This window comes from Leguminivora glycinivorella, chromosome 16 (assembly GCF_023078275.1).
Source record: "Leguminivora glycinivorella isolate SPB_JAAS2020 chromosome 16, LegGlyc_1.1, whole genome shotgun sequence".
NCBI lineage: Eukaryota > Metazoa > Arthropoda > Insecta > Lepidoptera > Tortricidae > Leguminivora > Leguminivora glycinivorella.
In genome coordinates this window covers 10713828-10785916 of record NC_062986.1, presented here as the reverse complement: position 1 = coordinate 10785916, position 72089 = coordinate 10713828, and the positions used below count along the sequence as shown (strand labels likewise).

Here is a 72089-nt window from a genome sequence, read left to right as displayed (position 1 = left end):
GAAAAAACTTTCAAGGGTGATAAAAATCAAAATACAAGTTATTTTTAAAAGTCGCCGAACAAATGTTGATCAGTATAAGTGCGTTTTCACATTATCCGATCCGATATCGGATGTCGAACCGATATCCCATACATTACAGGCGCCATCTTGGATTTTTTCTATTGAATTGCTTCCGACATCCGATATCGGATCGGATAGTGTGAAAACGGCTTAAGGAGAATAGCCTAGAGTTAGTAGAGTTCAATTCTTCGCCTTTGTTACAGGCCCCACTCTGTATATGTACCTAGAAAACATCATCATCTTCCTTGCGTTATCCCGGCATTTGCCACGGCTCATGGGAGCCTGCGGTCCACTTTGACAACTAATCCCAAGATTTGGCGTAGGCACTAGTTTTTACGAAAGCGACTGCCATCTGACCTTTCAACCCAAAGGGTAAACTAGACCTTATTGGAATAAGTCCGGTTTCCTCACGATGTTTTCCTTCACCGAAAAGAACCTAGAAAACATATCATATACAAAATGAAATAAAACTAAGAAAACGGATTATATTCATTATACGCGATATAATCTGATTCCATAAATTTATTTCATGAGTAACTATCGCGGTGACAGAAGACAATATTATATACACAATTTATTATATTATAAAAGTTTTTTAATTTATTTCTTCCAAGGCTACACACGTTTTAATAAAAAAAACTGTGATAAGTTTAATAATTAAACTAAAAGGTCAAGTATTAATGCACGAAATCATGTATGCAAATATGTAATATATATGGTGGTGTTTTTACGCAAGTATCAATAATGGTTAGTCCGCAACGCCACTGATGGCGTGGCGGTACCGACCATGAATGCTATCCCTTTCGCTCTAGCCGCACGTAAGGTTGGTTCGAAGAGGATCGCACGCTATGTCTGTACCGCAGGCTACAATCGCTATGCTTCTGGTTATAGTGTGCGTCTGCACACAGGCGCACGCCAGCGCCGCCGGCGTCGAAATGCGAGCAAGCAGATTTTTTGAAAGCGCTCTTAATTACACTTTGTGCATTTTAATCTTTCGGGTCGCATGACCACGCCGTTGATAGTTCATAATTAATGGGAAAATACTTGAACAGGCATCCACGACTACTTTCCTAGGTTTAAAGATTGATCAGGGCTTAAACTGGGACCAGCAAGTAGATAAACCGTGTGGTAGTCGGGGCAGTGCGTGCTTTGCCTTAGGTCGAGTTGCAAAGTCTGTGGCTCCAGAAGTAGCCCGGACATGCTATTTCGCCACTGTCCATTCATTAATACAGTACGTTGCGGAGGTCTGGTCTGGGGATGTTGTCCTGAATGGGAGAGGGTCTTTCGCTTTCAGAAACGAGCTGTCAGGATCGTTGCTCAGGTACCTGTAGACAGTAGACACTCCGGCCAAAGAACTCTTTAAAAAATAAGAATCCTTAAGCTAGGAACACACTACGCGGACGTCCGTCGTAAATCGACCGCGGACGGGGATCTGGACAATGAATATACACTTAACCGTGCAAACTATCGGTCGACGGACGTGGACGTGGCCTTGAGCGCATGGACGTCCGTTCGAAATCTGGCTCGCTGGATGTTTTGTTCCGTGCACACTGTTCGGTCGCGGTCGCGGTCGATTTACGACGGACGTCCGCGTAGTATGTTCCTAGCTTTACACTCATTACACTGCCTGCAATAGTTATCATGCAGGTAGCCATTTATGTAAGAGAGAACTTGGCAGCATACAAAACCAGGGGCGGCTCACTCCGCGATTCTATCGCCGCGCTACAAGTACATGTCAGCGGCCGCGAGTTCGCGGCCCATTCATTGGCGACGACCTTCGCGCGGCGCAATAATAGTTATTTGTATAATAGTTATTTGAAGAATCATGAACTTGCGAGTTATTTATAGAATCCTGAACTTGCGAGTTTTTTAACACACGAGAAGTAAAATACATTTGCACCCGAGTGTAACACAAAACTTTTCCCCTCACTGTAGCGAGGAAACTACAACGCAAGAAATGCGTTTATCACTGCTTCCAGTAGTTCCACAGGTGGTAAATGATCTTTATTACTAGATTCACCTACTTTTATCAATTTTAAAGCAGTTCATTTGAATTTATTCAAGATCAAATTACTTTACCCACTCACTAGTGGGTAAAATCCGTTTTTACCCGCTGGTATTGAAGGACAAAACACGTGTTTCCGAGCTAGTGAGGGGAAAAATTCAATGTTGGCTGCTCGCGTGCGGTCCGTTTGTTAATGTAGGTAAGAATTTAGAATGGCGTCATTTTGTGAACATCAAAGGAGCCTTCCGTACTTGTACTATTATACATAATATATTCTGTGACAAAACTAATAACATGTGTTCCAAGTACAACATTCGAAATGCCGGAAAGTTAGTAGGTATCGACCGTAAATTGGCGAAATCCAATTTACGGTCAAATTAACACATGTGATGGACCCTGCCGTCTATAATAAATTGCCGCAATATGTGGTTGAAGCGCCTAGTGTGTCGAACTTTAAGTACCTATCGCTTAAAAAATTGGCTGGTCGAGCACCCGTTCTACACTAATGACAATTTTTTTATTACCTAATTAGAAAAATATTTTTGTGCATTTTTTATGTGAATATTGCCTAACTTTTTGTAATTTCAATCTTCTGTCTATTTATTTTCTAAGTATTATTGCTGTATAAATATTATTTTTTTAAATCAAATCTTGACGTGTAAAATGGCGTTACAAATATGAATAAACGAATATGAGTAAGTAGTATGATTATTTTAACCATTGAAAGTTTGTACGGAACCCTCGGTGGGCGAGTCCAACTCGCACTTGGCCGGTTTTTCTCTCTCTCTCTCACATATGAATGACAGTGACATGCCTAGACTCTTGCATAGGCGCCGCCTGGCGGGGTAAAATGTCAGTGTGCCTCCTCATTTACGTTAATGTGTAATAGATGAACAGAATAAAAAGCATGCGACACGGCTCATCATCTACTCTCGGCCCAGCTCCACTGGCGTGGTGGTTCGCCATACGGATTCCTAAATGTAAGACACTAAGGTCCAAACCAAACCACGCAAAAAATGTAAATATATTATTAAATTAAAGTATTAAATAAAGGTCAAACTTATTGGGTGGATTATCATGCTGTTAATATTGTTAAATATTGTTAATTCCTTGGCCAAAGAATTGGCATTGCTATTCAGCGAGGGAATGTAGCCAGCCTCATGGGCACACTTCCACAGGGGACGGACTTGGGGGACCTTAGATAGTTTTTATTTATTTTAGTTATATCTTTTCATTTTGCTAGTTTTAAGATTTAGTTTAATTTAGGTTGTATTTCAGTAGTTTTAGTAATTTATTTTATTCTTTTAATCGATTTTGTGTATATTTTGAATGACAAAATCTATAATTAAATTTTTGTTAAATAGGGACAATAAAAGTCAACCTCGTACTATTATCTGTTTCGAATTTGCCCGGTCAAATATTTAGATGTTTTTATTTCCATATAAATATGTTGGTGGTTTTTATATGTTAAATATCTGAAAAATTATGTGCTATTCATTTCTGCTTAAAAATATCTGTTATTATATCAGCTTTAGAGCACGTTAGACAAAATTCAAAAATTCTATATCAATAAAAATAGTCTTATTTCCCGTCATATATTTAGGTGGCTTCGGGTTGTAAACCTTAAAACTGATTTTTTTTCTACATTTTTTCCACCATTAAATTACTGTGAGGTATTTTGCTGAAAGAAAACGCTTATTTTCTGGGCGTAGTTTTTTTTAATATCTTCCATTCCAAACTATTGGTGGATTCGAAAATATAGGTTTTTTAAATTGCGATTAAGCGCTGTATATGAAATAAAACTACTGTTATAGAATTATTTTCAAAAATATCGTACCGGTCTTAGGCTATTTGTAAGATTATGATGTTTTCAGTTCAGTTGTTGTCGGCCTAACTAAAATAACCAAAAAATAAGACGAAGAAGCCTCGGCGAGTATGAATATTCTAGTCACCACCGATTTTACATTACCTAAGTAGTTATTTTTTAGTTTAAAACAGTAGATTCGTTTTTATCATGCAGAAACGGCAGGACTCGAACCTGCGACCTCTGGCCTTGCCGGGGCCATCGCGCTCCCAACTGCTGCGCCACGGAAGCCTGCTGGATGTGAACGAATTTATCCATGCTTTCCCTCAATCGCCTTAGGGTGGCGTTATAGCATAGCCAACATCTACCCGTAAGAATACATCCTAACAGTAGTTTAGAACATATAGATCAAAATCTAGTTTATATGTATAGTCTAGTTTAAACAGCGGTAACTAATTTACATCGTTCGTTGTTAAAACTAAGGTAACTAATTTACACTGTCCGTTCAATAATATGCATGTTACGATCAAGTGCGTTGAAATAGTACATTACGATACAAGTGCGTAAAAAAGGAAGTTCGAAACGAGTGGCGATAAATTAAAACACGACCGAAGGGAGTGTTTTAAATCGACACGAGTTACGAATTTCCTTTTCGCACGTGTATCGTACGACGTTTTTTAGTACAGATGGCACTTCGAAGTTTCGACCTGACATATAATGAACCACTTCTCGCACTAGTGCGTAAAAAAAAACGCTGTACTGAAAAATACTATTTTGATTGATTCATTGAGTGACTAATTTGATCATATATTAGGCTGGCTGACTCAAACTTTGGGTTTACTGATAGGGTACCTATGCCTTTTGGTAATAACTAATAATAAGTCTGCCATTCAAGTCATTCAACTGTTACATGCAGTACCGGGTACTTACCGGCCCGAGCACTCAATCAGGGTTCAGCTATATATATCGAAAAAAAAAATGTTGGCGCCCCTGTTTAAAAACTTTTTCGCTGTAATACCTAACTTCTAGTCTAACGAATATGTAGCTTACCTATTTGTTCGACGTAGTAATATAAGAAAAAACCTAAATACGTTCTGCCCATTCATCAACAGAAAAGTAATCCCATTAGAGCGAACAACCACAAATCTACCTCGTAAATAATCGTGTTGTGTTCGTGAATCGTGTATCATATTTTACCTTTCATTAGCTCATTTTTAAGGCTGCTTTCAAAAAAAACGTCAAAAGAATGTAAAATTGATAGTTTTAGTCGGTGAAATACTACACTTTCCGTTATCCAATAGATTTATTTAATTCAAGTTCCAGTTAGAGCATCTTATTATCTTGATTTTTATAAGACTGGATTTTTGAAAACTAACTCACTAAATTAATTATGATTTTTTCTCTAATGCACGTTTAGAAAAACGCACGTATAGAGCTGAATCAGTCGATCTTATTTGTAAAATTTGGACAATTTTGAATATTAAAACGGGTAAATTTATAATTCGTATATCCTGTACCACAATCATTTCAGACTAGATTTTGATTTTAAGTTTTTGAAAAAGAGTAAACTAGCCTAAGGCGAATTCAATTTTTTTCAGAAATTACCTAAAATTAAGTGACAATTTCTTTGAAAATCTACATCACAACGAAGTAAGTTTTGTACTAAATTAATCTGCAACGTTTACTTAAATTGCTGTTATGCCTTAGTGATTATAAATTGCTATTATTGATTTTTGCCATTTTTTTGAAAACGAGCCTTCACAATTATTACCACTTTTGGACATTTTCTCATATTTTGTTGAACCAAGTAGAAAAAGTCCTATAATGTGATATATATTTATAAACTACTCGCAAAGCCCTTTAATTTGATACCACACACGGTATAATCGAGCGCTCGGTTGCGATTTCACTATTTTTAACACTGAAAGCCCTCTTAATTCGAAACAAAACAACTTCAACTAACTTCTGCTAGGTACACTTTAGATATATACTATCAAGGATTATTTATATAGGATTTACAATCCTTTACTTAATTTTTTTAGCGCCACCTTTTAAATACTATCATAACTACACGGATGATGTCTACAAATTTCTTTTTTCGAAATGTGTATTGACGATATATGATATTTAAAAATAAAGAAGCATGTCATTGCCACTTCCAGGCTGCGAAACAGCGCCATCTAGTTTTAAGGCTAAAAGGCCCATAAGTTTCAGGGGTACGCTTTTTTGTATGGGCTTTGTCTGTCCCGGTATTATATCGTCCTTGATACTATGTATATTTGTAAAACAATACAATATTCGTCCATTTTCAGCTTTTTAAGAGTACAACGAGAAGAGGGTAAAGGTAAGTGCACCTTCATGGATAACGGTGAGTAAGCTTTTAACATTTGAGTTTTAGCTTTTGGAACCCTAGCTGGAAATTCCATTATCTTTATTTCGTATGTACCTATCTACAGTTGTACCTAATCTTTTTAGTGGATTTAAATAAAACGACGCATGGCGCCCGTGCGCGATAATTATTGAAGTAGGTAAGTCGTAGGTGTAAGAACTATTATAGGGGCATTCCACGAGAAAGTCGCTTACGACATCCTTTTGCCTTGTATGGCAGCTATATCAATCAAATCCGTAAAGCTCGAGAAAATACTGCCAATTGGTTAACCAAGTCATGAAAGGTTGTCAGACACAACTTCGCTTTCTTAGCGTCTTCAGAAGTATTAGAGAAGAATTGCATATCGTAAGCGACATTCTCGTGAATTGCCCATATAATCCACAACTATTTGCTGCCAATTTCGAAACACAAGTATTATGCTTAGGTACTTTTGGTACTTGTAACGGCAATTACAAGCGCTAACAATGTAACAGTTTGTTGCAGTGCGACCGAGGGTCGGTCGAACCAGACAGACTGCAAATTGTACCTATGGACTGCATGTTAATTGCAACGTTGGCCAAAACTTCCATACAAGCCCATCTGTATTGGGATGTAGGGAGCCAACTGCAATCTTACACGAAACTGAAACGAGCGAACGAATTCAAAAGGAACGAGTAGCAATAACTTTTGTCCCGAGTGGCACACACAAATACAAATTTTAGCAACGAGAAGATATTTCGATGGTTGCAGTTGTTGTAGATATATTACTTAATCAACTTATATTCGTAAACTTTGGTAAACTTCAGTTCCTTTTAATAAACATAAATAATACAATGGAAGCATCAACGCACCAAGGTAACCCATAAGTGACCCCATTGTGACCTACGTCTATAACATCTATGGCATCTATAACTATGTATTTAAATATGTATTAATAAACACGTTAGCCGTTCGCACAATTCTAAAGTCGAATCTTTATGTGTCAAAACATATTGTTACGAATATTAGGTTACTCGAGTCTTCTCAAAAGAGCTTATTTCTCTACGAGACAGAAAAAGTAACTCCTGTTGACATACAGAAACATATCCTTATGAAAGACACTCCGCAATTGTAAAGTTGTAATATGCGCATGGATGAAGTTGCTCGTTTGAAAAGACATCAAAGGCAGTAGCACATCTCGGACACTGGCGATCAAATATATGAAAGAGGTGCGTTCCTAGCACACATTCTAAACTCGTGTAGGTGAACGCGTACCATGCTTGTATGAGTGAGATATGACAGGTCGACTGTTCGCGTTTTTGACAGGCGGTAACTGTGAGGTAACCGAGAGGGGGTGGGCGGCACTTTCAGCGGGAAGCGGGAGTGGCCATACTGTACGATAGTACTCTTTATTATACTGTGGCAGTAGTGTGACTTTAGCCCCTTATTAAGAGCACCTGAGCGCAAACTTAGTTTCACAATAACAGGAAAGGTACTTACGAAAGTGATTTTTTATGGACTATTCAGTATTCTTTTTGGTTTTTAGACAGTATGTAAGTATGCAGGTACCTTTGTATGTTAATATCCAAAGAAACAAGAACAAGGGGCCCTATAAGTATTTTTGTACAATAAAATTATGTTTCTGTAACGTTTTTGCTGTTCCGCGTAAAAGTTTTATCATTTGTCAAGGCATCCTGGACATCCCGGTGAAAGATGCGAATCGTGTATTTCATCCGCCTTTTGCGTCGTTAATAAAAATTATCCCGGTTAAATTATAGGTACTGAGTACTGATGAGATCATAAAACTATAAGTAACTTGTATAGACTTCTCTTTTCAAAGTCGAATGAGACCCGCGAAGCACAGTTGATGGTGCAGGCCGAAGTTCAGGTAGACCGAAAAGGAGTCGAACTTACAATCAGGGTTGAGTGGAAGAAACCAGAGGAGACTTACAAAAACTAACCGCTGGGCGAAGGCCTTTATTTCCTTGTCTTTAAGCAATAGTTCGTTAATGGGGAGGCGGATAATAAAAATACTTTATGTACTAATATGTATAGATTTATTTTTAAATTTATGGCAAATAACAAAGGTGGTGCAATTTCACTCAGTGTAAAACAACAATATTTAATACACAAGCTATAAAATAATTACGAATAAATTACAATGTAGGTACAAAGCAAGTCGTTTTGCATCCAATGGGTCAATTGTTGTATACACAATTCACATTAACATAATTATTCGTATATCCATTAATTATAATGATTTGTCACCAATTTAGACAAAACGAAATTCATACCACGTCTCGCATTCAATAACAGTTCCAATAAAAGTATACATAATAAATTAATAAAGCCTTAGAAACATGATTTTCAAAATACATAAGTCCTCATTTAGACGATACAAGAAGTTGCTTGCAATATTCGATACAATTCTAACTAGAGTAGGTACAATGAATTCAGGAACAAAAACACATGCAAGATTCAGAACCGTCTAAATTAGGGATTTATAGATAAAATATTGTAGATACTATATATAAGTAGAATCGTAACGTAAGTAGATTTCGATTGTGACAATGGCAGCCTACAACTGCGTAGAAAACTTCAGAGAGCGTAGCCGAATGGGCAGAAATGTAGTCTGGCTCCTCTGCCTCTGTCGCGCCAACACGCAAGAGCGATAGAGATAGATAGCTACGAAAGAGATATTATCGTGAGCGTTTATACATTCGGCTACGCACACTGATGTTTTATTTAACTTACGTAGATAATAATCACACAATAACGCGGTAATCTGCATGTGAATGTCAGTTAACACTGTAGTCGTATTAAAAAAAATATCGAAAAAAAAATATAAAAAAAAAATAATAATAAATAAAATAAATATAATAAATATTGAAAATGTCGGTTTATCTGATCACTTCATTCATGCCGCTACGTGGTCCAGTAACTCGAAACAAACTAATAAATTAATCATATCATTCATATTATAAGCCATACTTAATCCGTAGTAGTTTGACTGATGCAGTTTGAAATAAGTTACTTAATAGGAGCAGTCAAACTGTAATTTTAGTGAAAAGGAAAAAACAGAAAGCTTGCACCACACAACAGTATTCCGTTTTCAAATACATTTGACATTAAAGATGACATTGACATTGCATATACCTATGGCCTGCGCAATAGGCTAGTTTCCTATACCTACTTAAAATAAAATATTTTATGCAGTGCACGAAATAAAGCACTACATAATTAGAAGAAAAATATGGACAGTAGTTATGTTTAAACATAATTTATATTTAATAAGTCAAAAAGAAAGATATAAAGTAAATGAATTGACCGTGACGTCACTCCTCAGTATTTCATAGTAATTCCATATTAGCAAATCGTTTTGACAGTTCTTAAAAACAAGCTGATTTGACTAGTAGGAAACTAGCCTATTGGCTTAGTCGGACTCTAGTTGATGTAATAACTATGTATAAGTATTTCTTATACCCAACTACTTTTGTGTTATTTTACACTGAAAAAAACTTCATCGCCTTCTTATCATTATCACTTAACAATTAACGAACTTTACGCGTATTATTAAACTTGCAAAATATACCTAATAAAAAAACACATGCTCTATTCATTGGCGAAAAGGCAGAATTATGTATTTACAATGCATGTAGGTTTTATTTTCAGTGGTACTATCTCTTATAAAACACTTAACGGAGTCACAACATCAATTTTTCGTTGAATCTCGATAAATTCAAGAAAGTATTTAATTGACAAATTTAGTTTTAAACTGTGGACTAATAACTCTAATACCGCAATATTCGTCAAACATGTAAAAACATAGCTATACATATATTATCTACTTATATTTCTGGAAGCATCAACGTAGTTAGATAAAAGGGACGCAAAGTGTTGTATCATAAAATAGTAAAAGTAACTTTTCATTCAGAATATTGTTAATAGTTATTTGTTATACAAGGGGGCAAAGTTGTATTTTAACGCCGAGTGTGGAATTCGCAAGTTCAGGATTCTATTCTCGAACCACTCGCTTCGCTCGTGGTTCAACTATAGAATCCTTTCACTTGCTCGTTTTTCAACACACGAGAAGTAAAATACATTTGCACCCGAGTGTAACACAAAACTTTTCCCCTCACTATAGCGAGGAAACTACAACGCAAAAAATGCGTTTATCACTGCTTCCAGTAGTTCCACAGGTGGTAAATCATCTTTATTACTAGATTCACCTACTTTTATCAATTTTACAGCAGTTAATTTGACTTTATTCAAGGTCAAATTACTTTACCCACTAGTGGATAAAATGCGTTTTTACCCGCTGGTATTAAAGGACAAAACACGTGTTTCCGAGCTAGTGAGGGGAAAAATCAATGACCTTCCCAAATCCAAAATGTCCAAAATGGAGCTATGTTGACACGACGACGAGTTTAATCTCCTGTTCAAATTTTCATTCAATGTTTTATGTTCATTGCTATACCCAAATTGCCATTCTTGAAATATAGTCCATCTACATTAAGCTTCCTCTAAAATGTTTGCAATCTTCAAATGAAAATATGACGTCTAAGAGTATGTTGTTGGTGTAGCCAAATGAACCTAAAACCTAAAAACTTTATTATTCCGAAACCTTTGCTATACTATCGAATGATGGTCATGTCAATTCAATCCTACTAAAGGCTACGAGATCTTTTGTTCCCTTCTCTTAAATTCTACTATTTTTGCTTCCGAGTACCTAGCCAAGTTTTTGCGCTATAATAATGAAACGCCTGTCTCTCAATCGCACTTCGAAGAGTGATTGGTAGACAGCGTTTCGTTGTAGTAGCGCATACGATTGTCATCTTGGCTAGCGCCTCTGTTACTAATAGCGATCCTTATTCAATGTTAGGCCCAAATTTCATTCAAACTAACTAATTTTAATCTCCGACTAACTACCAACTGGTATATTAGAAATTCATAATATAGCACGCTTTTTCTGTACGAACATCTCTTCGCCTCCCGCGTAATATCTTTCTCATTTTTACTCCGACGCTAAACCTCGAAAGGATCAACAATGTAATATAAGGCCCAATTTCCGCTACTTTTAGCACCCTTATTCGTTTTTTTCAGTCTCTGTTTCAAAATTCTAATATAATCCCGATAACACTTTATGATATTTTCAAAGCACTTTAAACATCTGCAAAAAATAATGTCTGACCAACGCAGTTAAGGTTGAAAAATTTTTGACAAAACGCACGTTAAAGATTACACTTAAAGCTTATCTAACATATAATAACTCTCACGATAGCAGCAAATTGCAGCATTCTAAACTATATTAATCATATACTTAATATCATTTTAAAAATAAATTGTTCTAACTACATTTGTAACTAAACGATCTTTTAATAACATCTTTGGTATAATTATTTCATGTTTAGTGTGACCAGTCTGATTTTTACTACATCGCTAATTTCTGTGACAATTTCGTCATTATGACAATTACGGTGACGTGTGTAGCGTTGGTAATATATTTCGTCTCCTAAATTACTAAGAATCACGGCGGAATTCACGGCGTATATTATTTATATAATATATTTTGTGCAATGTTGGTTTGTGTACTCGACCTGTTGAAGTTTTATTCTTGGTATTTAGTTTTACGCTTATACGCCGGCCGTATATATTTCAATTTGTAAACTCTACTAGACCCAGAGCCCAGGCCCGCCAGACCTTCCTCAAATTCTCAAGGATGAAACTTTGGGCCAATGTAGAGTTCATATCGGCGGTTAATGTGTGCATATTTTCTAGTTCGGCCCATCGGCCAATTTTTTGCTATCAAGTGATGAAGGTGAAAAAAAAAAGTGCTTACTTTCCTTAAATTCTCAAGGCTGATTTTTATATATGTGTTAAAGCACGTTGTTAGAAATTGGTTATCATCAATGCCAGACCGTTTCCGCCGGCCATAACTTTTACCAGACGCGACAAAGTTGGCAAAAAACGACTCTAACTTACCTCATTTTCTCAAGCCTGATTTTGATATATGATACGCAGGGAACTATAACTAGACCGTTTGTAAGCAGCCAGACCAATCAGATGGACCCAACCATCCGCCAGACCGACTTAAAGTTTCGATATGAGCATTAGTAGAATTGAAATATTCCGGGTCTATAAAAGCTAAAAACTTGAATTTTCTACATTAAGCTACGTGTATAATGTATACTTGACGTAATAAGCGACTTTCAAAAATTTTACTTCTAAGGAAATAAAAAAATGAAAGTTTATATGTGGTGCAAGATTAATTTTAAGCTATGAATTTTATTTACACTGCGTAAGTACATGTGTATTTTATTATAAATATAACTTTTACCAGACGCGACAAAGTTGGCAAAAAACGACTCTAACTTACCTCATTTTCTCAAGCCTGATTTTGGTATATGATACGCAGGGACCTGTAACCAGACCATTTGTAAGCAGCCAGACCAATCGGATGGACCCAACCATCCGCCAGACCGACTTAAAGTTTCGATATGAGCATTAGTAGAATTGAAATATTCCGGGTCTATAAAAGCTAAAAACTTGAATTTTCTACATTAAGCTACGTGTATATTGTATACTTGACGTAATAAGCGTGTATATTGTATACTTGACGTAATAAATATGAATATACAAGTTTACAAGTATTATTATTATGGTACAGATAACAGTGTGAACAAACGACAGGCGATTTAAGTGATATTGCTCTACAAAATCTGTATAAATCTACACGGCCATATAAAAAGGACTAGCCATCATTTTGCACAGTGAGTTTGATGTCAATAATGAACAACTTTTATAATGAGACCAATAAACTTTTATTATGTACTTACGCAGTGTAAATAAAATTCATAGCTTAAAATTAATCTTGCACCACATATAAACTTTCATTTTTTTATTTCCTTAGAAGTAAAATTTTTGAAAGTCGCTTATTACGTCAAGCATACAATACACACGTAGCTTAATGTAGAAAATTCAAGTTTTTAGCTTTTATAGACCCGGAATATTTCAATTCTACTAATGCTCATATCGAAACTTTAAGTCGGTCTGGCGGATGGTTGGGTCCATCCGATTGGTCTGGCTGCTTACAAACGGTCTAGTTATAGATCCCTGCGTATCATATATCAAAATCAGGCTTGAGAAAATGAGGTAAGTTAGAGTCGTTTTTTGCCAACTTTGTCGTGTCTGGTAAAAGTTATGGCCGGCGGAAACGGTCTGGCATTGATGATAACCAATTTCTAACAACGTGCTCTAACACATATATAAAAATCAGCCTTGAGAATTTAAGGAAAGTAAGCACTTTTTTTTTTTCACATTCATCACTTGATAGCAAAAAATTGGCCGATGGGCCGAACTAGAAAATATGCACACATTAAACGCCGATGTGAACTCTACATTGTCCCAAAGTTTCATCCTTGAGAATTTGAGGAAGGTCTGGCGGGCCTGGGCTCTTGATCTATACCTTTCATGTAGATTTGGTTCTTAGGAGATGAACATTCCGACTGATCACGTTATGAAGGTAAAAAATGGTTAAAATAATTCTTACGATGACTGCAGAGTTTGTCTAGTTCAGTTGGACTAGCAAAATTGTATAGTACTTAAGAAACTTTTTATAAACTAGAGCGTCAGTTTGTACGAGTAGACATATAATTCGTGTTCGTATACTTTCTCATCGCATTTCCTTTATTTTTCAACATGAATGCATTTTAAAAACATTCATTGATTTTCAATATTTTTGAATTAATCCTTGGTTCTAGATGATTTCAATGATTTCATTAATACTATGTATTTATTTAATTTACCGTTGAAAACATAGGTACCCAATGTAACTTTCAAATGTGTTCTAGTCCATAATAAGTTTCTCAAAACATACATAACGTATTTTACAATTAACGTAAACATATTACTTCAATAATTACATAATTTGTACAGCATTCAAGCTCTTTAGCAAACATTTCCAAATCATGTTAGGTACCTTTTGCTGCTTCAACACAACTTTACAGATATAAAACATATCAGATGCTGGATCCGAGCTAGACATAGAGTTCCCTAGAGGAATCATGGATAAATTGACAGATATCCATCCTCGTTAGATGCATCAGGGATTTCTATTTCATTTCTCGTGGCGTTGACTTGATGTTACACCAAAGTATACGCTACTTTGTTTTGCACGTTTCGAGTGTTGTTGCCATTTGTTTATTATAACAGTCAAACAGAAAATACCAGCGTGGCTGCCGAATTAGATTCGAAGATACCTAAACTATTTATAAATACAGAACAAATACACATTACACGCTAAGGTGTATTACGTATAAATACATATATGGGATACCATAGATATATAGGTAGGATCACCTTGTCTGTCTGTCATAATGTGTCTATCGGTTTAATGCTTATTAGACCTCCAGGCTGGCAAATATTATGTTTTACGTGGAAATAATAACGCAACAACAGGTTGTTCTACGCACAGTAATTAAGGCATAATTGCGATTAATTTTTAACTTTACCAATATCAAAAGCAGCAAAAGCACTAAGCCCTCCCATAAACTATATACCTAGACTCAAATATTAAAATTATGTTAACAATTAGATCTTATGAAACATTAAAATTATATTGCAACCATTTTCTCACCAACTTTCTCTCGTTAAATCGATAAAACAATATGAGTAAAACCACTTAAAAATAAATAAGACTATAAAAGTTATAAAATGAAACTATGAAAAAGTTACAGATGAAAATGCTTTCAGGAACCATAATATGATCATTATTACTTACAAAATGTATAACTTAGAGTGGTACCATACGATATGCAAAAAAAATATCGCATCATTACTACAAGATATATTACAACATAACATTATATGCGATAAAGATGATTTACCCGTTTAGTTATTCATGAAAGAGGCAAAAACACAGAACATAATGTACTAATTTATATAATTAGTACTAACCTTTAAACTACTACGTTATCATCAGAATACCTTATTTTCGAATTTCAAAATCTTTATACATAATACATATTTTTATTGTTATACGAACACTATAATTTAGTTTCATTTCGTAATTTACAGCAGATTTTGCTTGTTTTTTGCTGGGTCTTTTTTGTGAGCAACAAGACTACACGTCCACTGAACAACGTTTCATTGTAAAATAGTCATTTCTGATTCGGAGCAGGCAAGCATTTGACGACCGACTGACTTTAACGAATTCGGAGCAAAATGTAACAACAAAAAGATGATTTGTTATTTGTAGGTACATAAAATGTTAGCGATTACATGATAGAAAAACATATATATATACATAATTGCACATTTCCTCTCGTACACTCAAAATAAGAACACCAAAAGATATTCCAATGGCAAGTGAGGCAAAATTTGTCATATAGATAGAAAAATTGCAGTTGCTCAACTACATAACTTGACTGAGCCTACTAAACAAGCAACTGAACAAAGAGATGTGTATAGTCGTACACATAACAGTGCATGTTAATAATAAAGTAAGGACGGGACGCTAAGCACGAAAGATATCGTAGATTAACCCGCCATTTCCATTTCCAATAGGCTAGTTTCCTATACTTAAAATAAAATATTTTATGCAGTGCACGAAATAAAGCACCACATAATTAGAAGAAAAATATGAACATTAGTTATGTTTAAACATAATTTCTATTTAATAAGTCAAAAAGAAAGATATAAAGTAAATTAATAGGCTAGTTTCCTACTAGTCAAATCAGCTTCTTTTTAAGAACTGTCAAAACGATTTGCTAGTATGGAATTAATATGAAATACTGAGGAGTGACGTCACGGTCAATTCATTTACTTTTTATCTTTCTCTTTGACTTATTAAATAGAAATTTTGTTGAAATACAACTACTGTCCATATATTTATTCAAATTTTGTGGAGCTTTATTTCGTGCAATGCATAAAATATTTTATTTTAAGTATAGGAAACTAGCCTATTGACCGTGACGTCACTCCTTAGTATCTCATAGTAATTCCATATTAAGAAATCGTTTTGCCAGTTCCTAAAAAGAAGCTGATTTGACTAGTAGGAAACTAGCCTATTTGATCGCACGCACGTAATTATATTGCTGCCACGCTCCCTTAGTGTTATTCATCGCGGGCGTGATGCAACATAATCATGGCATGTGTTATTCTTGCTTACTGTACTTACTTTCGCCATATAATGTATTTTAGACACTCCATTGTCTAACTTTGTTATTTAACAGTTACGTAGAAAACAACGCCAAAAAATAAAACCGTTTAATACCACGACATGTGTTTATTTAAGTTTTCAATGTCAGGCCTTCCCGCGGCTGGGGGGACGGTGCGTAACGCATTCCCCACTCCGACGAAGAAAAAAAAAAGTGAGTAATTGCTGTTTTCAACGATGCGCTGTCTACTCTATTACACAGAACAACCATATATTTACATTGCACATTGCACAACAAATGTGAACGCGTACTTTATAATTATAACGCGAGAACGAAGTCTAAAATTAATAACATTTCATAATTATCAATCTTATTAAAAGCACGCCCTTTGACGACGATAGTGGAGGACATAATTTGTATCATCTTTGGTTATTAAAATTACTAAAATTACTAAATTTTAATTTGAACGTTGAGTTTCGTAAGTTTAAGAGGATTTAAAATATGAAATGAGTTCCATTCGCTCGTCATGTTTACAAAAAGTAATCGAAAACCGATAACAGTCAATCGCAGGGACAAAGTTATGGGTTAAATCAAATTATGTAAAAACATTTTCCATAATGCCAATATCCAGAGAGGGAAATGATCCACGTTTTTTTGCAAAAACAGCCGTACCCTTTCCTCAAAGGAACTCCTAAATATGTCGGGCGCGAGTTCTGACGACACATCTATTCGTCCAGTTGCATGTTAACATATCTCAATAGGCGACACGTATAGGTCAATCTTTAATTATTTACCTTTGAGCAGGTATGAAGCCGCTCACTTGTACTCTTCCATGAAGCGCTTGCAGGTGTGCACGAGGTTGATGAACGTGGGCCGCTGCTTGGGGTCCAGCTTCCAGCAGATCTTCATTAGATGCTCGTACAGCTCCCATGGGCAGTCTTTTGGGTTGGGGAAACTGAGACAAACAGATTTTTTTTTATTGTAATTTGCGAGTTTTCAAAGGTTTAGATTACTATGAAAAAAGGTATTTGAGTCATTTTATGGCGGTTGGTGCTTACGTCGCATATCATCACATTCGTATTGGAGGGTAAGGTACTAAACCGGGATAAGGAACTTTTATACCCGAGGGACGTCACATAGATGGTCGAATAAAATAAAACAAGATATGTCTTATATGACGAAAGTGGATGAAGTGCGCGGTCTCGTTTTCATAAAATACTAGCTTTGCCCGAGGCTTCGCTCGCGTTTAATTCGATAATTGCGGAATGCTCCATGCAAACTCCCCCCTAAATTTTAGGGAATTGAGGGGTTAGAAGAAGACAAAAAGTAGCCTATGTCACTGTCCATCCCTGAGATAGTTGACTATCTCCACTAAAAAAATCACGTCAATTCGTCGCTCCGTTTTGCTGCGAACGACGGACAAACAAACACACACACTTTCACATTTATAATATTAGTATGGATAGTACTTAATTTCCTTTCTAAATACTCAATATTATTTTAAGTATAGTTTCAAGCCTAAGGAGGCCTTAACCTTAGCACGGACCTAAATGGCCACGGAAACTCACAAATCTACTTTACACTCAGTTTGATGTAAAATGTGAATATTCCAAGAAGAACATGGTTACCACATTTATATGGAGATGTAGTTGACCATTAACCTCGACGAGTACAACACTAGAAACTGTCTGCACTCCAGGGAGCGCATATCGCAGACCAAAATGCATTGTTATGAAACAATAACAAATAACAGTATTACATCGTTTACATAGTAAGTTTGTATTTAAAGTTGTATTTCATAACGTTATTATGCTTAACATGCATAAAGCTATTACGCGAGACTTTATTACGTCACGTTTAACGTGAAAATTATGTTAAAAATCTCATTATCGGTAAGTAGGGATAAGCTCGAGCGACGATATAATAAAAAGCTATTTTATGTCATTAATGTCATAATAAGTTTCAGTAACAAAATTAACGATGTTAAAGCAAATATAAACATTAATCTTACATGTGAAAGACATTTTTTTGTACATTATGCTAGTAATAAATGAAATTTCATATAATTAAGTCTCGTTGGTTAAAATTTACGTACACAGTTCAAAAGTAATTATTTTAAACACAGAAAAATAATGTATTAATAAATTTATCAAATTAATTTTATGATAAATTTATTTTTGGTCTAAATTTTAATTGTGTTGAAGGTAATGAACATGAAAGTTGGTGCCAACTGGACAATTATGATGAGTCCTCAAAAATACTTAGACGGTTAATCAAATCTTTGCACCATAAAAAGACGGCAAATTATAATAATGTAGTGCTCAGCGACCAATTGTCCTAAACCTTGACGTTGGCGGAATCATCGACGAACCATAACACATAAAAATTGATCGAAAGGGGCGAAGGTTTCATTCCCACGGAAAATTTGAATTCGCGCCTTTTTAGTACCAAGATTTGGTTGGAATATGGCGTTCGCGCCGCACCGTACCGGACACATGCCGCTCTTCTCAGGTAACCTACATAAACAATTCGGCTCATAGACTCACCAGGAGGCTCTCTCCAGGGGCCGTTCGTCATCAAACTTGTGAGCACTTCGACGGTAGCGCGCGATAATCTTCGACGCAGTCATTCCGTACGACGACGCCACTCTTCACAGGTATCCTACATGAACAATTTGGCTTCTAAACTCACCATGAGGCTCTCTCCAGGGGTCGTTCATCATCGAATTTAGGTACTTCGACGGTCGCTCGCGTGAATATCTCCCACGCGGTGACGCCATACGACCAGACGTCACTCTTCGTTGAGAAACTGTACGGCTTGACGGCGGACTCGGGGGCGTACCTGTATAAATCAGTTATTTATTTAATTTTAACTACTAATGTCGCTCACTTAACCTTTAGAACAACACTGTTATATGAAGAACAGCGTATGGCGGTCAGCAAAATATTATCAGTGCGTGACGATAATTTAACACTCGTCAACTCACGCGCTGATCTAGAACAATATAATAATTTAATAAAGTAGTCTAAGTTTACAAATGTGACTTTTACTCATTCAACCACGTTCCTCTAAACAGCGAATTCGTTAAAAATTTAATTTTCTCATCTCCGCTACTGTAGCTTTAATCATAGTTTTAATATTACAAAGAACTGAACCGCTAGAATGCATTTTATGAACAATACTAAGGTTAACGTAACCGTCTATAAGGAAAGACCGTCTACAAACATTTAGCCGCTTTAACTCTGCACACATACTACTCACAAAAAGTCGATAGAGCACAACTCGCTCTCTGTATACTTGTATCGCTTAGAGTTCAGACTTTCCTCGACTGTACTTGTTCACTACGACGATAAAACGCATCGACAGCACGATGCCTTTTTTTGATAATTGGTCCAATTTCCTAGAGTAAAGTGTTCTTTTTTTTATACTACGTCTGTGGCAAACAAGCATACGGTCTACCTGATGTAAAGCGGTCACCGTAACCTATGGACGCCTGCAACTCAAGAGTGTCACATGCGCGTTGCCAACCCATTAGAAACCTGTACACTCATTTTTGCTGTGTTAAGTACACAAGTTCCAAGGAGGGTTCGGCTTGCTGACGACTCAAATGACAATAGACGGAACAAATTAGTTCCGTAGGTGCCTTCCGTCACCAGCACACCGCACCCTCGTTGAGCTCTGTTCTAAAAATGTAATAGTCATTTCAGGGCACTGACCAGTTGACGGGCAAAAGCCTTTCAGCGTCTTGAGCCGGTAGTTGTCTTCCTCTCGAGGTAAGATCGGGCTAACCCGAAGTCAGATCTTCACGTGGTACTTGTTCACTACGACGATATAACACGTCGAAATCACGATGCCTTTTATGACAATTGCATGGTCCATACCCTAGAGTACAACGTTTTAAAAATTTAATAGTAATTTTACATCACTGACCAGTTGACGGGCAAAAGCCTCAGCGTCTTGAGCCGGTAGTTGTCCTCCTCCCGAGGTAAGATCCGGGCTAGCCCGAAGTCTGAGATCTTCACGTGGTACTTGTTCACTACGAGGATGTTGCGCGTCGCTAGGTCACGGTGCACGATGCCTTTTGAAGACACATGATCCATGCCCTAGAAATGAAAGGTCTTTAGTATGTGTGTCTGGTAGTATTATTGAAATAGTAACAGTCAAACTTGACGTTCTGTAATCTTACCATAGGTGGCATTTTTCAAAATATGGAAATGATAATTAATACCCCTCTGAATGCCACGTTTATAGTACGACGAGTCATCATAAGTACACGAAAGTAGTCTGAAGTCGCGCGCGTCATTTGAGTACTCAGAAACACCAGATCCGGACAGGTACTTTAGCAGACTCTAGTAGTTGCGTTGTCGCACGCGACTCCATACACCTCCTAGTTTTACTAGACTGTCTAACATCCACGAGCTCGTGGTAAGAAGGGAACACTCACAGACGCGATGTCGAGGCAGTACTTGAGCAGGTGCGCGGTGCGCAGCTTGTCGCCCTGGAACTTGAGGTAGTAGTTGAGCGAGCCCTCCTCGAGGTATTCCATGACGATCAGCACGTCGCCGCCCGCCCACGAGTAACCGAGAATCTCCACGATGTTCACGTGAACCAGTGACTGAAAGGGAAACGTGGTTTTAATATGGCTTGATCAATTATTTTATACTGGAGAAAGTGTTCGGTTATTTTTTTAAATATATAAGTAGCAGTATACTTTGGACCGGCAGCCAACAAACTAACACAGCTTAGACAACCTAAAGACGAGTCCTCAGCCGCCCTGTATTACCTTCATGATCTCGAGCTCGTTCTTAAAGTCCTCATACAGCGTAGAGTTGCGCTCGGCGGCGTTCCGCGTGAGCTTCTTCACCGCCACCTCCTTGCGGTCCGACTCCTGGTTGTCGCACTCCATCACACCTTTGAACACGTGTCCGTAGTTACCCTGTTTAAGAAAATTTAAATGTTATTAAGATTTTAATTAAAATACAGTCGACGACACGTAGAATTGTTAATTTATCCTTTTAATTACATGACATTACGACTTTAAGCGCACGTCTTCGTGAACTACACGATTTATAACACCTATTGAAAACGTTCAGTGTAGTAAACTTCTACGTAGTGCTAAATGATTTAATACTGTATTTTCACGGAAACTTTTGAACGTGTTATGCTATTTCAGTCAGTCTTCGTAAAAAACGTACCTACTAAAGATTAACTGAAGACAAAACAGAAGAATACAAACATTTCCGAGAAAACCGCTGATAAAACATTATATACTTACAGCGACCACAGAGACCCAGCCAAGCTAAGAACGATACTCACGCTGCCGATCCTGCGGTTGAGCGTGACGAGGTAGGTCTTGCCCTGGCTGACGATGGACTCCATGAGGCGCGGCTGCGAGCCGGGCAGCTCGTCGTCGGCGGCGCCGCCCGCGGAGCTCAGCGAACGCGCCGACACGCCGCCGCGCAGCCCGTACGGCAGTCCCAGAGACCCCAGCGAGTTGAAGCTGCGGCTGTCGCCGAACTGAAAACATGCCATTATTTAATCTTTTGCACGCTTTGCCTCTCGCGTCAAATTGTGGCCTACACGCCAATACCTCTACTAGTAAATAACCCTTATCTGCCAGCAGGACGATTACATTGACAGCGTCCGCCATAGCAACTTTAAGCGTTGCTGGTGTCGTGGGGACGACAGCACACGACGCCCTGAGGCGTTCTTGGCGGTCAAAGGGTTAAAAGTGCTGTCGAAATACCACTTTTCGTTTTGAGAATTGTTTTTCGTAAAAAAATTAGAACAAGTTTTTATCGCTGAGTGACTATATTTTTCCTTCAACGGATCACTCTGTTTTATTATACATAAGTGAAACTTAGACACCTTCCCCACTAACTGTCCGGAAGAGACACTAAACCCCGGTTACATCCGAGTCATGGAGGTCAAGGGACCTTTGCCCAGTAGTGGACGCCATTATAGGCTAGTAAAAATAGTGAAAAATCTTTTAAAACAATCATCATAATTATTGTTTCACATTATCCAAACTTCCAAAGTAGAAATAAAAAATCGAATTAAAAGTTAAAAGCTATACAAACATACCATGTTTACACTTACCGAATTATTGTACTGTTCGGACAGCGTCCCGTTCATAGACTGCACGCTGCTGTCCTCTGATATCAACGATTTGTTGCTACCCGCGTCGCTTTCGCTCGGAATGAATCTGTCACCTAAAAATAAACTTCCATGTCATTTTCTGTCATTGATCAACTTGAAAATAAAAGTGAATAAATTATCAAGTACTTGACATTATTAAAAAAAAAAAACAATTTAATAGGCTTGTTTTTCTCAAATAACTTACTGGAAACTGTATCAGCGTGATCCATGTTGTTATCTAGAGAAATCTTTGGTTCTTCATATTGGTGTACAGGTACGTATTCTGCGAAAAAAGTCACTAGTATAACTACAACTCTCATTACTTTTCTAATAAATTTAAGACTTTACACATGCAAATACTGATTGCATGAAAAGACACTTCTTCGCGTACGATCTTCTTCGATTTTTACGAGGCACCTGTACGACATAACACTTTAAGTTCTCTTTTGTACACATTTTTTAAAGACACACGCGGGTCGAACATTATCACCTTTTATCCAAACTGTACAACACCTGTAGAACAGCTTAAAACACCTGCGTGAGGTGTCTAATTGCCTATCACGTTTGTACTTGATGTAATGATGTACATACGCTACAACGCGTACGCTACAAATCCTTGAATGTAGTCCTTACGGCCTGAGATGGGATACAATAATCTTACCAGCATGTAGCATGTGGTTGATGTCTCGCATGATGGCCTGCGGGCGCGGCGGGTCGGGCTGCCAGCACGGCCGCAGCAGCGCCCACACCTCGCTCGGACACCGCGCGGGCCTCATCAGTCGCTCGCCCACCTCGTAACTCTGGATTCAAATAAAAATTCAATCATTTATCTAAAGAAATAAAATAAATCACCAAGAGAGAGCGCCGTTTTAGGCGAAGCTAAATAATTATTATTTTTATTTACCAAGACAGCACGCCTGGTTTGATAGTCCCGAATTTATAGCATGAAATAGTGTCACTCTGCCGTGCTTCAAACTGTAAATTTTACTACACGATCTTCCTCTCTCTCCAATCCATTAGACATCGATGTAGCCACGATCAAGGTTGATCAAGGCACACCAACTGGTCAAGGCTTTCTTGATTCTTCGAAGAGAGGCCTATGCTCAGCAGTGGACGATAAGGGGCTGATATGATGAACAGATGAGCAATTTGCATTTTATCCACAAGAGTGCAATGTAATTTCCTACTTCTTGATGTCCTAATTCTGCTATATTGTTTGCTGCAGGCAACTATTGTTTACAACTCACCCTTGCCGTGAGGATAGGATTAGTGTCGGTGGGCGACTGGCCGTAGGAAAACACCTCCCAAAGAGTAGTGGCGAACGCCCAGATGTCTGCAGCTACTGAGCGCCGCGCCAGGCTCATGTCCGAGTGCAACTCCACAGGGATCCAGTGCACACTGTTAAAAAAAATGTTTAGTCGTATAACGTTGATTCATTCAACCGAGCCATTTTTTTTTCAAGTTGTCCAGTGTCCACCCCACTTTTTTTGTAACATGGCTATTTTTTACGCGACTCATACTCAGAATCGCGAAATCTTTCGATCCTGATAGGAGAAAAAAAATCCCAAGACTTCCATTAGAGCTCGCGATTTTGAGTCGAAACCACATAAATAATTTAAATTCAAAAAAGTGGGGTGGACAACTTTGAAAAAAAAATGGCCCAACCATATCATTCATTTCATTCACGCATCCTGCAGGGTCATCGATGCTGTTGATTTCAACATACATACTCAAGACTGTTTCTACAACATGGCATTATTAAGCGTATGGTAGGCCCGTAAAACTCGTGCGCGATATCGCTAGGCGGCAAGGGTCATGGCATGCCTCACGCGTCGCTGGGTTGTTGTTTTTGTGGCTTATCCTTTGCCGCTGCCGCCGGTCGCCGACCATCGTCGCGACCTGGCCGTTAGCGTCACCAGCTTATTGGAACTTACTCGTGCGGCGTGTAGCGGCGCAGCGACGGGCCGGCGAGCTTGACCTGCAGGCGCGAGTCGCGCGCGGCGACCAGCAGCCGCGAGCAGCGCACGCAGCCGTGCACTACACCCGCCTCACTCAGGTCCCATAACGCGCGTGCGAGCGTCGCCGACACCTTCTTCAACATTAGGACCGACACTGACGATCCGTGCTCCCTGTTAAAAAGTATAATAAGTTTTAGTTTTAGACTTTACAAAGTAAAATACTCTACACTAGAGTTTAGCCAGATGTAGGGCTGTTCGGCGTAAGGTTAGCACAGCCATGAGGAGACACCATTTCAGGGTACGTTGCCAAATGCAGAAACGCTTACGATAATATTGTAATCGTTCCTAGACATCTCTATCGCTCTTCCGTATTGGCGCGACAGAGCCAGGCTGCGATTCAATCGGCGTCTGCATCAACCATTGTCACTTCGGCTAGGTCGGGAGACACTACAGCAGTGACTAGACGATGATACTATCGCTAACTTGAGATATCAATAAGGATCTAACGGACCACAGTTGATTATTCATGTTTATCAGGAGGATCGATATTTTACTATATTACTATATCCATACTAATATTATAAATGGGAAAGTGTGTGTGTGTCTGTTTGTTTGACCGTCTTTGACGGCAAAACGGAACGACGTATTGAAGTGGATGTAGTTGGAGGGGTGAAGAGTGACATAGGCTACTTTTTGTCTCTGTCTAACGCCTTACTTCCCTAAAATGGGGGGTGGGAGTTTGTATGGAATATTCCTCAATTTTCGTATTTAACGCGAGCAAAGCCGTGGGTAAAAAGCTAGTCAGCTTACATAAATAAAAGTATACCTGAGGTAGTCATCGAAGGGTCCGTATGGCAGATATTCCAGCACCATGGCAGTGGGCGAGCTCAGCGTGATCCCGTACAAACGCACGATGGAGGTGGATTGCACGCACGCCCATTTGCTCGCTAGCTCGATGAAGTCCTGCAACGATTATACAGCTTAATATTATGCATTTTAATATACGGTGAACCGGAGTGGCTTTATGAAAATTTGGAGTTACTTTGATGATACTTGAACAGCCTTAAAATTAACATTATTCAATATTTACTAAAACTGTTCGTGTACAGAAAACCTCGAGTAAACTTACGCCATACTGTAAGTTTACTCGAGGTTTTCTGTACACGAACAGTTTTAGTAAAACATTTTTTTTCAAAGTCCCTGCGTTTCAAAGCCACCTCGTTTTACGGTACCGCAACACATACTATGTATTTTGATGATGGGTATTGACCCATGAGGGCAAACTTTTCCTTTGATGCTAATCGATTCTAGGATCAAAAGTTTGTTTCAAGCAACCAAAAAATGTTGTACCTTTAAGTAGTCATTAGTTTTCTCCTTTTGTAACGTTTTGAATGCTACTACTAGCTTCTTAGTTTCATCGAGCCTCCATAGCGCTTTGAACGTCGCCGTTAAACCTTCCGAACCTAGTTTTTCAGAACCTGAAAAAATAATATTTTATCGTACAGACTGAATTTATACGAGGGCGGGATGATATGTAACTAGCCTTAGCCATTGAAAAAGTTAGAATTAAAAAAAAAACTGCCTCATTTTTATTACCGTGTCTCTGGCTATCTGTGTTCGAAATTTGAATTTGTTGGCGCGGATATTTTATTATTTTTCTATTATTTGAAAATTTATTGTGTCGCTTGTTTTCAACATGGACAAAAATGAACAAAGAGTTGTGATAAAGTTTCTTTATATGAAGGGTATGAAGGGGATGGATATACATGAAGAGTTAAAGAATGTTTTGGGTGAATGTGCACTTTCTTACGCCACCGTAAAAAACTGGGTGGCTGAATTTAAACGCGGTCGTACAAGTGTCGAAGACGAAGCCCGCCCTGGACGGCCGAAAACCGTTACGAGTCCGGAAATGGTCTCCAAAGTACATGACTTGGTTTTGGCCGATCGGCGATTAAAGCTATCTGAAATAGCTGACACTACAGGTATGTCAAAAGAACGGGTACATCATATCCTGAGTGAAAAATTAAACATGAAAAAGTTATCCGCCCGTTGGGTGCCGCGATTGCTTACACACGATCAAAAAAGAATTCGGGTGCAAAATTCGAAGGAATGTTTGAGTCGTTTTCAAGGGAATAAAGCAGATTTTTTGCGTCGATTTGTTACAACCGATGAAACGTGGGTTCACCACTACACGCCAGAATCAAAAATCCAATCAAAACAGTGGACAGAATCTGGGTGTTCAGCTCCTAAAAAGGCTATGTCTGTAAAGTCAGCTGGAAAAGTGATGGCTTCCGTCTTTTGGGATGCAAATGGAATTTTAATGATAGATTACCTTCCCAAAGGTCAAACTATAAATGGAGAATACTACGCAAATCTTTTAGATAAGCTTCATGAAAGTATTCAGCAAAAACGACCAGGCTTATCCAAGAAAAAAATAATTTTTCATCAAGACAACGCCAGGGTTCACACATGTGTTAAAGCTATGGCAAAAATCAACGAACTCAAGTACGATTTGTTGCCCCATCCGCCTTATTCGCCTGATCTCGCACCGTCAGACTTTCACCTATTCCCTAAGCTCAAAACTTTTTTGGGTGGACAGAAGTTTGCCTCCAATGATGACGTCATAGCCGCTGTAGAGGAGTATTTTGCAGGCCTCGAAAGAAGTCATTTTAAGGAGGGCATTGCAGCTTTAGAACGAAGATGGAATAAGTGCATTGAGCTACAAGGAGACTACGTCGAAAAATAAAATATTTTTTTTTACACTTTTATACCCTTTTATTTATTAGGCTAGTTATTTATCATCCCGCCCTCGTATGACTGAACGTATTGAGTGATGTGAGACTGTGTGCAAATTACCAATCGCAAAATTTTATTAGATTTATTCGGTAACATGATATTGCTTGGACACAGGCGCTGCTCAAAGCTACTCAAACCAACGCTTAGGGGCCAGCCACGACATTGGTCTAAGCGCGACAGCGGTGAGCGGCGGCCATACATTGGAGCGAGACACAGCGATGGGACTTTTCATTCGCACGTATGGCTGCCGCTCACCGCTGTCGCGCTTAGACCAATGTTGTGGCTGGGCCGTTATGGTGTGTAGCGCGTCGTTTTTAAGGGTGCTTTCAAAAAAAACGTCAAAAGATTGTAAAATTGATAGTTTTAGTCGGTGAAATACTACACTTTCCGTTATCCAATAGATTTATTTAATTCAAGTTTCAGTTAGAGCATCTTCTTATCTTGATTTTTATAAGACTGGATTTTTGAAAACTAACTCACTAAATTAATTATGAATTTTTCTCTAATGCACATTTAGAAAAACTCACGTATAGAGCTGAATTAGTCGATCTTATTTGTAAAATTTGGACAATTTTGAATACTAAAACAGGTAAATTTATAATTCGTATATCCTGTACTACAATCATCTCAGACTACATTTTTATTATAAGGTTTTGAAAAAGAGTAAACGAGGCTAAGACGAATTTAATATTTTTCAGAAATTACCTAAAATTGAGTGACAATTTCTTTGAAAATCAACATCACATCGAAGTAGTTTTTGTACCTAATTAATCTGCAACATTTACTTAAATTGCTGTTATGCCTTAGTGATTAAAATTGCTATTATTTATTTTTGGCAATTTTTTGAAAACGAGCCTTCACCGGTACAATTATTACCACTTTTGGACATTTTCTCATATTTTGTTAGACCAAGTAGAAAAAGTCCTATAATGTGATATATATTTGTAAACTACTCGCAAAGCCCTTTAATTTGATACCACACACGGTATGATCAAGCGCTCGGTTGCGATTTCACTGTTTTTCACACGAAAGCCCTCTTAACCTATGCCTATGCCGAACGTATGCCTCGCCCGAGCAATTGCCCGGCAAGATGGCGGCCCTCGGTTAGCTGTTCAAAATAGTGCCTCGCGAGGCGTGCGGCAAGTGTGGACCCGGCTTTCTAAGAATTCACGAACGTTGATATTGAGCCGTAGCCATCAGGTGAAGTTTTTACGGTCAAAGGGGTAATGAGTATGAGTGGTCTCAGTACTTACCAGTATAGATCAATATGTCTTTACTTGGCAAGCAACGGGGGCTCTTGTTATCTTTCAGTATCTCCTGTAACTCTGCCTGGTCAATTCTCACACCCTTCTTTTGTGGCTCTCCACAGAGTAGCAACTGTGATTTGTCTGAAAAAAGGGAAAATAGTTTTGGGATTAATAATACAAGGATCTTATGCACTTGTACACTCAATGATTTTGTTACTAACTTCTATTAGGAAAAGTCCTATTGCTATACAACAATGTTGGAATAAATGAAAAGTGGAATAATCCAGTGTCTCGTATGAGGTTCTAACTCGCGAATCTAGCCAACTGAACTACCAAAACCTCAGCCGAAGGCAGTGAATACTAGATACGCCTTTAGATAGGCGCTATGAGCGGAGTGGATGAAGATTTATTGACAGTATTAAGATGGTTAAGGCATAGGGCATAAGTATGAAAAAACCGGCCAAGAGCGTGTCGGGCCACGCTCAGTGTAGGGTTCCGTATTTTTCTCAAAAACTACTGAACCTATCAAGTTCAAAACAATTTTCCTAGAAAGTCTTTATAAAGTTCTACTACACGTTAGGATTGCAATGAAAAAAAAATCACTCCCCACTTTACGTGTAGGGGGGGGGTACCCTAATAAAACATGTTTTTCCACTTTTTATTTTTGCACTTTGTCGGCGTGATTGATATACATATTGGTACCAAATTTCAGCTTTCTAGTACTAACGGTCACTGAGATTATCCGCGGACGGGCGGACGGACACACAGACATGGCGAAACTATAAGGGTTCCTAGACTACGGAAACCTAAAAAAGAGAGGAAAGATCAGTTGGAAGGGGAAGACCTAGGCGGACCTTTTATTTTACCTACAAGCGTGTTTGAGAAACGTTTTTAAATCGAGTAAAGCGAAAGTGGTTTGTGAGGATCGTGGCAAATGGAAATCCGTTACATCCCTCTACTGCCTACCCCTCTGTTAAACAGGTATGAATACTGAATACAAGTATGTACTTACCATACTCCGAGGGCGGTATACACTCGTTCAGGAATATCCTGCCGTCGGGATTCTGGTGGTACTCAATGATTTTCTCGATGCCGTGAAACTCCTGCTCATTGAATGTGTAACAGTGGCCATGGTATTCTATTCGATACGTTTCTGTCGTGCTGAAAATATTCATTTTTATGATCAGTTAAGACAGACATTTTAAGGCAGTACTTTTTTCAGAAGCCAATTATGTACTAGACCATAATTATGTAAAGATAATTATAATATGTACTTAACAGTCTGGCCTTTAGTACACATATTTGACTATCTATCTGCCTTTGGTGTTTACCATAGTTCGTTCTACAAGTAAAAAGTTGTTTGATCACCTTTTCTGGATCAATAAAAGATTTTTTATATAAAAAGTTAGTTACCTATTTTTTGTACAAACATCTAAATAGTATAGGTTGTAGTCGTCCTGACATTGTCTTAAAATATAACTGCCGTGTTTTTTAGCTCTCTTCTCTTCTAACTTTCGATAAGAAAACGCTCCGCTGAAACAAATAAAGGACACATAGTACACATACGGTAGATGGGGCATTAAGAAGTATTGAAGTATGCAATGTCGACACAATTCAATTTGTACGTCAGTATCAAAATAAGGACTTAGTATAAAGAAAATAACACTCATCAGGTAATGAAATCTTATGGTAAGCGACAATGTGGTACTTTTTACTTTAACACATTTGTACAATAAATTAAGTAAATAACTAGAGTTATAAAATGACATGAGTACTCACCCAACGGGTCCGTGGCACTTGATTCTTTGTAACTCTTTCAGAGACGGTGTCTCGTCGTCTTTAGATAAATTGAAAATCCATTTCACCATCAACCTGAAATTTCAGAATAAAATAAATTCAAAGGCTTTCAAAGTTAACATACACTAAAATAATATGTTAGACGGGTACCACGGCGGTAATGATGTTAGCCGCGTAAGCTGAAGACCGTGGTTCAATTCTTGGCCACTGGTGGACTAGGTCGCTTTTTGTTTCATTTATTTCATTGTTATCTATTTCAGAGTTTCTCATGGTTTATATGTACATAAAATTTATACAACTCACCTATAGTAACCGTCACAGACAGAGATGAACGATGACAACTGCTCCTCAGTCTTAAATTTGAAAAATAATGGAGTTCCTCTTCTCGAAACTTCTAACCAAAGGTCGCCGTTTCGCGTCAAATAAATTAATTCTTCTATCGAGCACATGTGGAACCACTGAAATTAAATTTTGATTATAATAACATAATTAACATACAGGATATCATAGTCGATACCATTGTCACCATTGTCGATATAACATCCAAATTTTTTATGCATAAGAACTTCAAAACATGAAACTCTTGGAAGGAAAGGAACAAATATTACGTTTTTTACATTTTCTTGGCGAGCGTTACCGAAATCACAGCCAAAACACAAGATGAATGAATTTATGATGCTCACAGAACACCTGAATAAACTCACATGTCAATAAATTCGTGCGCTCATCTAAAACTATCACATCTTTGATAAAATAAATCATCCTAAAGCCTTTTAAATTTTTGTCTTTACCGTCACTCTGAATATGGGACATTTCATTTTTGACGGCAGGGAGGCGTGACTAAAATTAGTTTAGGAACCCTTAAATAATAAAGATGGACCCCTAGAATAGAGACTGAGGGGACAAAAATGTTCCCAGTAGGGCAAGAGTATCTCTCTAGTAACAGTACAGACCTTGATGCCAAGGTAAGCTCACATTTCTAGTAGAACCTGATGCCCGGCTCGTGAGGGTTGAAAGTGGTGATGATGCGCCATTATGTGACGATGCCATTGGACCATAGATGTCGAACTCTTCTGCAGGGTACTTCAGCACCAAGCCATACAGATGTTAGAGGTGTTTTCAGACACAACATACTACACCTACCTTCCTAGTAACAGTGTTGTAGAGCCTGATGCCCGGCTCATGCGGGTGGAAGGGCGTGACGACGATGCGGACGGGCACCGTGTCGTTGCCGTTCCGCCACAGCACGTCGTTGAACTCCTCCGCCAGGTAGTTGGGCGCCAAGCCGTACAGATGTTGGAGGTATAACTTCAGACACAACATACTACACCTACCTTCCTAGTAACAGTGTTGTAGAGCCTGATGCCCGGCTCATGCGGGTGGAAGGGCGTGACGACGATGCGGACGGGGACCGTGTCGTTGCCATTCCGCCACAGCACGTCGTTAAACTCCTCCGCCAGGTAGTTAGGCGCCAAACCGTACAGATGTTGGAGGTATAACTTCTTTACGTGGCTGGAAATAATATGATATATGTACAGTAGATTCGTGTCAGAATTTGCCATTCAATCAATCAATCAATCAATCAAAATATTCTTTATTCAAATAGGCTTACAATAAGCACTTTTAAATTGTCAACAGTGTACAATATTCATCTTATTCTAAATATCAGAGCAATTTATTGGTGCAATAAACAATATTGTTTTAAAACTACATTGATTTAATAAAATGATATCAATCTAAATTGTATAAAAAAATACTAGTATAAAAACTTCTAGAATAAATTCTAAATGTCAAAAAAATTGTATAAAAATACATTGAATTATCAATAATTATCATCATTAATAAGCTATATAATTAATGGTTTTCAACAATACTTGTATCCCACGGTGTTTCATCATTCATGTAGTCTTGTGTGCTGTAGTAGGCTTTAGAGATCAGTATACGCTTTACATAATGTTTAAATCGATTAAAAGACAGTTCAGTGATGGCATTTTGATAATACGAAAAGTTAGTAAGGTCAGAAATGTCGTAAGAGGGTAGAGTGGATTTATCCGAATTTAAAGTTGTCACTTTATGTCCAAACTAAGATATGATATGAAAATAATGAAACATCGCGTCAAACATTTTCCAACGCCACAAAGTACCTATGTTATTATTAATTTAAACATAATAGGAATATTTAACTATTTTGTTATGAATATGCTCGTATTTGCCAAGAGTGGCACTGAAACTTGAGAAGTTTCATGTGCTATTTTGTTATGAATATGTATGTAATATGCTCGTAAATATTATAAGAAATCATAATGATCTAATACCATATGTACATATTTGTACGTACAACCTCGGAATCGAATCAATTTTACGATCCTCGTAAGGTCCCGAATATCGTATGTTTTAATTTGTAAGCTTCTTCAATAATAATTTGGGATAGGTACATTTAGTTTATTTGAATAAACAATTAAAGAATTGAAATTCTACTTAATTTCCTATATCAAAGGTTCTTACTAGGCTAAATCGTAGTTCCGAGTATACAATGTAACTTTGCTGTATAGGCCGATCTATCGTGTGAGATTCTGATCTGAGTATCATTCATTTATTTAATAGTGTTTTCTTATAATAATAGCCGGAATCGTGTCATTCGCTACTTTTATACACATATATGCGCACAACGTTTTGAGTCTGGTCTGCCCTTAGCGATGAGGTCGCTAACCTTTGTGAACAGCACAGTACGTGTAATATAACTCTGCGCCACTTACGGCGCACTTAGCCTCACGATTGATCGGACGTAGGAGGACAATAAACAATCATTGTCGACAGTTCACTTGGAGTTCACTTGAGATTTACATTAGCCAGTTATACTGGAACAGCAGAGCTATTTACGCTTCCAATTTTATCACTTATGAACGTGGATAAGACATCTGTCACTCTCACACTGACATATTTGCCAGAACGTGACGAATACTTTATCCACGTGGATAATGATAAAATGGTAAAATGCATCATAGGATTGAAAGAGCTTGCAGTTGAGTGGAAAGCACATAGATAGTCTACATATGGTTCACATATAACTTGATGCAGTATATTTGAAACAACCGCTCCAATTGTTTAATTTACCTATTAGTATCAAACTATGCCTGACTGTAAGCAATATCCGTAAACTATGAACGTCTGCAACTCCTAAGGTTACATACGCTTTGCCGAGTCTGCCGACCAACACTTCGCATCCTTGTTGAGCTCTGTTGAGATATGGATACTAATCCCAGTTGGCCTCAAAACCCAGTGCTTTCGAATATGACGTATTCATTCAATAAGATGTGCGTTAAATGTAAAATATGGTGACATGGGGTCTACGTAAAGCTTATTTTAAAACAACAGCATTCCTTCTAATGAATTTGAGCATTATGAGAAAGATAAGATATTATTATTTGACGACCGGTCTGGCCTAGTCAGTAAGTACGTCAGTAGTGACCCTGCCTGCTACGCCGCGGTCCCGGGTTCGAAGCCCGGTAAAGGCATTTATTTGTGTGATGAGCACAGATATTTGTTCCTGAGTCATGGATGTTTTCTATGTATATTATATATATTTGTCTGAGTACCCACAATTCAAGCCTTCCTGAGCTTACCGTGGGACTTAGTCAATCTGTGTAAGAATGTCCTATATTAATTATTTATATATTATTATTAGAACGCATTTCAACTGTGTAAAACATTTTGTTATTTTTAAGTTCCGTATTAATTGCATAAACTAAACACTAAGGGAAACATTTTGTATAGGACAATTTAGGTCGATGAATAACTTATGGCTATAGGGTCAAAAGTATCAGAGCAAAGATGTAACAACGACTAAGATTGTTCGACTCAAATCCTGCGTTAATTTTCCTCTTAACCTTATTAATAGGCACAACGACGAACACATACGCCTTACAAAGTACAAAGATAATAAAATTACGATCGTAAGTAATTGAAGATTGTTATTATTTATTGTACGAGTATACGCCGAGTTGCGGTTCAAGTGATGTTATACACTGGTGTTCCATTACATGACTTTGTCGTCGCCATCGTCGTATTTTCTTATTTGTTATTTTACATAATCGCTATTACAGGCATACTACTAGTAGGAGAGGAGATACGTTATAAGAAATATAAATACTCTCATATGTTATTTGATTAATGATTGATTAGTTTATAATCGAGAAATGCTTCTCAATGCTTGTTATAGATTAGTTAGCATAGCATGTTATTTGATTAATGATTGATTGTTTATTTATATAGATTAGTTAGCAGAGAACCCAAGCTCTCAGCATGAATCGAGGCAAAATGCTGGGATAGCCAGGTCCACACAGAGCAAAGCACGTCGCGAGGCGTTCCGTGTAGACACACGCCGAGCAGCAAGCACGTTTTGTTAGGCCGAATAACGTTTGCCGCGCGGGCATTTTGCCTCGCGACGGACGACGGACATGCCTCGCCTTATGTGGAATAACGCAAGGAAAAAAGATAATAAATAAATGATAAGCCTTATTTTAAGGGCATGAATATCAAATGTTTGAGTATAATTTACTTACTTTGCACTGTTTCCGATGGAGACTAGGTTGGGAAGGTAATCGTGTGCGTATTTCTTCGGGTACGGTCCATGTTTCGTCACTATCACTTTTGGTATAAATTTCTTGTAATTCTTTACCACTTCTTTCAGCGTCATATTTTTTTCTACGACTGCTCGTGTCCTGTAATAAAAAAAAACATATAATTATAATTAGGAAACCTCGTATTTGTGTAGCTAACTTTCGGTGAAGGAAAACATCGTGAGGAAACCGAACCGTTATAGTAGTTAGTAATCAGTAATTATTTATTGCTATCATAGGTACATAAGTTGGTATATTTCAGTATAGCACAGCTATGAACCCTGTAAGGGCACTGCAAATATAGTTCTTAATAACTAAAAATCTTAATATCTATAATCTTATAAATCTTAATACCTATATTGCTATGAGAACATTTTGATGTTGTAATATATTTTAGTTTTCAAAGAATTCCTTCATGTTATAGTAACTATTCTCTATTAAGTATTTCGTAGGCTTCTTGTTGAATGAACTGTCAATTTTTTCTTCTTTAATGCTTATTGGTAGGTTATTGTAGATTTTGATGCACATTATATTTGTATATGGACTAGAGCTATGGATATTTAAATTTGAAAATGGCACTGGGATTGTATTTCGCGGGCGTAAATTTGTGGTACTCGGGTCTTTTGGTAATGGGAACAAATGACTGTGTTTTCCTTCGGTTGGAAGGTCAGATGGCAGTCGCTTTCGTAAAACTAGTACCTACGCCAAATCTTGGGATCAGTTGTCAAAGGCTCCCATGAGCCGTGGCGAATACCGGGATAACTCAAGGAAGATGATGTGATGTCGTACCTATTTGTGTACAGTGGGCCAAGGAAGTGGTCTACCAGTTTTGACAAAAGTTTCTGTGAGCTCTAATGATCGCTAAGGTTAACTTGACACATGGCATGACGTAAATATCAAATATAGACAGAGCAATTGTCACTGACATAATATTATTGCAAGCGGAAATCGCCCTTGTTGTCTCATGACGTTCAAACGAACTTCAACCGTAGGGTGGTAAACCACATTTTTGGTCGACTGTACCAGACTGGGAGCTGATTTTCGTCTGCTCAATTTCGTGTATTTCGTTCAATGGAGATAATATTGACGATTTAAATTCTATCAATAGAATTGAAAACCAGTAGTCAATACAACTTAATTCCCAATTTGTAGCTCTTTTTTATTTCAAAAATAACATTTCGCCTTTATCTAAAGATTTTCGAGTCGATCGTTTGTAATTGAACAAATAAATCCTGTTTTCAATGTTTGCATCTGAACGAAGGCATTTTTTGGGTTGGATTAATTATAATTAGCTCCTATTAGGTTCATACTCTCAAGATTTTTAGTATCCTTCATTTCAATCAGATTAAATAACGTAATCATCTATTAGGTGTACCTAAATGTTTCCATTATTGCTTTTTCAACTCATGAATCTCATGATACTATTGAAATAAATACATCGCAATCAGGGTCATTAATATTTTCTCTTAAGTTCGCCGAAAACCATTATGTAAATGACACGATAACTTACGACCGTGAATAAATAATAATTAATTCAAATATGCCATTTATATCAGGGATGTAACGGAGCTCTGCTTCTGCTTCCGTTTCTGCGGAACTTCCGTTTTGTTTTACACATCCGCTTCGGTTCCGGTTCTGTTATTTTTCAAACGGAAGTTATAGCGGATGTCGAAACCTAGCGCGACGGTGGGACATGAGCGGCGTACATCAAAGACCGATCGCTCATATCTTGCGATACTAAATACAGTGGAATCTCTATAACTCGAACCTTGTTAAGTCGAAATCCTCAGTAAGTCGAATAAAAATGCCATTCCCTTCCGCTGAACCCCTAAATACGCGGTATCTCGAATTATTCAGACTTTGTAACTCGAACAAAATGTTGATTCCCTAGGAAGTATTCATAATACATTCTTATACTCTATAACTCGAATTTCGAAAAGGAGACTTTGTAAGTCGTACTAAGTAAAATAAAAAGATGTCTTACTTGGAATTCCCAGAAATAATATCAATAAAATCTACGATGAATGTTCGGGTTCAGGGCTTTCAAATCTATTGTTTTTGTCTTGTACACGTGCAATTGTGCATTTAATACATTCGAACGTTCTAACAGATGTTGACGTTTTTTCTTTGTCGACACAGGAGTAACAGGACATGATGTCTCGTGAAGCTTATTCATCGTAGTCAGTACCTACTTATTCAACCTTAACTACTTAACTACAACATACTTTTTTTGCCTAAAGGTTGACTAGCAGAGAATGCTTTTTGGAATAAAGTAAACCTTTTGTACCATAAGTTGTTTGTTCAATGAAGATTAAATAAATAAATATGAGTACAAAAATGAAACTTTCATTTTAGACTTTATTTTGACGACCGGTCTGGCTCAGTCGGTAGTGACCCTGCCTGCTAAGCCGCGGTCCTGGGTTCGAATCCCGGTAAGGGCATTTATTTGTGTAATGAGCACTGATATTTGTTCCTGAGTCATGGATGTTTTCTATGTATATAAGTATGTATTTATCTATTTAAGTATGTATATCGTCGCTTAGCACCCATAGTACAAGCTTTGCTTAGTTTGGGGCTAAGTTGATCTGTGTAAGGTGTTCCCAATATTTATTATTTATTATTATTATTCATTTATGTGTCATTTGTTATATAATACTGTACCTAATAAGTATAGGTACGTAATATAAAACTTACTCTACAAATCGAAAAACATACCTAGAAATCGCGCCTTTGTAAGTAGAAAATCCAGCAGTTAAACCACTGTATCTCGAAGTTCTTGTTAAGTCGAAAACTCGTTAACTCGATTTTTTTTGCTTTTCCCTTGAGATTCGAGTTATCGAGATTCCACTGTATCAATCGCTTCATTCGATTTTCGCGCCAATATTTTGTCCTGTCCACCTAGTTCTGTAGCGAGTGAACAACTATTCAGTGGTGCAGGGCTTATATCTACGATCCCCTTAGAAGCAGACTGCAGGAAGATAAAGCTGCCAAGCTTTTGTTTATTAAATACAATTTACTTACCTACATCTTTTAGAACCACTTCATTTAATTTAAAAATTTAATTGTGTGCTAACAATTACGCATATAACTTTAACTGGTTAGTTTTGGATTGTATTATACCTAACGGGTAACTTTTCTTTCCGTTTCTAAAATATTTTACGGCATAAAAAAGGTTGATTATTCTTGTGTGATTTTTAGTGAGTAAACAACTAAGGTGATTTTAATTTTTGGATTGTATAACTAATATTGCAAGCCAATTCTTAGTTCATAAACACCTAAAAGTTCTAGGTAATTTAGTTATTTTTGGTTTATGTAATACCTATGTGGTATTTTTCTTTTCATTTTTAACATCTATAAATTCCGCTTCTGGTTCCGGTTCCGCTTCTGCTTCCGTTAAACTAAATTCTAAACTTCTGCTTCCGCTTCCGCTTCCGTTAAAAGCACTTCCGTTACATCCCTGATTTATATGCCGCAAGCGACAGATCGTTATCAATAAATCCTCAGCATAGTTAGTAAAGCTACTAGTTATTTAGTTTTGAAACTTTTGAACAAAGAGAATACTTTGTAGTGGTAAAACGAGACGTCTATTGTGCCTCGGTGCTATTAGTTAATCAACTAACTTTAGAGACCATTGTAAAACTTTTACTTACTAAAATTTAATCAAGTACCTACTAGCATAACTAAAAAATGAAATGAAATGAAATGAAAATTTATTTTTCAAGTAGGCATATTACTAGTCACGCTAACTAATCTTTTAGCTTAGAACTTTCTTAAGAATTAGAAAAATAGTAAGTACTTCAGTGTTCGTGCCTAATTCATGTTGAAAATTGAATCCCAATTTGTCTATAGGAGTTTATGTGACATGTTAATAAAAATAAATAAATGGACGGACCAGAAAGAATGAAAGTTAGTTATCTTCGCCTATCTCTGATCTGTCTGCCCTTATAATATCATCAAATAAATTGTGAAACTATTAAGTTTAGAAATGTGCTCTCCGATTTTTCTTATTACACCTAAACTAGTTATGAAATTCTATACCTATTACATGACATGTAATCAACTAGTAGTAAACGAAGACTGTAATAACATCAGAATTACGGACACGCCACCGCTTTTTCTTTTCAGTTTTCAGCAGATATAATAACTACAGTTTAACTGAATACTTCCTAAACAAATAACCAGCGAACAATGAAAATAGGTCTGTAATGTGTGTGATTAAGGCCCCATTGTTTCCTCGTTGAAGCAATTACGTTTTATGGTCCATTATATCGGTGTCTGTCGCTAAACAGGATACGTCGCGCCTTGGATATTCTCCACGCGTTTCACCTATAACTTAAGTAGCGCACTATACTTGATTATGTTGTCTTACGTTGATCTTAATGTTAATAATGCAGTGATTTACAATTCCCCAGACTTTTTCAAAGAAAATCGCACCTCTAAAATATTTTTTGATGGAGTTTTTCGGAGTTCTTAACTTTAGTTTCTATTTACCACGTTCACTATCTAATGACGTGACGCAAGTTTTTCGTATCCGCGTGTCTACCTACAGATAGTATACACTTCCTAGGGTTGGCAATGTAGCATTAACGTTTGAAATCCAAACCAATTGCTTTTGGAACTTTGGACTGATGAGAAGCCAATGATAACTACGAGTACAGATGTAGTGCGAAAAGGGTTTCCTTCGTATTTCTCCGGAAACGTTCGTATTTGTCATGCTAGTTCAGTCAAATTCAGTACATCTTGTACTGAGACTGATTGAAATAGCACGACACGTTCGTACGTTTCCGTCACAATACGAAGGCAAATCTTTTCGCACTCCATCTGTAGTTTGCAATCGAGTTCTATGTATGTATTGGAGCCTAAATTACACCTAAGTACAGGTAACTAGGCTAGATCCTATCCTAAATAAACTCAACTCCAATTCGTAATTACCTTTAGCATATAAGGTTAATAAAAACTAGTTACGAATCGCATCAATTTACAGGTGCCTACCAGAAACTAATCCACTAATAATGTAACGGGAGAAATTTACATATTCTCGTAAATAAATTAAGTAATTACCGGCTTTGTGTTGCGGAACCTTATCCATTAACTAATTGTATTAAAGTAGTCGTGATTAACAAAGGGAGCATAAGGATTAGTCTTATGTTATTATGATTAGCCTGATTGATGTTTTATTAGAGTGAGATAGTTTAAATACTTAGGTATTTACACTATTGCATTGTGTCGGTAAAAGTTTTGATTATTATCAAAACCCTGAGTCATAATACTACCTTTACAGTACTCCTTAAGACAACATATCCCAAACTATGCCCTGAAACTCATAAAAGCGTGAGCGCGATACTTTATGCCCCCTCCCTTGAGTCTTGAAACTTAACTCCGTAACAATTTAAATTAAATCCTCAACCAATACTGTATGAAATACTTTTTTATGTTAATGCGCTCAATAACAAAACTCCGCACCTGAACACACGCTGTTTTATGTTGGCTCGTCACATCGTAATAAAATGTGGAATGTGAACCTGAAGACTAGGAAAATACATCAGGGGCCAACACACACTATGACTGACAAAACTGATGGCATTAGCATGACTTACTATGTCGCGCGCGACTCTTATAGCGAACGTGACTTCATGAATTCTCACGCTGCAACACTAAACGTGCCGAGTGATCTAATTTATATCTTGTACTTACTTGTAATTAAAATGCAAATGGTAAAAGGGAAAACCAAACCATGTTTGTGTGAGCTTTATCTAACGAAATTTGAAATCAATCTTAGTATGTAGTACTTATTTACACGTAAATCTGGCCAAAACCAGAATTTTAATCTGAGTCTAGTTGACTGTCTAGTTGTTTCTGAATATATTTCACACAAAGTCAAAATAAATTATAAAAACCATACAAACGTTGGTTCTGAGTATGACTTATTCAGGGTCTATCAATAGATTAGTTATAGTTCTAAGGTATTTATTAGTTTTATTACATATAGGCCATCTGAGGATATGTTCTCATGTCTTGAACACAGCACTTATTTACCATAAAACCCATGTTATTATATCTTGATACCCATGAGCAGTAAAGTAGTGATTAAGTTATAATTAAAAAACAAGGCTATAAAATGTTTATACCCAGATCCGAAGGTCACATTATAAAATGTTTCCTAATAAAATTAATATAACATATTTATCTGACACTGCTATACAAACTTTTACATATATATGATATGATAGCATGTTAAGAGGTAATAATTTGGAAAATATTTATTTGATGACATGTTACTTAGCTTTATTATTTTTGTGACATGTGCTAATACATTAAGTTTTTTATCTAATTATGAGATCATAAAATGGTTAACATGCAACATTTTATATCATATGAGAATGTTTTATTGTTATAAAAATATTAAGGTACAGAAAATTGAGGCTTAGGGATAAATGTGTATAATTTTAAACCCCTATTTTATTGTACCCCTGTGCCTGTATACAAATTGGTTAGTGGAATAAGAATGTTTTCACATTATCTAATCCAATATTGGATGTAAGAAGACTATGTCAAAGATTAGCCCAGTGGTTCCCAAAGTGGTCCATACCGCCCCCCAGTGGGCGCTGAGGAGTTCCAGGGGGGCGGTAGAGGGCTCGAAAGCAATTGGGGGGCGTTCGTCCCTCACAAGGGGGCGATCCCGTATATAAAGAAAAAAAAACTTAAAATAATAACTGTAAAGCCTATTGTTAAACACCATCGGGTCGTTTGTCTCGGCGCATTTGTATTATTATGCAATAAGCCGCGCCCGCCGTTAGCAAACATTGTTTTATGACCTTAGGTTGTTTTGTTTTGTCTAATTATCTTTTGTCGGGTCCTTATTCTCCTTATCGGCGCGAGAACTCGAAGCCATCTGGCCCATCTGGGTGACCGTTACTCATGGACCGCGTAGTGCACAGCTTTATTTGCAATCAGTAAATCCATGTCTTTCTAGTTGAGCTCATCGTTGGGGATCCTAGATTAATTTTACTGCGCATAAAGTTATTTTTCAGGAGTGTTAATGGTGGTTATAGTAATAAGTTTAATTGTCCAGTTTTGCCACAAAGCGACTGAACATTTTGAATAATGTTTTTGTGATTACAAGTGAACTCGAACAACTTTTGTTGGTGTTAAATGTAAATACATAATTATAAAGTTGCACTTGATTTGCTGTGACAATGTCGGAGGCTAAGAAGAAATGTCGCCAGTATAGTGTTGAATATTTGAAACATGGCTTTATTTCATCTCCCACCAACCAAACTTTACCCATGTGCTTGATCTGCCAGAAGGTACTCTCAAATGAAGCAATGAAGCCCTCTTGGTTAGAAGAGCATTTGACTAAAATGCATGCTGACAAAAAGACGAAGTTTTTTCGTATTTTATGGGGAAAATCCTTCTGTTCAAGCGTAATTTAGGTAGAGGCGAATATATTCACTTTCCAAACTTAGCAGCAGTGTCCGCCACAAAGGAAGAATTACTAATGTATTGTCAGCATTTACAAATTCGTCATGCTAACTTCCATGAGGTGAAAATGAAATGAACATACCGGGTTGGCTTTCAAATCCATTCTCGCAGTTGAATACAGCAGAGTCACCTAACTTAGAAGAACTAATTGAACTGACTACAAATGAAGAAATTAAAGTGAAATTTAAAATGGGGTATCAGGAGTTCTGCTCGCTCGGAGTACAGCTAGCCTAGTGTATCATAGTTATTTTCACAGTGTAATGTCATACGGTATTCTGGTTTGGGGCAAAGCAGCTGACATACAGACTATCTTTGTATTACAAAAGAGAGCCATTCGTTCTATTTACAACTTAGGAACACGTGAATCAGTAAGAGAACTCTTCAAAGAAATTAATATCTTAACTGTAGCTTCCCAATACATTTATGATAGTATAATTTATGTTGTTAAGAATTTAGACTGTTTCACTAAGAATTCTGATATCCATAATTATAACACTAGAAACAAAAATAAGCTTGCCATAAAGAAGTTTCGTGTCCGTAAAGTACAGAAGTCATTTGTTGGGCAATGCATTCATTTTTATAATAAGTTACCTGACACTGCTTTGAGATTACCCCTCCCAGCTCTTAAGAACTACTTAAAAAAATCATTGATGTTAAAGGCTTATTACAGAGTCGAGGACTATTTGACAGACAAACATGCATGGCCCGAACCAGAAACTACAAAAAACGAATAGCAATTAAAATAATTGTATTATGTATAGAGGACACAGTTCAGATAAGAAAGCACATCAAATATTTTATATTTTATGTTGTGTAGGTAAATTACATATTTAATGACATTGAGATTCATATTATCTTTTTCTTCTGTGACAATTTGATATGTTTTCTCTGAAGAAGAACGACGTATTATTAAGCAATAATATAATGTATTGAAATTAATTTCCATAGAGTACCTAGTCTGTTCATATTCTTTGATGAATACTTTTGCAGGTTAAATTGTATCTTGTTATTTAATGCATGTTAGTTATAAGATGTAATGTTTTGAAAAGAAGTTGCCCGCCGAGTTTCTTGCCGGTCCCATAGTGGATACCCCCCTCCCAACTGAGGGGGGACTGAAATCTTCTCGAGGCTGAGGCGTAGGGTTAGAGCCGGCGTAGCTTTATTTGACGTTCATATGCGCATTGTAATATGCCTACTTGAAAAATAAATATTTCATTTTCATTTTTTCTGGCTCCAAAAAACACTTCAACTGTACCCTGGATTATGGGTTTGGCTATTTTTAACGAAAATTCAACCAGATACCAGATATAAATAAATTAACAAAATCGCATCAGGCACATCCTTCACATTGAAATCTTGATTGTTCAATAAACTCAGTAGATAACTTCATATTTTCAATAAAGACAATAGTGCAAAAATTAAATAAATAGTGTTTAGTCATGTAGGTATACTTGTTTTATTTGTAAGCGACAATAAAAGCATTCTCAAAAAGTTGAACGTAACTATGTATTTCGTTCTGCTTTACATGTACTTAAGTACGTATTTTAAGTCGTTTTGGGTTTTGTGTTGTTGTTGGGTGAGACTAATGTATGATTTTTTAAAGTAATGACTAAATACATCGTTTATTTCAGCTATTTCATGATAGGGGGCGCTGAAATTTTGTTTAGATACCCAAGTGGGCGGTGGCCCAAAAAAGTTTGGGAACCTATGGATTAGCCTTTAATATATAGGATATTGGTCCTACATCCAAGTTGTACTGTTCACCTCAGTGGCCTTAAGAGATAACAAAATTGTAGGATAGCAATAATTTTATTTAATAAAAATAAATAATGTAAAGAATTATAAATAAAATTAAACAATATACCTACTAGATTATACTCATAAATATAAATCATAATAAAAATAAAACTTGTCAGTCTTTGAACCTAGATTATTCAAAGCAACCAACCAACAATAACCAATTAAGGATAACCCAAGAATGATATCAATTGATATTACTAGAACATAGCACATGGAGAAATATACTGCTGTATAAAGATCTATTTTAGTCTGAATAATATATCACTACAGTCTAAAAAGCATTGCTTACAGTTTCCAAAATGCTATTTATGATGCATCAAAATAAGTTTATTTAGTATACACAATTTCCGTTGAGTGCCTTTTGTTAACTTAAAATAAGCCTTCAATCCCAAAAGCAATTATTTTACTACATTATTCATGAAATTTTTAAAATGACACCCTCAAAATATCATGCAATACTTCATACTACAATAATTGTATTTCTATATTAACAATACTAATTAAGAAGTCAGCAGAACAACTTTGGACAGTTATAGGATGTGTTAATTAGTAAGCAACCTTCAGCAAGCACACAATAGAAACAATGTATTTGCAAGTTGTGTGATAAAAATCTAATTTTCATTTTCATAAATCAGGGGTTCCCAAAACTAAGTTGGCCCCAACCCACATATACATGCAATTTTGGGATTCCTCATAGTGTTAGATTAGAACCCACCACCCATTGGGTAGCATCTTGTAATTTAGGGTTAGGATGACGTTTTATACTATGATAAACATTTATTTATTTTAATTTCAATTATTAACCGACAATCCAGGAAAAGTGACATCCTGCGATTCAGTCATTGCCTTTTGCGCAATCTACATTTTCAACATTTAGCAGTTTTTATCTTTAATTATAATATTGTAACCAATCATGTCTAATCATAAGTTTCACTGTACTAATAAACAATTATTTTTTGATGATTTTGATTTCTAACCGGAAAATTCATAGGTTAATTGAATTTTAATGATATACTTGAATAAAAAAGAAACATTTAACTGTTATCAACTTTGCAATCATATCAGACTAAGTAGAAAGGGTATAAACATTAAAAAAAACTTACATGTCAGTAATGCCCAGGCCAAGCAAGTCTGGCTTGTGCTCAGGATACTTGACTTCAGGTATCTTGTTCTCATAAACATCATTCCTTGCTTGTTGAAAATAGTAGTCGTATGTAGTTTCATCCAATGTTATTAGAAGGCCTATTCTGGGCACCTGTAACAAACATTAACAACTACATGTATTTTTTTTGTATTTGCAGTACTATTTTCAATATAAAAATTAGCAAAATGGAATATTTCATTTATTCATGAAGAAATAATTACATGGTGAATGGTACAGACCTTAAAACGAATCCTAAGTTCATAATCTCTTGTGCTTGATAAAACGCGGGTGTTATCTTTGAGAAAGTAATTTCTTCCTCTCACTCTTAACGCAAATAAAGTACGGGTTAGTGGTGGTATTTTGTACTGTTTACATAATAATATGCACAACTCCTCAGCGGTAAATGTGTTCGAACATGGTATTATGTTAGGTTTAGGATCAATCACTACCGACACTTTAACAGTCTCGCCTCCTTCCATCGTTTATAAATGCACAAACAACATAAAAAACAAGGGGACGCCAACAGATTAACACCACACCGAGTAAATTCGAATAACCAAGGGTTCTTTAAGACCCGATGATAACTCGTTCATTTTGCAATTGATAACTCTACGCCAAATGTGTGTACATAAGGAATCTTCAATAATTAATGTTTATTTTTATATCAAACTAAGGTCACCGTCACCACTACGCTGTATTTTTTTTATTTTCGGTTGACAGTTGTCAATATCAATAGTGCGTAGTGATGCTCCATTGCATCGAAAACCGGTACCCAAAAATATTAGAAAACTATGCATGTTCAAGTACTTTTAAAAAATAATTGTTGTTAAAAAAAATAGTTTAGTAATTTAATTCAATTATTATTCACAATAAAGCTACAAAACAACGCATGTGAATTGTCACAGGATCTGTACAGCCCACCGGATTTTTGAGATAAAGATATTGTCTATGACTAATCAACAGCCAATCAGAGGCGTTCAAGCAGTGGCTATGTATTTGTTTCCTTTCATTGTCCTTTTCTGTTTTCTTCACCCGGCGCCGGCCATTGCTTACAACTCTGAGAAATTTTGAAAAAATATATTCGTTGTTCTTAATTTAAAGTATCCCTTTTTCAACACAAATAAAGTAAGTAAGCATGTTGTATTTCTATTTAATAAATAAACTTGAGTACTGCATCTAATTAGCCATAAAAATTGGATACACGTGTAGGTCTTGCCGGTTTTAGTTTTCTTATTAACTTACTATTCATAGCTTTTGAACTTATTTATTATGTGTACTAGGCTTCTTTACTTAACTCATAAACTTTTGAAACTAATCAAGTACCTAAATGTCTAAACTACATGACATATTTTAAGTTCTTGTTAGAATGTTGTTGCTTATTGCTAATCTTGCATTTTATACCTACCGCGATATGGATACAGATACACTAATTCAAATACAGCAACATCAACGAACGCCTGTTTAATTTTACGTATATGTATTTGTTTTTTTTATTGCTTCTATGCAAATTTGCAGACAATTTTGTGAAGCAGATCAGTTTATGAGTTATGGGTATTATAAAATATCCTGTTTTAATGTATTTTCTTTATTTGAAAATAATATCATCAGTTTCTTAAGTTTGAATATAATTACTTATGGTAAAAATTTCATTTTCAGGCCATGGAGGATGAATGGGATGATTCTGGAGCCGTGGTGAGTATTTTGACCTTGACCTTGAACATACTTTTTGATTTTAATCTGTCTAAAATAAATCTAAAAGGTGTTCATATGACCGAATTTTTTAAATGACGACTAGTCAGTGATCAGATAATCAATAGTTTGTACATCATTGGTACATTACATATAAAACAGTTCTCTGCTAATTCTTTTTCTTCCAGGTGGCGATCCCTCCTCCAGCCAGTACCAATAGTTACAACAACTATGGTTCCAATGATGTAGATGAAGGTCACAGCTTATCTAAGGGAAGAGGGTTTACATCCTTCCAAAATGAAGAAGATAATGGTAATTAACTTTTAATTCAGGTCACACCTAAAGCACTCATGTAACAGATACGATACAATACTCTTTATTGCACACCTCACATAGTTTACAACTAATGCACAAGAAACAAAAACAAATTAAATAGAGGTAACAACAGGCGGTCTTATCACTATGGTTAACAGATATGGTTTTATTGGAACCAAAATTTTTAACTTCATTTACAAGAACTAGAAAAAGTTATAAATGTAGGAGGTCCATTTTTCTACTCCTATGACAAAGTTCCATAAAAACCATCCCACAACTAATAAATTAGGAAGTTTAGATGATAATAAATTTGGATTCAAAATTTTTTAAAGGTCGGCTCGCACCGGAAGGGCAGCGTTCGGTAGTGACGCGGCGAGCTCTTTTAGGGCCAGTTGCACCAACCACATTTGACAGACACATCATCGTCACTCAGCAGATTTCTATGGAACTTCTCATACAATAAAATTTAACGAACGCTTTAACGGTGCCAGACGGTTTGGTGCAACCGGCCCTTAGTGTGAACTTTAGGTGTGAGCCGATCCATATGTGAAGTATCCAAGGTCCCGTATTTAGCATATATTATGTATTCAGTTTTATTATATTCATTTAAAGCTCTTAGTTATACAATGTTCTGTCATCTTAGGGTCACTTACACCACCGAAAATGGTGGGTTAACCCACCATTTTATATGGAATTTGACAGTTGACAGCCCACTAACCTCGAGTTGAGCGGGTGGTGCAAGTGGCCCTTAGTGTTTCTCATTCAACCTAATCTCACGTTTAAATTTGTTCCAGACTTCAAATCAAACGGCTTCGGCGACCGGCGCGGGCGGGGCGGGCGCGGGGGCCGGGGCGGCGGGCGCGGGGGCCGGGGCGCGCGCGGGGGCGGGGGCTGGGAGGCCCGCGACCGCGACAATGAAGAGAATGGTGGTAAGTGCTCATAGACCCTTTATTGTGTTCATTTCTGTTTTTACTCATTTAAGGTACCTAATATCGAAGACATATATTGTCACTACTTTTAAAAAATCTCGTATCTGACGCTGTTCCTCAAAGTTAAAACACAGTAAGTCTATATGCATTCCATACATACTTACTACAATTTTCTTTTCATTGACAGACAAAGATACAATTTTTTTTTAAAAGTAGTGACGATATATAACTCCGTATAGACAGATAAAGTCTAAGAAAAAGACGTACCTCAGTACCTTTACAGAAAAAGGTATGGTGGCCTAGATGGCATTACACCTTTGGTGTATGCTCAGCTAGATAGCGCTAATATTAATATTTGACATTTTAACACATATCAAGCTAAGAATATGGGCCAAATTGTCAAAACTGAGGTTCAAAAGTTCTAAGTCTGTGTCAAGAGATGGCAGTCTATGCACTGTGATTACACATTTTACTTCGACAGTAACTCTCTATAATACTCGATCCTCTTTGCTAATATTTAGGCCTACAGTCCATCCTTACATACAAAACTGCACAACTCGGTCCACGGCATAGAGGAATAAGTAAGGGAAGAGTTGTAACTCCATACATCAGTAAATGCGAGTTATTTATATAGGCATAGTTAAGTCACGCGAGGAGGAAATAGATAGAAGAATCAACAGTAGCTGGAAAAAGTTCTGGATGCAAAAAGAGATTCTGAAAGGAGACTATCACCTAAAATTTAAAAAAATAATAATGGATACATGCATTCTACCCAGCCTAACTTATGGCAGTCAAACCTGGACATATACCAACAATATAAAACATAAGATACAAACATGTCAGCGATCGATGGAAAGGAGCCTATTACATTTGAGGAGGATACACAAGACAAAAAATGAAGAACTAAGGAAAAGAACAAAACTAACGGATGCCCTCCAACATGCACTTCGTCTCAAGTGGAAATGGGCCGGCCACATTGCAAGATTTACAGACAAAAGATGGACCCTTAAAGCAACTACATGGACAGGGCCAAAAGTGCAAGGCAAAAGAAAAAGAGGAAAACCTAAACAGCGCTGGACAGAAGACATTATTAAGGCTCCAGGGCCAAGCTGGATGGAGCTGGCCACCAATCGAAATAAATGGCACGGGTTAGAGGAGGCTTTTACCCATTCAGGGATCCATATAAAAGGACACCAAGATGAACCACAAATAGAACATATTTAAACATTTAAAGATCATGATGGAAAAGCAGAAATTATAAATATAATGTATCAAAAAATATATGGAAAATAAAGCTTAAATAATAATAATAAATAATAAAGTCACGCGTCAACTAGCGTAAATTGCTGATGCTCTTGCGGTTACGAACAGTCTACAATAAATAAAAAGAAATTTGATATACCCAGGGCCGGATTAAGGGTAGAGCGAGTGGAGCGGCCGCTCTAGGCGCCACAAGGTAAGGGGGCGCCAAAATCGAGAATGTGAAAAAATCCATACAAAAAAAATATACGTTGCGTGGGCGCGCACATGTCACAAAACTGCGAGAGGAGTCGGGAATGAATCCACTATTGAAAATCTAGACTTGTTATTTAGATTAAATGGAAAGTTGCACCACATTTCTAACATATACCAACATTCATAAAGGCGCTGTTTCAAGGGCGCCATAACAGGAGAATTCTAGCCCTTGACGAACCACATTGTTGTGCGGCGAACGACGAAGTTACGTCGCTATCCAAATGCAAAATATGAGTCTACCCGATAGTCCAAAGCGGAGTTCCTCATAAAGCCAAAGGCGCAAAACTTTTCAGAGAGGCGCAATTTTGTGAGTCACAGCAGATGGTGAGCAAACTTCGAAGCACTAAGATCACTTATTGGCAAAATAACGAAATAGGCATCTTGACGGTGACGATCGAGTCCGCAGTTAATCTCTTAATTAGGCGAAATATAAGACCTAAAAGTCGGGAACATAGGCGCCCTGTGAAGTAAAAATACCCCAAAAAAAAAATTTTTTATTGCCATAACTACCAACACAAATACATGAGAAAAAAATAGAAACAAAATGGATAAAAAACTTGAACAATATAGCAGGAAATAAGAATTATAAAAAACCTAAAATTAACATTAACTACATCTTAAACTATATTTACAGTTATACATTTGGTAGGCTTAGGCAATGGGTACCCGTCTCAGCTTGTTGCCAGATATATAGGTACATATACCCAGCGCTGGTTTTCAGATGGGCCCCTTTTCCTACGAGTCGGTCGTTCAGTATCGGGATGTGTGCGTGCGTGTGTGTGTGTGTGTGTGTGTGTGTGTGTGTGTGTGTGTGTGCGTGTGTGTGTATAAATATAGATATATTATGTATGTGTGTGTAAAGTACAAATTGTATGTAAAGTTGGTACATATATAAATTGCGTATAGGTATATATAAATGTATAGGTATGTACATATTACTTCAAAATATGTCAAAGATCGCAGCTCAGCAGAACATAAAAGCTTGAAAGTTCTCGGATTCCCCGCTGGCGGGTTGAGTCTTAATAAATCGAGTAAAAAAAGTCGCGCTCGCTTCGCTCGCGCCTACTATTTATATATTCTCTTTTAGTTACTTAGGAAAAAATCCGAATCTACTTTCCAGACTTAGCCACTATGGTGCTCCATTTTGTTTGTTATTTTATGTATTTACATATGACATCTACGTTCAGTCACTGCACGTAACTATACTAGGGTGCGACTACTACTACGGTGTGTTAATCTTTAAATTACGGCATTACTATGAAAAAAATTTCGCGCTCGCTACGCTCGCGATTTATTTTCCTACGTGTAGTGAAACCTTACCAAGGGGCGCCGAAACTTAAACTCGCTCTACCCTGATCGAGTGCACGGGCCGGAGCTGGATATACCGTCCTACACAGATAATGATACGATGTATGTTTCTTTCTATATATGGAAGTATTCAGTAAGTATTTAGTATGCTTAGTCTAGATTTAAGTTTTTTTACTTTATCAAATCCTAATGTAACACTTCATTGTTTGTAACATTTTCATGTGATGTTGAATAAAATTTTTAACCGACTTCAAAAAAGGAGGAGGTTCTCAATTCGACTGAATGTTTTTATTTTTTTTATTTTTTCTTGTATGTATGTTACTCGATATCTCCGAGAATCCTGGATCGATTTTCAAAATTTTTTTTTTGATCGAACGGGTATAACCCCGAGATGGTCCCATTGACACCAAGTCAGGGTCTGATGATGGTATCTTGGAGAAATCGAGGGAACTCTTCAAATGTTATAGGCACATGTAAGGTTTTTAGTGTATTTTTCAAAGGTACACCAGTATTTACGCCTGACGGTAGTAATTTTATGTGGCTGAGCTGATGATGGAAGGTCAACTCCTCAATGGTTAGGAGTTAAAGGATAATTCTTTCACTACTGTACATATATTCGGACTGATACATATAATATCACTAGGAACCACTAAAAATCAACAAATAAATTAACTTTTTAACAAAAAATAAAACCGCCTTCAAAAATAAGCGCGTTACAAAACACGGAGAAACTAAAAAGCCAAAAATAACAAACCTTTGAATTCAGATTTCTTATCAGATTGCAATAATCTAAACATCCAAATTATAAACAAATCAATTATTTTTGAAGGCGGGGCCAGCCTGCGTATGGTTGGGAGGGGCAAACAGGTCTGGTACCGACTTCAAAAATAATTGATTTGTTTATAATTTGGATGTTTAGATTATTGCAATCTGATAAGAAATCTGAATTCAAAGGTTTGTTATTTTTGGCTTTTTAGTTTCTCCGTGTTTTGTAACGCGCTTATCTATGTCTATGTCTATGTCAATATAAACAGTGTCTTCGTTACGGACATGTTATGGACCAAGTGATTAGTAAGGGCATTATGTATAATGCCCGGACATTATGAATAATGCCTAGCTGTATTGGGCAAAGTGATTAATCATTGTGTAGACGCCATTTTTTATTACATTGCCCGGTCATTATGATACTGCTACGTGATCGTTGGGCAATTTGATAATAAGTTTAACAGGTTTGTTTAAACGCCATTTTTTATCATATTGCCCGGTCATTATGATAATGCTACGTGATCGCTGGGCACTTTGATAAAAAGTTTTAACAAGTTTGTCTAAACGCCATTTTTATCACATTGCCCGGTCATTATGATACTGCTACGTGATCCTTGGGCAATTTGATAATAAGTTTAACAAGTTTGTCTAAACGCCATTTTTTATCACATTGCCCGGTCATTATGATAATGCTACGTGATTAACGTGATCGTTTGGCAATTTGATGGTAAGTTTAACAAGTTTGTCTAAACGCCATTTTTTATCACATTGCTCGGTCATTTTGATAATGCTACGTGATCGTTGGGTAATTTGATGGTAAGTTTAACAAGTTTGTCTAAACGCCATTTTTTATCACATTGCCCGGTCATTTATGATACACATGATCGTTGGGAAATTTGATAATAAGTTTTGTTTATGTATACTGAGTGTTTCCTAACAAATAATGAAATGTAAATTGTGCTTCTTTCATGAGGATAGGTACTTTTGTTGAGTAGACTTGAACAATTAGTAGTTTTTCGATTTTTTTTATACAAATTAAATACCTATTTCATTGTACGCCATCATCGTTTTAATTGAAGTAGACTTTAAAGTATAATAAAAATGAATACAAATTATTTTATTAAGTTGTTGATCAAATATATAGTGGTTAGTCAGGTCAGTAAAGATGATCAAAGTTAAATCAGTTTCATAAAACGTACCTATAATTAAAAAAAAAAAACATATTTCAAATAGCGGTTACAGTTGGACGGGAATATAAAAAAATATTACGTCCCACTGCTTGGCACAGGTTGCTCTCTTGTGTAAGAGGTATATAGTGACTGACCGAGCATAGCTGTTCTTTTCCGGAATGCTGTTATGCAGCATCCTCCTGACACGGGGAGGATTTAGGGGACTCTCACCTCGTGGCGTAATGGACAGATCCATTGTGAAAGAGGGGGATGAGCTTACACCGGCGTTTCACTATCTTTACCGTTCGTACGAGTGCACTCAGAACGAGGTCATTTCACCACGGGCCGACCTCTCACTACTCAGCATAGCCTCCATTATCCCATGTTCTCTCTACAGTACCGGTCAAAAATTTAAGTTCACTCCTTGTTTTCAGTACAATTGACTGCTTTAGAGAGATAGTTTTTTGTAGTTCAGACGTAAAAATTTGTTTCGTAAACAATTTATATTTTTTTAACATCTGTTTCCCTCAAATCTTATAGGCTAAATAATTATTTGGCCTATATTATCTGGCTAAAACTGTGTTTCGTGTAAAGATGTGTCTCAATTAGTGGCAAAGGCAAGGCCATAAATATAACTAGCATTTTGCCGTCATGTTTATTAGATTTTAGTGAAAGAAAGGTACGTGAATTCTGTCTAACTAGTAAAACAAATCTCCACAAAACAATAAGTATAAGTTGAAAACATATTTAGACTACCAAACCGAAGATAATTATCGTAAAAAAGTACTCATTTGTACCGAAATCAAAGGGTGAACTCAAACTTTTGACCGGTACCTACTGTACATCTACAGGTCTGCAAACCTCGTTACTGCCTTGAAGGAAGCTCTTTCCGCGGCCCAACGACTGTATTCTCCCAGTGTGCTGGCCATATTGTCTGTCGAGCCACATTTGACGCTATCATTGGTCATACCTGCTAAACTAGGCGTTTTACCATCTTTGCAATTCGTGAAAGTGCACTTTTATCATGGCACTTACCGGTAGCCGTGCCTTATGGCTAGAAGCTGGTCTGACGGACCGAAACTCTTTATTGCCCTCTCCCGATATCATCTATGGACCCTGCCTCACTAAGGCTCAAGGCGAGCTCTGCTCTGCGGCCTATATCGGACTTTTCGTTTAACTCTAAATCATCTATCATAAGAGTTTTAAATGATTCACAATTGGTTTCATAAGATTTATATTAACCGGGATATAAACCGTGATTACTTTTTTGAATTTTATTGAAGTCCCGATATTTCGACGCAGTTTCATGCATCATGATCACGGGAAACTGAAGACGGCGGGTGGATGTCAAAGTTGCAGCGGCTGCGCGTCCTTTGTTGTTCGATATGAAACTGCATACAGTTTCTTGAACAGATCGGCACGAAAGTATGCTGAAGCTACGCCATTCCAGCTATTAGCTTTGCTACATGTTTTATTATTACTCTGCCCAACAATGGATGGGCATTATGTATAATGCTCGGGCAAAGTACAGCTATTCGGTGTGTTATTATTACTTTGCCCAACAGAGGATGGGCATTATGCATAATGCCCGGGCAAAATTCAGCTATTCGGTATATTATTGTCACTTTGCCCAACAGAGGATGGGCATTATGTATAATGCCCGGGCAAAATTCCACTATTCGATATGTTATTATCACTTTGCCCGACAGAGGGTGGGCATTATTTATAATGCCCGGGCAAAATTCAGCTACTCGCTGTGTTATTATTACTTTGCCCAAAAGAGGATGGGCATTATGTATAATGCCCGGGCAATTTAATTATTTGAATAGTTATTATCAAACTGCCCACTCACAATGGGCATTATTCATAATGCCCGGGCATTATGTATAGTGCCCGATTAATCACTTGGTCCATAACAGACATAATAATATCATACAAGACAATATCATCATAAAATCGCTTACGTGTGAATGCTGTGCACGACTTTGTATGAAGCTTCTATGCAACTACGCCTCGTCGACAGTAGGCCATACTTTTAACGTACTAAATTTATAAACTAACTGTGATTTGAATGTTGCATAATTATATACTAATATGAAGTAAATGTACAAAAAGAAAAAAAAACCTAATTTTTATTGAATTAGCTTCCCCAGTTTATTTTAAAGGCAAATAAATGTCTTAAACAAAAAATTTCATTCGACAGAGTGTCGACTGTCGATGTCATTTTAGTGTGTGTGTGTGGATTGAGTGAGCACCTTCCGAAAATAAAAAAAAATATGCTGATCATTTCGTAAAAGTTCTAAAACAATTGTAAAACGAATCTCTGAATTTGTAAAAAGATAAATCAAAAGATACAGCCATTAACATGTGCTCACTCAGTTCTCACAAACTACCAACGAAAACAGTGAATATATTCATTTAAGATATAATATTTATATACTAACATTTAGTAAAAAATAGGCGATCACCTAGTGACGTATTAAATTTTTTACAAATAGTTTCTTATGACTCAATCCACACACTTTTGAAAAGCCGAATTTTGATAAAAAACATAAGATTTAGACCGCTATTATATGTGTATAGTTTAGTAAAAGTGAAATGGGAATTTGTAAAATACAAAACGAACCACTAACGTGTCAGGTTTTTTTATAATAAATTTTTGTAAGTGCTCACTCAGTCCACACGTTTTGAGAAAGTTAAAAATGTAAATATCTTACGATTTGTAGCACCTAAGACACTCGAAAGTACTTCAACATTTAGTAAAAATTTTTACTAAATATCCACCATCTAATATTTTATATTCGTTGTCTGGTTTTAAAGATATTCAGACATAACTTTTCTCATACAAATGTATCAAGCAGGGTGACCACACTATGTCGGCTCCTGATTTTCCCCACCTTCCCATTGTCATATTGAGATTGGGGAGTTTCGTTCAATTTTGATAATAGTTTACCGGATTTGTAAGTGGGAGCGAGAAAAGAATAACTATTTCTCGCTCCCACTTACAAATCCGGTACGCTCATCTGTTAGCGCGATTAGATTACCAGGTTCTGGTTTCTTACTAGTGAAGTATTATATTCTTTGTTTCTTACTTTTACAATTGTTTTAGAACTTTTACTAAATGATCAGCATATTTTTTTTTATTTTCGGAAGGTGCTCACTCAATCCACACACACACCATTTTAGTTTTAAAGCAATTATTCACATGTTTAAAGAATCTCTTTTATCAATTTTTCAGAGATTATTCTGAATCTCAAATTTCATCATCCTTGCGTTATCCGCCATTCGTCAGGGCTCATGGGAACCTGGGGTCCGCGTAGACAACTAATCCCAAAATTTGGCGTAGGCACTAGTTTTTACGAAAGCGACTGCCATCTGACCTTTCAACCTTAAATTATTCTTAAAAAAATAGATTTTGGACGTTAGCGGGCAGTTAATGCACAGGCCTAACATAAGGCCGCTTTTCCATAACCTTTTTAGAATAGTTTAAATTTATCAATTGTCACATCACATAACATCAAATCTGGATGAAGCCATATTGCTAAAAAGCGCTTGAAATACTTCGCCGCACGGCAAAAAATACGTAAGCTGATAGTCCACTATCATATGTTTATCATAGAAATATTATCATAAAGACTGTATCGTTGAGTATAAGGACAAAAAAACCTGGTCTAAATGTTGACATGTCCATAATTTTGTATTATTATGTTCCGAGAGTATGATCTGGAGGTATTGGTAAGCACTATTTGATATAGGAAGGTCTGATATTGATTTTATTTTAGGGAGTTTATGGTACTTTCATTAAGGTCTAGCAAATACATTTGGGACAACCCTTATCTGGCTTAATTTGAGAATATTCCAATGACTCATTAGTACGATTTTAACAAACAAAGGTTAATATGCTGCCAAAACATATTCTTTAAGAGTCCTCTTCATGGTTGTTCAATAGGGCACTTGCAGAATAAATGCGGTGTATTTATATAATTAAAAAAAAAACGCATTTTTGAGCAACGTTTCGGATTGCCGTAAATTTTTGATGCAAGCAGGATAAGAGAAACAGATAAAAAAATTAGCCATAGGCCAAAGTCTACTAGACATTCATGGTGTTTGAACAGTCCCTAAACCAGATCGACATAAACACTGTATGATAGATAAATTCGACATCAAAGTCGAAGTTAGCGTAAGCGCCATGCTACATTCTCTAAATGGCCGCCATACACAGATCCGAAACTTTATTTTTGTTAAATAACAGTGGCTAGACTATGTCCAGATATTCTGCTTTGTGGATCATGTGTAGTTGAGGTTCGCACCGTACTATTTTTTTTCGCAATCGTATCTTCTTGTACGCAGTTTGTGAATTTTCTAGTATCATTTGTCCGAAATCGTAATTGGTACTCGGGAAGATTAAATCAATACTGTCTAAACCACATGCTTCACGTCGAGTTTCTAGGACAAAATGCGCACCTTTATGTGACTTATTAAGCCCATGTCTTGATATAAGAAAAAAATATAATAGGAAATAAATACGGCTACTCAAAGTTGTGTTTATACTTAACGATACAGTCTTTAGGCAACATGCCGTTCTTTTTCTTCACGTTGGAGAAAAAGAGGGGCATACAGACCTATGGATCATATTTCTATGACAAACATATGATAGTGGACTATCGTATATAATATAGGCCGAAACTATAACTATAACCTAATCACAAATTTTTGAAAAACCCACCGATATAGTCGACCAATTTTCATGAAACATGGCTAAGAACACTCCCAACACAACTAACTCAGCTTTCAAATAAATCAAAACTAAATTTAAATCGGTTCATCCGTTCGGGAGCTACGATGCCACAGACAGACACGTCAAACTTAAACCAAGTTTTTGCGTCGGGGGTTAAAAATGGATTAACACTACGTAAATATTCAGTAGTCATTTAAGTCGAAAATTCATATAACTTGGGTTAACCCTGACACGTGCCACATCTACATTCGTTCATCCATGTTATAATAATTGCATTGCATCTATATTTCGCACTCGTTCACTTTACCCCCCTGGTCGGTCAGTAATCGTAATCGTCCCCGGCAGGCGACGACTACAACGACGGCGACCGCGATCGCGGCGAACGCGGGCGGGGTCGCGGGCGCGGGCGCGGCGGGCGCGGGCGCGGCGGGTTCGGCGAGCGCGGCGAGCGCGACGCGGACGGCGGCGAGCAGGAGCCGGAGCTGGACGAGAACGGCGAGCCCAAGAAGCCGCCCGTCACCTACGTGCCGCCCGAGCCCACCGACAACGAGGACGAGCTCTTCGGCAGCGGCATCAGCTCCGGGATCAACTTCGATAACTTTGACAACATCGCCGTCAAAGTGAGATATTTTATTGATTTCTAATTTGCCCAGATAACACTTGTTTCGCGTTAAATAAGATTGCCAATAAACAGGTCCACACAGAGCGAGGCAAACGTTCAGTGTCTTGGCTCAGCCTCCGAGGCACACTTATTTGGCGTCCAGAATTCCTTGCGACGTGCCACTGTGTGGACCCGGCTAATCTTCAAAACATGTTCACCAGTGGTGGATGGTGGACTTTTACACCATGTGTTGTATGCTTTTTAGATTATTTATGATTTTTTATTCCAAATATACTATAATTTCACGCCATTTTTCTTTCATAATTTTTAGGTAAGTGGTGAAAATCCACCAAGAAATATTGACAGTTTTGAAACTGCCAACTTCAGAAAGTATGTTTTGGACAACATTCTCAAATCTGGCTACAAAAAACCTACGCCCATTCAGAAGCACGCCATTCCTATCATTATGGGTGGCCGAGATTTGATGGGATGCGCCCAGACCGGATCTGGAAAAACAGTAAGTAGAAATTGATATTGATTTGAATTGATTGTAATTTGAAATTAAATTATTAGCAAGTTTTGACACATTGAAGCCGCTCAGCTTGAAATATGTTTGCCAGTTTGAATATTTTTTTCTTTTTTTCAGGCTGCCTTCCTTCTTCCAATTATAAATACACTTCTTCAAGACACCCGTGAGTTGGTGATTGGACCGGGCGGCTGTGCAGAACCACAGGTAAAGTTAATACACAAGTTAACAATATTACATTTTAATCTAAAAACTGAGGTTTTGTGATCATTGGGTAATATTTTAAATTTATTTTTTCAGGTTGTGATTATGTCACCTACCCGTGAATTGACATTACAAATCTTTAATGAGGCTAGAAAGTTTGCACATGGGTCAGTCCTCAAAATAGCCGTCGCTTATGGAGGAGTCGCTGTGAGGCATCAAGGAGACAATATTTCTGTAAGTTTCATTTCGTTAAAATTTGTAGCTTATAAGCACGTCAGCAACGGGGCCTACCCAAAAGGTAACCAATTCCTAGTTGCTAGTTATAAACTAAATATTGATGATTGCTTAATTTTTTATACATAGTGTACAAGTTTTTTTTTTGTAAATTCCGTGATGCATTGTGACAACTTGAGAATGTTAACTGTTTTTACAGAGAGGATGTCACATCCTCGTCGCAACACCTGGTCGTCTGCATGATTTCGTTGACCGCAACCGCGTGGCGTTTGGCAGCATCCGGTTCATCGTGCTAGACGAGGCCGACCGCATGCTGGATATGGGCTTCATGCCCAGCGTCGAGAAAATGATGGAACACTCCACCATGGTTCCTATGGTAAGTGGATATTCCTATCTCGTGTCGTTTCGCGGCGAATTTAACGAAGCACAAATTCAGCCTACTCACCTAGAATTCCAGAATTCCAGATGTTTAGTTCAAATGGATTGCTAGCCTATTTGTTCCCTATTGTTATCTATCTCACAACTCGCTGCTTCCGTTGTATTTGTATCATAGAGATAAAATATTGTCATTTGCCTGCTTATCGTCATATCGTGATTTATTTCTGAATTTTCCGCTGTGTTTATTATTATTAAATTAGTACTATTTTTCAGGACCAACGTCAAACACTTATGTTCTCCGCAACCTTCCCAGAGGACATCCAAAACTTGGCTATGAAGTTCTTAAACAACTACTTATTTGTAGCCGTGGGTATCGTTGGTGGTGCGAGCGCAGACGTTGAACAAATATTCCACCAGGTCACGAAGTATGAAAAGCAGACCACTTTAAAGAAACTTATTGAAGATAACGGTAATAAATTCTTCATTTAATGTACATAAGTATACTCGCTATCATATACCTACTAAATTTCCTTGAATAAATGAATCACTTCATCATTGTCAGCTGAGTCATCATTGTGAGATGAGTGCTCCAGTAGATCTGACAGTGATTGTACGGTTATGAGTGTAATTCATAATTAACACTTTCGCAACAAGAACCCGCCTGATAAGCACTCATGAACTTTGCTCAGATGCTGGAGAACCCGCTGGACGAGTTCTAGCCATACAGGGGGCGGTTATAAATTACGACCAGTTTCTGACGTTGTGCGCCATTTTTTTTGTCTGGCAGTGAATGTGAATCTAAAGTTGCTTGTAATATTTTAGACAAGAAGCGCATCCTAGTGTTCGTGGAGACGAAGCGCAACGCGGACTTCATAGCGTCGTTGCTGTCGGAGCAGCAGATGCTGACTTCGTCCATCCACGGCGACCGCATGCAGCGCGAGCGCGAGCTGGCGCTGCAGAACTTCAAGAGCGGCGCGCACTACATCCTCGTCGCCACCGCCGTCGCTGCTCGCGGCTTAGGTACGCATTACCACCCATACTAAAATTTTACTATAAATGGGAAAGTGTGTGTATCTGTTTGTTTGTTCGTCTTTCACTGCAAAACGGAGCGACGAATTGACGTGATTTTTTAAGTGGAGATAGTTAACGGGATGGAGAGTGACAATACTTTTTGTCTCTTTTTTTTTTTGACAGGAATGGGATCGATTGGCGCCAAAAAAAAGTGTGTGAAAAATTACCCTTTTCTCGCATCCTGTATGTTTTTTCCACGATCTGTAAACGCCGATTTTCATAAATTAAAAATCGGAGGAAGGTCTCCTAAGACCGTCTTCGCGCAGCAGCACGGGATCTGGTAGCTGCCCTCACTGACCCGCTATCAAAATACACCCTGTATGTGATATCAAGTTGAGAATATGGTCCAAATTTTCAAAAGATACCTATGATGAAGGCTGTGTCGAAGTAGATGCACTGTGACTACACATTTTACTTGACTTTTTTTTAAAACATCATATCAATACTCTCCTACACAATTAGTCTGTAAGAAAAACTCAAAATGACGCTTGTCTAGTAATCGTAACAGGGCTTAATATGTACAATTTTACTAACATATTTACAGATATCAAAAATGTCGACATCGTCGTTAATTATGATCTGCCGAAGAGCATAGACGAGTACGTCCACAGAATCGGACGCACAGGCCGCGTCGGAAACCGCGGCAAAGCTGTTTCCTTCTTTGATGCAGACCAAGTAAGACCCATCAAATTGCTTTTTACATTTTAACAAAAAAGTTAATTGTAATGCCTCATTGCATTGCCGTAATTAAGCCTGCGTTTCTAACACGTTCACTTGCGGTAGGGGATATAATGACTTGTATATTTGAACCCCCTTACAAATTCTACCAATTACCAATCCATATGTTGAAATTTAACTGACGCGCATTTTGTAGTTATATCTTACTACTTACTTAACCTGAAATAGGCTAATCACAACAATCAAGGCACAGCAACAAGTTTAATTCTATTTATAACAAATTCCAGGACGCAGCATTAGTCGCGGACTTGGCTAAAATACTACGGCAGGCCGACCAGCCTATTCCGGACTTCCTGCAAGGCGGAGGCACCGCCACATATCGGGGCAACAAATATGGTGGCAGCGACGTCCGAGTAAGTAGCATTACCATCTGTCATTTAATGACTGGTCTTATGATTTGATTATTTATAACTTATTTAAATAATAATGACAAGCGTTCAAACAGAACTGCCTCCAACTCCATGTGGCACATTAGAAAATCACGTGAACTTGGTTTCATTACGTAACGGATATTAATAATTAATTATGAAGTCTGCCGTCGAAAAAATAGTAAGTGTATGGGGACATGGCAGTCCGCCATCAATTCGTGAATCTGTTATTCATTTCACTCCAAGATAAGTCTGTTATTCATTTCACTCCAAGATATTTCAGCTAAGTTTGCATTTATTCTCACTCGCCTTTGCAAGTACTTCGCCCCTATATGTATTCTCCAAATTCCGGATATCACGTCACACTTATTTTATTTTATACTGTATTTTAGAAGGTTGAACAATATTTACGATTGTAGGGAGTTTGAGGTTGTTCAAAGTAAATGTCACTGCTGTCACTGTCATTGTCCTTTTGACGTAACTTGCGTTCCGTTGCAACTCATTTTAAGTGTATTTTTCTTGTATTTTCCAGGCTATGTTTTTATTCGTCTGTTCTTCAACATGATTGCAATTTGTTTGTGCTTTAAAATATTAATCAATGTGTATACTATATAAATTTCTTATCTTTTAGTTTAATATTCAGCTGCTGGCGAGTATTTGAGGTGATTTCATTGAGTTCAGTTTTTATATTTTATGCATGCAAGATATTTGACATATTTTAAGTTTATTCGTGTTTTAAACATATGTTTGGTTGTATATATACATATATATTTTTAGCTTAGGAATACAATTATATTTATTTTATATACAAGTTGTTTTGCTCTACTTACCGCAGATGTCTGATGTCTTAGATGCAAGCCTTGATAGCGAGTTCTTTTCCTTGTCATCGTCCAGCCTTTACGATTCTTTTAGCGATGCGTCCGATGTGCCCGATTTGACGGAGAGTTTACATTCCACGTTCGATTCGGCGGGTAAGTGTTTTAACGTTGTTCATATTAATGCACAAAGTATACCGGCACACTTTCCTGATTTGTTAGCCACCTTCGACATTAAAAACATACACGCAATTCTTATTTCAGAATCGTGGCTTAAACCCTCATTGCCGTCTACGCTCTATCCACTGCCTGGTTACCGTTTGATTCGAAATGACCGAATTGGCACTAGAGACGGTAATGGCGGCAGCATTGTTCGCGGCGGTGGTGTTGCCATATATATTAAAGGTGATATAGTATGTCAAGTGATTTCTCAATCTCCCGCAGTCTACTCGAACGCACCGGAATATTTATTTCTGGAACTCACCCTGCATCATAGCAAAATCCTTCTAGGCGTATTTTACAGCCCCTCTTCAATGGTTAATTATTTTGACATCCTCGAAAATGCTCTAGTTGATCTTTCACCTAACTTCGACCATCGTATTATTATGGGGGACTTCAATACGTGTCTCCTAAAGAATGACCACCGTTCTCGCAAGCTTCGCTCACTAGCATCCTCTCTAAACCTTGAAGTCTTACCCCTCGGCCCCACTCACTTTCCACATAATGGTCCCCCCTCTCTTCTAGATTTAATTTTAACGTCATCTGCTGAAATCGTGACCTGCCATGGCCAATTCAACGCGCCAGCTTTTTCGAACCACGACCTTATTTTCGCCTCTTTTAGAATTCGTCCTCCCAAAAGACGTCATAAAATAGTGTTGCGTAGAAACCTTCGTGACATTGACTTACAGGCTCTTCAAGAAGATCTGAGCAATACTGATTGGTCACCCTTAGAGTTAGCGGACGACATTGAAGTGAAGCTGGGGACTTTCAACGATGTGTTGCTAGCGATCTTTGACAAGCATGCTCCATTGAAACCCACTCGAGTCAAGCACTACCCTGCGCCATGGCTTACAGACGAGATTAAGGCTCTCATGGCGAAACGGAATCGCGCCCGCGTTAAACTTCGTAAGGATCCTTCTAGTGCCAATCAGTGTGCATACACCTCCTTGCGCAATCGGTGCAATAAATCATGCAGAGATGCTAGGCGTCGTTACATCCACCAGACCATTGATGATTGTCCCCCCAAAAACTGTGGAAATTTCTTAAATCTCTTGGGGTGGGCAAGAGTCAACAAGATCATGCAGGTAGCCTAGATTTAGAAGCCATAAATCAACACTTTTGTTCCTCCCCGGTCGATCTTGACTCTTCAGTTAAGCAACGGACATTATCCCGTCTAGCTAATGTTCCTCGGCCAGATTCAGCTTTGTTCCAGTTCCGTCCTATCTCACCGCAAGAGATTCTTGCCATTCTTCGTACCATAAAAACTAAAGCTGTTGGTGAAGATGGGCTCAGCTTGGCCATGATCATGCTGGTAGCGGATATTATTGCGCCAGTCCTAGCCGGTATAATAAATTTTTCTCTTTCTTCTGGCTCTTTCCCTACGTCTTGGAAACTTGCGCATGTGATTCCGCTACCAAAGGTCTCATGTCCTACTTCTTTTTCTCAGTATCGCCCAATTTCTATTCTTCCAATCCTCTCTAAAGTTATTGAACACTTTGTCAACAATCTTCTCTCTTCTTTTCTTAACAGATACAATCTCTTTAATCCTTTTCAATCTGGTTTCCGTCCTGGGCACAGTACTGTTTCTGCTTTAGTCAAATTAACTGACGACTTCCGATTCAATATAGAAAACAAGGAGCTTACGGCTTTGGTCCTCCTGGATTTCAGTAGTGCTTTCAACTCTGTGGATTTTGATATACTGCTAGCTATTCTTCGTAATTTAAATCTGTCTCCTTCAACTCTTTCCTGGTTTCGTGGTTATCTTTTTGGAAGACGCCAGCGTGTCAAGGTCGAAGACACAGCTTCCTCGTGGCGTGAACTATCTACAGGGGTCCCACAGGGCGGGGTGCTATCCCCTCTACTTTTCTCGCTTTTCATTGATGGGATAACCAAATCTCTAGTCTCCTCTTATCACCTCTATGCAGATGATTTACAAATCTATTCGGCGGCAAGCATTGAGAACTTAGAGTTTTTAATAAGACAAATCAACCAGGATCTCGACTCCATCTGCAACTGGGCATCTTCTTTTGGTCTTATGGTCAACGCAAAGAAGTCGCAAGCGATTTTGATTGGGAGTCCTCACTTCATCTCCAGGTTGTCAGAAGTGACAGTGCCTAAAATCTTCTTTAATGGAACACACATTCCTTTCTCTCCTACCGTCAAGAACTTAGGCATTGTCATCGACCAGACTCTCTCTTGGGTACCCCACATCACTGAAACTAGCAGGAAATTATTTGCTTCTGTGCACTCTCTTCGACGTCTCCAAAGTTTCCTTCCGATCCACACAAAAGTTATGCTTGCACAATCTCTTCTGATTCCACTCCTGGACTATGCGGATATCGCACTCGTGGATCTCACTGAAGAATTACTTGATAAGCTCGAACGGCTGCAAAATGTGTGCATTAGATACGTTTTTGGCCTTCGAAAATTTGACCACGTCTCTGCTTTCCGCTCCCAGCTCAAGTGGCTACCCATCCGTCGTCGTAGGGACATCCATATTCTGTCTCTTCTTTATAATGTTTTGTTTTCTCCATCGTCCCCTCCTTATCTCTCAGAACGTTTTACATTTTTGGCAGATGGCAGTGGGCACCGGCTTCGTTCCAGTGCGAATCTCACTCTAGGTATCCCACCCCACAAACATCGGTCATATAATAATTCGTTTACGGTGTACTCGGTCAAACTGTGGAATACTTTACCACCTCCTCTTCGACAGTGTCAATCGGTCGCATCGCTGAAGGCGAATCTAAAGAAACTGTGGCTATCGGACGAAAACTGAGACAGGGATTGTATGCGGTTTTGTAAGTAGTATATATATATATATTTTATATATATTAAATATTTATTGATTATTTATATATTTATTAATATATACTGCGTGTTAGACTAAGGAATGAAAAATGTATTGTTATTATTTTGTAGTTTTTGTATTATGTGGATGTCTACCGTCTCAAACTCTCCCTCAAATGCTCAAAGGTTAACTGGAAGAGATCCCTTAAAGGGATAAGTTCGCCTTTGTACTGAAACTTTTTATTTTAAATATTATGTGCTGTATTATTTTTCTGTACAATAAAGTGTTTACTTACTTACTTACTTACTTATAAGTAGGATATTTACTAAAATATTCTGATAATTGATCAATTATTTCAAGTTTTGAGTACAGTTCATCAAGCATTCATTTTTTATTACAGAACTTCAACAACGCTGGTGCTGCTGTATCGCAAGGCGAAGAGCCCGAGGAGGAGTGGTAAACACGAGTTAAAAGTGGGAGATATAAAAAAAGTTCAAGACTTCTTGAAATTTGCCCATGTGATGGAACAAGTGAATTATTTGATTTTATGGTGCTGGTGACGCTGTGAAAGTTTTAAGTGACGACAAGTACATAATTATATATAACTACATCAAAAATACGCCTATTAGGAGTTCGTTGTACTTATGTAAGAACATTTCGCCTATAGATTTATACTGTCATGACTACAAGACTGCGACTAATATTGACAAGTATTTTAAATATAAGCATCTAATTTTAAGTACTAATAACTCCTTCATCAATAGAACATACTTAAAACAGTTCCATTATTCACATTTGTAATATCACATGGATCACTATTTTGTTGTGTTTTAGTGTTAAGGTTTCATTATTTAGTAGTATTTCATAATTATAATTAGGTCTGCATAGAGTTTTTTGTTCTTTTTGTTTTCTTCCATAACAGCATAACCAATTAGTTATTTTATCCCCAGCAATTCTGTGATGTTATTATTAAAGTTGCTCAGTTTAAATTTTAATATTAGTTACATTAGTGCATAGATTTATCCTTATTATGTAAAGTACAATGAACGTGAGTTGTATAAGTGTCCGTAGAGCATGATACTTAGTACTGTGCATTAGACCATTATATGTCACGTATCCATGCTTCAACGTTTTTCAATACTCAAGTATGTGCAGCAACCTTATAAGATATTTATTGACACATCCACATTTTATCTCATCCGTGAGATAGGAGTATTGCAGCCCTCACTTTTAATAAGTATATTCATAATAAAATAGACTATTAGAGAGAGATCAATTTAAGATGGCAGGTATTTTAATAGCCCCGTGTATGTTATTTTTAACGGAATAAATTATAAGTTCAAAATGACACTTGCACCTATCATCTATCAAAATCGCTGCCACTCTTAGCGTGGTGAACTCTGGCAATCTCACAGGTGAGATAATGGGCTGCTATGCTATCAAATAGCAGGCTACTATTTGAATTATTTGCTTGTTGAGTTTAACTCGAGAAAATGCCTGTGTCAAAAAGTAATACTAGAATCTCCCCATGTACAAATACCGTCGATGTTAAAATCAATGTCAAGTAAATGTTTAAGGTGTTTATAATCTGTGATGATTAAAAATAAGTGTAAGGTTTCGAGGACCGTCATCGGCCATGGTTTGTAACAGTTCAAATAGCTATATTATTATATAAGTCAGACTTGCCAATAAGGCAATTATATTACGAATTTACATAACTTCAGTTATCTTGATTTTCTTGGGAATTCCAAATTTATAGAAAATATTGTATGTCTTTGATTTAATTTGTTATATTTGTACTTGTTTGTTAAGTACCACTGTTTTTGTTCAAAGTGAGAAATAAATATCTCTTACGATTAACAGAAACCGTTTTATTACCAGACATCATATTTTTTCAGCAATTTTGGTGCAACATTGTCGCGTCAAAGAGGATCGAGTTTTATAGAGAGTTACTGTCAAAGTTAAATGTGTAATCACAATGCATAGACTGCCATCTCTCGACTCAAGCTTAAAACATTTGAACCTCAGTTTTGACAATTTGGCCCATATTGTTAGCTGGATGTCCTAAGCCAGCTGGAATAAGTTAATATCAATTTCATAACAGTAAATGACCTACCTAGAAAACACATGTGTCGAGTTCTTACCATACTGCGCCGAAATTGCTGAAAATGCTTTCACGTCACCTATTCAAAAAGCGATTTTCTCTTCCCTGCTAGAACTGAAATTGGGAAGTAAAACATGTGACATGGTTCACATTGGGCGCTTCAATGTCATAGGTTTTAGAATCCCTCGATTTTCTTCGAAGGTTCGATAAAAGGACTCACTAATAAAGATATCGTTTTGTTCCCCCTTGTGGCACATAAAACATTCAGCAATGTAGTATTGGTAGCGATTTAACAATAATTACATAATAGGCTAGTTTTCTATACATAATAGTATTTTATGCAACTGGCGTTTAAGTGAGGTCAAAAAAGACGAGTGGCGTGGGTAACAATTTGAGGCGAAGCCGAAAATTATTAATAAAGACGCCACGAGTATTTTTTGACTCAGTTAAACACCGTTGCATACTAGTTATTTGTTATACAAGGGGGCAAAGTTGTATTTTAACGCCGAGTGTGGAATTGAAAAACGAGCAAGTGAAAGGATTCTATAGTTGAACCACGAGCGAAGCGAGTGGTTCGAGAATAGAATCCTGAACTTGCGAGTTTTTTAACACACGAGAAGTAAAATACATTTGCACCCGAGTGTAACACAAAACTTTTCCCCTCACTATAGCGAGGAAACTACAACGCAAAAAAATGCGTGTATCACTGCTTCCAGTAGTTCCACAGGTCGTAAATCATCTTTATTACTAGATTCACCTACTTTTATCAATTTTAAAGCAGTTAATTTGATTATATTCAAGGTCAAATTACTTTACCCACTAGTGGATAAAATGCGTTTTTACCCGCTGGTATTAAAGGACAAAACACGTGTTTCCGAGCTAGTGAGGGGAAAAATACTTTTTCTACGACCATGCACTTACTTTTTCATAGTTTTCTAGAATAACTTTCGTGAAATTCGCATTGTTTCCTGTATTTTGCCTTGTCGGCCTCCCCTTTGCTCTTGCCTCACCCTGTCGCTCGCACTCCCCCGCGCGCAGGAACAGAGGGGAGGCCGACGCGTCAAAATACAGGAAATAGTACAAATTTCACGAAAGTTATTCTAGAAAACTATGAAAAAGTAAGTGCATGATCGTAGAAAAAGTATAGGCTAGTTTCCTACTAGTCAAATCAGCTTCTTTTTATGAACTGTCAAAATGATTTGCTAATATGGAATTACTATGAAATACTGAGGAGTGACGTCACGGTCAATTCATTTACTTTATATCTTTCTCTTTGACTTATTAAATAGAAATTGTGTTTAAAAATAACTACTGTCCATATTTTTCTTCTAATTATGTGGTGCTTTATTTCGTGCACTGCATAAAATATTTTATTTTAAGTATAGGAAACTAGCCTATTGTATGCAACGGTGTTTAACCGAGTCAAAAAATACTCGTGGCGACTTTATTAATAATTTTCGGCTTTCGCCTCAAATTGTGTGTGCGTGTGGATTAAGTGAGCACCTTCCGAAAATTAAAAAAAATATGCTGATCATTTAGTAAAAGTTCTAAAACAATTTTAAAACGAATCTCTGAATTTGTAAAAAGACAAATCAAAAGATACAGTCATTAACATGTGCTCACTCAGTTCTCACAAACTACCAACGAAAAACAGTGAATGTATTCATTTAACATATAATATTTATATACTAACATTTAGTAAAAAATATGCCAACTTACCTCTATAAATTTTAAATCACCTAGTGACGTATTTAATTTTTAACACGCTTTTATTAGGTCGTCGTGTATGTAACTAACTATGTAATGGAATCTACGGAGGCTAATTTAACCATCTTCCAAGGATCGTAGCGTAATGAAAATTGGCAACTGTATGCAGTTCTGATGACAATACAATAATATGGTACTGTTGAACTGATCTGATGATGGAGCCGGAAGATATGAACTGGAACTACATGATGGAACATCGTATCATAGCTGTTTTTGGGTTTCTTAGAAAAGTCTTGTAATGAACTTTGACTAAGATTAGGTTTCAAAGTCTGATGATGGAGCCGGAAGATATGAACTAGAACTACATGATGGAACATCGTATCATAGCTGTTTTTGGGTTTCTTAGAAAAGTCTTGTAATGAACTTTGACTACGATTAGGTTTCAAAGTCTGATGATGGAGCCGGAAGATATGAACTGGAACTACATGATGGAACATCGTATGAAAGCTGTTTTTGGGTTTCTTAGAAAAGTCTTGTAATAAACTTTGACTACGATTAGGTTTCAAAGTCTGATGATGGAGCCGGAAGATATGAACTGGAACTACATGATGGAACATCGTATCAAAGCTGTTTTTGGGTTTCTTAGAAAAGTCTTATACTTAATGAACTTTGACCACGATTAGGTTTCAAGGTCTGATAATGAAGCCCGAAGATGGCGAAGATAGGCACTGGCATTCCATGATGGCATATCGTATCATAGTTCTGTTTGCGCTTGTGAGAAAGGCCACGTAATGAACTTCGAACGTTACGTTTTCAACGTTATAACAAACCTATTATTGACCGAAGCGAAGCGAGGCGTAAGCTAGGTTAGGGTTTTCTTGCGACCCTTATGAGCGGAAAAAGGAAAGACCGAATCAGTATATCTAAACTAAGTCAGGTTAGGGTCTTTTTTGTGACCCTTAAATATGCAGCCCAGCCAGGCAATCATGGTCGCGCGATAAACGATAAAACATCGGGCATCGATAGGGACGGCCTGCTGTTTTATCATTTATCGCGCGACCATGATTGCCTAAATAAATATCAACGTAGTATTTAAAATAAGTTGGTTAAGGGTTTTCTTGTGACCCTTAAGAGCAAAAGTGAGAGGGGCTCGGGGGGCGAAGCCCCCCGCATAAAAGAAAGATCAACGTAATATTAAAAATAAGTTGGGTTAGGGTTTTCTTGTGACCCTTAAGAGTAAATAAAGGGGGGCTCGGCCCCCGAAAAAAAGAAAGATTAACGTAGTATATAAAAAAGGTGGGTGTGGGTTTTCTTGCGACCCTTAAGAGCGAAAATAAGGTGGGGGGTGGCTTTATCAACGAAAAATTTCACGCCACGCTACTGCTAAGCATGTCGCGAAGGTCTACAGTTCCCAGAGCCACTATCAGTCTTTTAGTTGCTTAGCAAAATGTCGCGTCCACGTTCCATATCCAGGTTCAACCCAACGTAAATATACTAGAGTGCGACTGAGAAAATTCAACCCTTTGTCTCTATCTTCTTACAGAGTAAGATGAAATCCTTAAGTTCCGTATTGCATTAATCTTCAAATTAGCGCAGCACTATGAAAAAAATTTCGCGCTCGCTACGCTCGCGATCGCGATTTTTTCCCTACATGCTAAAATTTCTTCCCAACCCTGCCGAAACTCAAATTCGCTCAACCAACCCACACGACCCTAATCGATTGCACAGGCCGGCACTGGCCGGCATTGACTCCTAGTGATTTCAAGTTGGGCATCTACCGTGCACAAGATGCAAGGCACTACGCAGTGGTGTATTTAGGGTCCCTTACTTTTGCGGTTGGACAGGCTCATGTGGCCCTGAGTAGAGTAAAATTACTTAGTGCTCTCCAGATAGAAGAGCTAGATTGTTCTAAAGCTGACAGGTAAAACACCATGCAATACAGACACACTGGCGGAGATGGAGAGAATGTGGGCTCAATAAAATAGAAATTGAAATAAAAATAAAAATTAAATGAATCAATGAAAAACTTTATTGCGATACTTTGGTACCTATACATCAGGTGGTATTAATTATTATTAAGTAGCAATACGTGTTAGCCACAAATGGCTTGCGAAATTCGCCTACTTGGAATAAATTTATGTTTAAATTTTAAAGATATTTCATTATTAACGACTAAAAAGTATAAAATAAATTTATAGTTTAAAAAACTCTAGAAAAACACGCTTTTATAAATGCACGTAAAAGCCAAAAATAAATTATGGATCGTTTAAGTTGTCTCTATTTCTGGGATGAAGAGTAAACTCTGTGCTTTTAATTATAATATTTGATTGTAAAAGCGTGGGGCGCTGTAACAGGAAAATCTTTTTGTACAACTTGCTGAGAAATCAAGTTAAACTATATTACGAGAAGCAGTTTACACAGATTGGCGCGCTAACTGGACTTGCAGCACGGCTGCAGCGCCCCACGCTTTTACAATCAAATATTATCATTAAAAGCACATATAAGTAGTTTACTCTTCATCCCAGAAATAGAGACAACTAAAGCGTGTTTTTCT

The 72089-nt window shown here is 37.3% G+C and overlaps 2 protein-coding genes across 2 annotated transcripts; one reads left to right on the top strand and one right to left on the bottom strand.

The window, feature by feature from the left end:
* Window positions 1-16196: 16196 nt before the first annotated feature.
* On the bottom strand, window positions 16197-46033 carry LOC125234444 (tyrosine-protein kinase hopscotch). The gene is made up of 22 exons (XM_048140688.1): window positions 45594-46033; window positions 45314-45465; window positions 34872-35030; window positions 31644-31821; window positions 30613-30767; window positions 30292-30384; window positions 29926-30045; window positions 29525-29673; window positions 28519-28653; window positions 25820-25947; window positions 25296-25432; window positions 24446-24640; window positions 23759-23909; window positions 23173-23311; window positions 22717-22794; window positions 22473-22585; window positions 21690-21890; window positions 21157-21309; window positions 20818-20988; window positions 20304-20476; window positions 19065-19214; window positions 16197-17328 (listed from the first exon to the last, which is right to left on the bottom strand). Exons 1-22 carry the CDS (start codon window positions 45831-45833, stop codon window positions 17190-17192), a joined length of 3309 nt encoding a protein of 1102 aa, XP_047996645.1. The 5' UTR covers window positions 45834-46033; the 3' UTR covers window positions 16197-17189.
* A 324-nt stretch (window positions 46034-46357) lies between these two features.
* LOC125234588 (ATP-dependent RNA helicase vasa) lies at window positions 46358-67584 on the top strand. Its single transcript, XM_048140884.1, has 14 exons — window positions 46358-46479; window positions 47011-47046; window positions 47232-47355; window positions 48153-48287; window positions 58128-58402; window positions 58715-58900; window positions 59030-59116; window positions 59210-59347; window positions 59547-59723; window positions 59999-60194; window positions 60548-60745; window positions 61341-61471; window positions 61762-61887; window positions 66125-67584. The coding sequence occupies exons 2-14, from the start codon at window positions 47014-47016 to the stop codon at window positions 66182-66184; spliced, it is 1866 nt and encodes a 621-aa protein (XP_047996841.1). The 5' UTR covers window positions 46358-46479; window positions 47011-47013; the 3' UTR covers window positions 66185-67584.
* The last annotated feature ends 4505 nt before the right edge of the window (window positions 67585-72089 follow it).

Bases quoted from the DNA above. Each gene is read 5' to 3' on its own strand.
- LOC125234588 (XM_048140884.1), top strand. From the start codon at position 47,014: ATGGAGGATGAATGGGATGATTCTGGAGCCGTG. The intron at 47,356-48,152 runs GTAATTAACTTT...AATTTGTTCCAG, and splicing joins CCAAAATGAAGAAGATAATG to ACTTCAAATCAAACGGCTTC. The intron at 58,901-59,029 runs GTAAGTAGAAAT...TCTTTTTTTCAG, and splicing joins AGACCGGATCTGGAAAAACA to GCTGCCTTCCTTCTTCCAAT.
- LOC125234444 (XM_048140688.1), bottom strand. From the start codon at position 45,833: ATGGAAGGAGGCGAGACTGTTAAAGTGTCGGTAGTGATTGATCCTAAA. The intron at 25,433-25,819 runs GTACAACATTTT...TAATCGTTGCAG, and splicing joins AAACTAATGACTACTTAAAG to GACTTCATCGAGCTAGCGAG. The intron at 23,312-23,758 runs GTGAGTTGTAAA...ATTTGAATCCAG, and splicing joins ATCCTATCCTCACGGCAAGG to AGTTACGAGGTGGGCGAGCG.